Below are 72,089 nucleotides of genomic sequence, written 5' to 3' on the forward strand. Positions count from 1 at the left end.
CTCAGTGCTCCCTCAGTTGTCATTTTGTAACTCTACCTACCAAAATACCCAAAAATTATCTGAACATTTTTATATACCCTATATACAAGCCCTGAAGAACTCCCTCCCAATCATGTGTCCCCCATCAATAACACCCCACACCAGTGTTCCTCTCCTGCCATAGCTGAACCCCTCTGTGAGCTAAAACTTCTTAGAAAATAAAGCCTAATATATTGCCAAATTCAATTAGCAGGGAAATGAAATAAATGCCTTGTCAGTGGGCCTTGCTTTGGAATTTGTGTTCCTGGGTATGACGGAGTTGGACTCAGATGCGATCTTTCAACACATGCTTCTTCTGTCACTTTTACTGAACCTGTGGTTGGCGCTGTGGTTAGTGTATACTCAGGAGACTTGAATCTCTGGACTGGCCATGTGCCAGCTGGGCCTTGAGACACAGCAGAGTTGCAACAACTACTCTCCGGTTCATTGAACTTACCCAGGTCAGCTAACAGGGAGGTGAAGATGGTCAACCACTACATCGGGGTACTGAGAATGCCTACAACTGCAAGCAGGAGAATCATATCTATCAGTTATGTGGGATCTAAGCTCTCTCTCAATTTAGAGGTGGAGTGGACATCACCATCCCACGGTCCACAGGATGGAGGAATAAAATATGGATTAGAGTAGACTTACTGCATTCTACTATAGAACTATTGTCACTATTGTGACCCCAGAAATGGAAGAAATTATATCACTGATGTAGAGACAGTGGCCACCAGAGCTGACGAGGGCAGGGAGAGGGAAGAAGAGAGTGATGTGGGGGCATTTTCAGGACTTGGAGTTGTCCTAAATGATATTGCAGGGTCAGATGCTGGACATTATATATCCTGCCATAACCCACTGAATGGACTGGGGAAGAGTGTAAACTACCATGTAAACTATAATCCATGTAGCACAGCAGTGTTCCAAAATGTATTCACCAAATGCAATGAATGTGCCACAATGATTAAAGAGGTTGTTGATGTGGGAGGAGTGGGGGGTGGTACCTGTTAAACTTTTTAATGTAACAGTTTTTGTGATCTATGTATCTTCAATGAAAAAAAAGACAATAAAAAAATCAATGGAAAACTGCAACAATCCAATCTAAGCAGGAATACCAATGGCCCAGAACTTTAGGAATGAAGGTTTGAATCACCCCACAAGGCAAAGACCCTCAGCCAATTGAGGTGCTTGCTGAGGGTAAAGAGAAGATGGAATGGGTAGTGGAAGAAGGTAGTGATAACTATGCACTATGATCACATGACCAACTACAAAAATGAGGACTATGATGGTTATGAATATTTCTTCCTTGTGTTGTTATGAGTATGTTTGTATATGTACATAAAGAAAATATCTTTTTTTCCTTATCTTATCCCCTTATTCTGTCACATAAGTTGATTAGTTTCATGTCATAATTTTAAGTTACAGTATATCAAGTATGGAAGTGAATATCACCCAAGGACTTGTACCTGTTCTGCAGAGATTTATTGTGTCTGATTGTATACAGGATAGTTGAGTATTGTTAGGTAAAAAACCATGTCTCTTATTGTTTATATTTATAGATTAAGTATGGTTTGAAATGATGTATATGGCTGCCAAGTGACAAGAGGTAGGCTGTGATGTTTTGGTTCATGTGTCAACTTGGCCAGGTAATAGTGCCCAGTTGATTGGTCAAGCAAGCACTGGTCTAATTGTTACTGTGAAGCCACTTTGTGGACTTAAATCATTGAGTTGATTGCATCTACGACTGATTACATCTACAATCAACTGAAGAGACTGCCTTCAGCAGTGAGAGTCCTCTCATCCAATCAATTGAAGGCCTTAAAAAGAGAAGCAATGCTCTCAGCAGTCAGAAGAGAACATTTTTCTCTCTACTTCTACCAGGCAACTTTTCCTGGTAAACTCAAGGACCTTCATCAGAGTTCCTGGCTTGTAGGCTACCCTATGGAATTTGAACTTCTGCACCCTCACAGTCACATGAGACAATTTTATGAAATCTCATATGATTTTATAGATACCTACTATTGGTTGTTTCCCTAGATAGCCCTAACTAATAAGCAAAGATATTTATATTGTTATTTTATTTAACCAGTCCCCTAATGATAGATATTTGGGTTACAAACAATGCTGAAATAAATAACCTTTTACACATATCATTTCACACACATAAGTATATCCCAGAAGTAAAACTGCCTGGTCAAAAGTCTTAAGGATCTGTAATTATGGACAATACCTGGCAAAATGTTCTCTATATGAATTATACCAGTTTATCTAACCAGCAACATATGAGAATGTTCATTCCTTAAAGGATTACCAACTGTTATCAACCTTGGATTTCTGCCATCCTGAACTTTGAATTTGCATTTCCTTTTTTCTTAATTAGAGACGTGGGTTTACAAAAAAATCATGCATAAAATACAGGAATGGCATATACCACCCCACCACTACCACCACCTTGCATTGGTGTGGAATTTTTGTTACCATTGATGGTAGCACATTTTTATAACTGTGCTATTAAGTAAAGCCCATGGCTTAACTTAGGGTTCACTGTGTAGTATACTTGCATGGGTTTTTTCTTTAATTTTTATTTAGTTATAACATACATAATTTAACACTTCACCTTTTAATCATATTCAGATATATATTTCAGTACTGTTTTCTGCCTTCACAATGTTATACTAGCATCACCACCATCCATTGCCAAAACATTTCCATCTTTCCAAATAGTAACACTGTACATTTTCAGCCTTAACTTCCCATTCCCTATCCCTACCCCATCCTATGGAAACTTATGGTCTAGATTCCGACTCTATACGTTTGACTAATCTAATTGTTTCAGAAAGTGAGATCATACAATGTTTTTCCTTTTGTGACTGGGGTATTTCACTCAACATGATGTCCATGTTGCCGCCTGTGTTAGGTCTTCATTCCTTTTTACAGCAGTATATACAATCATATGTATATACCATATTATATTCATCTTTTCATTGGTTGTGATGGCCACGTGGGTTGCTTCCATCTTTTGTCAATTGTTAATAACACCACTATGAACATCACTGTTCAAATACTGTCTGAGTCCCCACTTTCAATTTTTGGGGGTATATACGTAGTAGTGAGATTGACAGGTCACATGGTAGTTCAATAGTTAGCTTTCTGAAAAACAGTCAAACTGTCTTCCATAGCAGGTTCACCAGTTTTTATTGCTGTCAGCAATGAATGACTGTTCCTAGTTCTCCAAATCCTCTCCAACACTTGATATATTGTTGTTGTTTTTAACAGCAGCCATTGCAGTGTGTGTGATATGGTATTTCATTGTGGTTTTGATGTGCATTTCCCTGATGACTAATGATGTTGAGCATCTTTTCATATGCTTTCTGGCCATTTGTAAATCTTTGGGGAGATGTCTGTTCAAATCTTTGGTCCATTTTAAAATTGGGTTCTTTGTCTTTTCATGGTTGAGATATATGATCTCTCTATATAACATGGAGAGCAAACCCTTACTATAGAAGTTCAAATATTTTCTCCCATTGTATAGGTTGTCTTTTTTGCTTTTATGATGCAGTCCTTTGAGGAGCAAAAGTTTTTAATTTTGATGAGGTCTCTTTTATCTTTTTTCTTTCATTGCTTGTGCTTTGAGTACTAGTCTAAGAAACTAGAACCAAACACTAGTTTCAAAAGAAGATTCCCTACATTTTCTTCTAGGAATTTTATGATTCTAGATTTTATATTTAGGTCTCTGATGAATTTTTGGGTAATGTTTTATAAGGTATGAGATAGGGGTCCTCTTTCTTTTGAATATGGATATCCAGTTCTCCCAGCACCATTTGTTGAATTGACTGTTCTGACCCAACTATGTGGATTTTAGAGCCTTGTCAAAAATCAGTTGACAGTAGATTTGAGGATCTATTTCTGAACTCTCAATTTGATTCCATTGGTCAATATATTATCTTTATGACAGTAACATGCTGTTTTGTTTTGCTTTTTACCACTGTAGCTAAATAATTTGTTTTAAAGTCAGGAAGTGAGAGTTCTTCAACATTGTTCTACTTTTTAAAGATATTTTTGGCTATTTGGGGCCCCTTACCCTCCAAATAAATTTGATAATTGGCTTTTCCATGTATGCAAAAAAGGCTGTTGGAATTTTTATTGGGATTGCATTGAATCTGTAAATCAAATTGAGTAGAATAGACTTCATAGCCATCTTTAGTTTTCGAATCCAGGACCATGAAGTGTTCTTCTACTTATTTAGGTTTCTTAGTTTTTTAGCAATGTTTTGCAGTTTTTTGAAAACAGGTCCTTTATACCCTTGGTTAAGTTTATTCCTAAATATTTGATGCTTTTAGTCAGTATTGTAAATTGAATTTTTTCTTAACTTCCTCCTCAGATAGCTCGTTAGTAGTGTATATTAATCTTGCATGCTGCTACAATGCTGAACTTGTTTATTAGCTGAAGTATCATTGTGGATTTTTTTTTTATTTTTAGAGATGTATTTCTCTCTTGAGTTTTCCAGAGTTTGCCTGACATATTTTGGTCCACCCAGGTTAGGTGCATAAATATTTATTATTGATATTTCTTCTTGGTGAACTTTCCTTTTATTAATATATGAAATAAGTGTTTGTTTCTTGAAACATTTTTTTTTTTGCATTTAAAAAATATTTTTTCTGATATTAGTGTAGCTACTTCAGCTCTTTTTTGGTTACTAATTAAGGAGAATATCTTCTTCAAATCTTTCAGTCAATTAGTGTCCTTGTATCTAAAGTGAGTCTCTTGTAGAGAGCATATAAATGGCACGTATTTTTTATTCTATCAGTCTATATCTTTTGAAAGGGAAGTTCAGTCTATTAACATTCAATATCACAATAAAGACAGTATTTACTTCATCCATTTTATTCTTTGACTTTCTGTTGTCATATCTTGCTAGTTTGTCTTTTAACCTTTAGTTCCCTGTACTAATAATCTTTATTTTAAACTCTTCTCCAAGGTGCTCTCTTCTGTTTTTTCTTCTCTTTCAGGCTGCAGCACTACCTTAAGTAAGTTCAGTCTCTTTGTGACAAACTGTCTCCACACACATATACCAGATAAAGAATTCTTGGCTGACAGGTGTTTTTTTTTTTTTCTTTAGATTCTTAAATATATACCACTGCCTTCCTGTCTCCATGGTTTCTGATGGGAAATTCACATTTAATCTTATCGAGCATCACTTGAATGTGATAACTTGCTTTTCTTGTCCTGATTTCAGAATTCTCTATCTCTAACCTGGGACATTCAGAACTATAGGTAACTTGGAGCAGTTCTATTCAGATTTATTATTTGCATAACCTTCTCTTTCTTGGATATTGATGTTTATGTCTTTCATAAGAGTCAGGAAATTTTTGGCCATTTTTTCCTCAAATATTCTTTCTGCCCCCTTTCTGTTCTCTTTTCCTTCAAGGACACCCATAATGTGTATGTTCATGTGCTTTGTGATATCATTTAATTCCTTGAAATCCCATTCAATTTTTTCCATTCTTTCCTGTCTGTTCTTCTGCCTTTTCAAGTGCAGATGCTGTCTTGTAATTCACTTATCCATTCCTGTACCCTTTCAAATCTGCTGTTATATACCTCTAATATAGTTTTTTTCTCATTTGTCTTTTTATTTTTTTAATAATAATAAATCTATGATACAATCATAAGTCTACTTTAGTCCATTGTTCATTTCTCAGTCTTATGGTTTGGGGATGGTGATGCCCATTCTGTTTCTGATAGAGGGGGTGGTTTAGAACCCATAGGGCAGATGGATGGAACTATCTTGCTTGCAGTTGCAGACACTCTGTTCCTTGGGATGGGTGTTGTCCATCGTCATCTCCTTTTAGTTGTCCTGGGTGAGTTCAATGAACTGGAGAGTAGGTTGCAACTCTGCTAAGATTTAGGGCTCAACTGGCACATGGACAGACCAAAGATTTAAGTCTCTGAGATATATATTTAACTAGTGCTAATTATGGGTTCAAATAAAAGGGCCAGAAGAGTCATGTGTAGGGAAACTATAAATGAGTCTAACTCTGTTACACTGGGGAGCATAAAATTCTGAAATAAGCCCCACTGACAGGGTGCTGAATTCTTTTAACTTGTCTGCCCTGCCTATAGGCAGGACATCTCTAGAGCCCCCAGGAGCCCTGCTATTTGAGGCACTTTTTATTGTGGAAATCAAAGAGATCCTGTTGAGACATGCATAATGTACTTTTAATCTCATCCATTGTGCCTCTCATTCCCATAAGATGTTACTTTTATTTGCAATATTTCAAACTATTCATGCTCACCCAGTATTTTTTTTAATATCCTTTATCTCTTTAGTCATATTTTCCTTCAACTCCTTGAATTGATTTAGGAGATCTGTATGAATATCATTGAATAGTTTTTAAATCCTGTCTCTTGTAGGGTTTTTAGTTTGTTTGTTTGGCTAGGACTTACCTTCCTGTTTCTTAGTATGGCTTGCAATTTTTTTGGCTGATGTCTACTCATCTGATTATGTTGGTGACTTTATGCTGATGGTCAATTCTCTCTCTTGCTTAGTGATTTTGTTTCATTGCTTGTCTTTGATTTTTGGTTCAACTTATTAAGAATCTTTAAAATTAATCTATTTAAGTTATCAAAATAAGACGAGGGAGTAGTAATGGGGTGCAGACCAGATCCAAGGGGTTCTGGGGACAGGGACAGAAAAAACTACCCAAAGCCTTTTTTCCCCTGGACTTTCCCAGTCTGCTGACAGATGGTGCACTTTGGGGACCCTTTCCATTGATGTCACTCTTTCAACTTCCGCTGGCTGGTATTTCTCAGCTGGTTAGAGCCACAGTTCAAAATGGGGCCCTGCTGTTTAAACTTGCTGAAGAGAAACCACACCAGCCCTCTATCCTTTCTCCCTCTTCCCAGGGAGGAGGACATCCATTCCCCTCTCAGTTGACAGCCATCAGCCACAGGTTTTAATGAGGCTGTTTGTTTATAGGATGGGGGAATGGGCACCATTCTCAGCCATGGGAGTAACACAGTTTTTGTTTCAGCCATTTTCTCTCTCTGACCCCACTCATTACATTCACTGATTTTCTTATGTTGCACTAACCCTATGCACCAGGGATAAATTCCACTTCATTATGGTGTAGAATTCCTTAAATATGCTGATGCATTTGGTCTGCTAGTATTTTGTTGAGAATTTTTGCATCTATATTCACAAGAGATATTGGTTTATAGTTTCTTTTCTTTGCTATCTTTATCCGGTTTTGGTATGAGGGTGATGTTGGCTTCATAGAAGATTTAGGGAGAGTTGCCTCCTCTTCAATATTTTTTTAAAAGTTTGAGCAGAATTGGAGTTAAATCGAACTGGAATATTTGGTAAAATCCCCCTGTGAAGTAATCTGACCCTGTGCTTTTCTTTGTCGGGAGGTTTTTTATTACTGTTTCAATCACTTTCCCAGTCATTGGATTGTTGAGATCTTCTGTTTCTTCTTGAGTCAATATAGGTAGTTTATGTGTTTCTAAGAAGTTGCCCATTTTATCACAGTTATCTAATTTACTGGTATAGAATTGTTCGTATTATCCACTTACAGTTCTTTTTATTTCAGCAGGAACCATTTCATTCCTGATTTTCGTTATTTGTCTTCTCTTTTTGTCAGTACAGTTAAAGGTGTATTGATTTTATTGAACTTTTCAAGGAACCAACTTTTCATTTTGTTGAATCTATCATGCTTTTGTTTCAAGATTTATTTATTCTCCTCTGGCCCTGCAGTTTTTGCTGTCTGTGTTGTCTTCTCTTCTCATTTTCTCTCCTCTAGAATTCACTGGGATTCAATGCTGGAAACCCCTGATGTGGAGAGAGGTTCCCTGTCAATTGCGCCACCTCATTCCTGGTTTCTGCTGTGCTTCACCGTGACTCTCCCGTCTCTCTTTTTTGATGCACCATCATCTTGCTGCATGACTCACCTGCATGTGCATTGGCTCACCATGTGGGCACTCATGCAGGCACTGGCTCATCACGTGGGCACTGGCTCACCATGTGGGCACTTGTGTTCAACATGCCAGCACTCACACAGGCAGTGGCTCACTGCACGGGCATGCTTTCTCTTCCTCTTTTTCACCAGGATGCCCCAGGGAGAGAACCTGGGTCCTCCCATATGGTAGGCAGAAGCTCTATCACTTGAGCCCATCCTCTTCCCTTGCTTTGTTTTCTATTTCATTTGTCTCTGCTCTAATATTTATTTCCTTCCATCTGATTACTTTGGCTTTAGTTTGTTCTATTTCTTCCAGTTTTGAGTTTAGGTATCTTATATGAAATCTTTCTTTTATAATGTAAGCATTTAGAGCTGTAATTTCCCCTTTCAGACCTGCCTTCACTGTGTCTATGACTTTTGCTATGTTGTATTTTCATTTTCCTCAAGGTATTTCATATTTTTGGTTCTCATTTTATCTTTAACCCATTGGTTGTTTAACAGCATGTTGTTTTATTTCCATGCATTTGTGAATTTTCCCTTTCTCCCTTTGATATTGATTTCTAGCTTTATTTCATTGTGGCTGGAGAATATACATTGTATGATTTCAATATTTTTGTATTTGAGACTTGTTTTTTGACCCATCATATGGTCTATCCTGGAGAATGATCCATGCACACTCAAGAAGAATGTGTATTCTGTTTCTATTGAGTTCTGTGTTCTAATTGGTTTGGCATATCATTCAAGTTCTGTACTTCCTGATCTTCAGACTAGATGTTTCATTATTTACTGTGCTGTGTTAAAGTCCCTTATTATTAATATAGAACCATCAATTTCTCCCTTCAAATCTGTATTTACTTCCAGTATTTGGGGGTTCTGCAGTTAGGTGCATAAATATAACTGACACATCTTCCTGTTGAACTTTCCCCTTTATCAGTATATAACAGCCATCTTTGTCTTTTTTAACTGTTTTTTTTTTAAGAGGTTTTATTTTATTTTTTTATTTATTTTTTATTCCTCTCCCCTCCTCCTACCCCCCCCCCCCCCAGTTGTCTGTTCTCTGTGTCCATTAGCTGCATGTTCTTCGTTGTCCGCTTCTGTTGTCAGTGGCACGGGAATCTGTATCTCTTTTTGTTGCGTCATCTTGTTGTGTCAGCTCTCTGTGTGTGTGGTGCCATTCCCAGGCAGGCTGCACTTTCTTTCACGCTGGTCGGCTCTCCTTACGGGGCGCACTCCTTGCGCATGAGGCTCCCCTACGCGGGGGACACCCCTGCGTGGCATTGTACTCCTTGTACGCATCAGCACTGCGCATGGGCCAGCTCCACATGGGTCAAGGAAGCCCGGGGTTTGAACCGCGTACCTCCCATGTGGTAGGTGGACGCCCTAACCACTGGGCCAAGTCCGCTTCCCTTTTTAACTGTTTTTGACCTTAAAGTCTATTTTACCTGATACTAGTATAGCCACCCCAGATCTCTTTTGGCTACTACTTGTATGGTATATATATATATATTTTCCATTTTTTCAGCCACAACCTACTTGTATGTTTCAATTTAAGGTGAATCTCTTGGAGACAACATGTAGTTGGGTCATGTTTTTTTATACATTCTGCCAATCTCTTTCTTTGGAGAGTTTAATGCATTTACATTTAAAGTCACTACTGAAAATATAGGATTTTTTATTCTGCCATTTAGCCTTTGTAAGTCTTATACTTTTATCCCTCCCTTCTGTTAAAGCCTACTTTTATATTAATTTCCCTTATTGTAAGATACTGAGTGCCTTCTTATTTCTACCTGGATATATTTTTAATCTATTTTCCTTGTGGTTACCATAAGGTTAAAATTTACTATCCTAAACATATAACAATATCTGGTTTGATACCAACATAACTTTAAAAGCATGCACATATACTTTTCCTACACTCATCTCCCCCCCCACCACCACCACCACATTTTTGTACTTGTTACCACTTGGATAACTCTGGACATTGTATGTCCACAAACCTAGATTTATCATTACACTTCTATGCATCTGCATATTAGCACCTGTAGGAAGTAAGAAGTGGAGCTACACACCACACAGTACAATACAATAATACTGGTATTTATAATTGCCTTAATGTTTACCTTCACCAAAGTCTTTATTTTTTTTTTTTTATACCGCTTTGAACCACTGTCTAGTGTCCTTTCCTTTCAGTCTGAATAACTTTTAAACATTGCTTGTAAGGCAGGTTTAGTGGCAATGAACTACCTCAGCTTCTGTTTATCTCAGAATGTCTTAATCTTTCCCTCATTTTTGAAAGTCATGCTGGATATAAAATTCTTGCTGGTAGTTGTTTTCCTTCAGCATTTTAAGTATTTCAACCCACTACCTTCCTGCCCCCATGGTTTCTGATGAGAAATTGGTACTTCATCTAATTGGACTCCCTTGTCTATAACACACTGCTTTTCTCTTGCAGCTTTCAGAACTCTCTTTGCTCTTTATATTTGATATGGTAATCAGTATATGACAACATGTATTTTTCTTCATATTTATCCCATACGGTGGTCTCTGAGCTTCTTGGATATACATTTTCAGTCTCTGAGCTTCTTGGATATGCATATTCACATCTTTTGCTAAGTTTGGGAAGTTCTCTGCTAACAGTTCTTTGAATATCCTTCTGCTCCTTTTCTTTGTTCTCCTTCTGGGACTCTCATATGCATATTTTTTGGTGTGCTTTATGGTGTCTTATAGCTGTCTTAGGTTATTTTTAATTTTTTCCCCCTGATCCTCAGACTGACTCATTGCAAGGGTCCTGTCTTCATGTTCACTGATTCTCTCTTCAGTCAGCTCCCATCTTGTCTTGAAGCCCTCTTGGGAAATTTTTGTTATTGTGGTCTTCATCTCCAGTAGTTGTTTGGTTCACTTTTAAAATTTCTCCTTACTTAGACTCTTATATTGTTCATTCATTGTTTTTCTTTATCTGTACTTTCCTTCATCTCCTCAAGAAGTTTTAAGATCATTTTCTTAAAGGTTTTGTTTGGAATGTTCACATTATTCTTTTTCATTGGTGTTTTCTGTATTTTTATCCTCTTCCTTTAGATGGATTATTATTTCCACTTTCTTTGTATTGTACTCTTTTACTGCACATTGAAGAGTTTGTTTTAAATTGCTAACCCTGTGTTTTACTTGCTGGGATGTCTGTTTCTTGGTTTTCTAACAGGCTTGTGACAAGACAGACATTTACTTGAGCTTCATCACTCTTATCCAGGTCTTTCCAAGGCAAATGCAATGTGCGGGGTTTTCTGTCTTTCTGAGCCTCTTTTTTGTCCTGGGATTTTCCTTGTTATTTTGCAGTTCCCCTATTTACAGGATTTTGGTTGTTCCCTTTTTGCCAGAGATAGATCTCCTTCTCTTAGGTATTTAAAGCTGGCAGGCCTTTTTCCCAGATTGTCAACCTCTACAGTTTATTACAGTTCTTTCATTGTCTCAGGCTGATTTTGCCTGGAGGGCACATTCTGGGAGGAGTGCCACCTCAGAGAGGGCTTCCCCAAGTCATTCTTTCCCAGCCAAAACAGGAGCAGGGACCCACCAAGGAGGCATAGATCAGGCCCAAAGTGCTCTGAGGAGGTGATTGGGAAGGGCACCAAAGCTTCTCAAATGGCTCCCAAAGCTGGGCTTTCCTGGCCTCCCCAGCAAATGCACCCCTTCAGCCAACTGTCCCCTGCAACCCTAAGGAAGTGCTGCATCTTTAAATCTCCACAGCCACTGTCCCTGTCCAGGGAAGGTTAAAACAATGGCTCCAGTCACCTTTGTCTGGGATGGGATTGGAAACAATAGCTGTCCTTAAAGCCAGGACCCAAGAATCCTAATTTGTTAACCAAAAGCCATTAACAGTGACCAGCTGAGCCTGTTCTTGGAAAAGAGGATTTTTATGTCCTTTTGTGTCACCAGTGAAGTAGGAAAGGCCTGGGCCCCAAGGCAATCTGCCATGAGTAGGAGATGGGCCCTGGTAGCCACCAGGTGAATAGGGCAATTTACAGTTTTTTACTGTATTTTATGAGCTTTTCCTCCTGCTCTCCTCTTGATGTGGGCTATGGGTGGAAGGCTCTTTGTCTCTTCAGAGATAACCTAAGCTGAAGGCTGTGGGTGTGGAACCGTAAGAGGCTGCAGTCCTGCCCTTAGGGACAATGACTACAGGCTCCAGTCCCAGGAAACAGTTTAACAATGCAAGAGCTATAAACTTTAAGTATTTAGGGGAAATGCAAAAAGTAAATATGCTAAAAGCTTATCTAGAATGTCTGGAGTCCTTGCTAAAAGCTTACCTAAGATGTGGAAGATAGATATGCTAATTGAAGCCTATTGAGAACTGAAACAAAGCAACCATTTGGCCTTTCCTCATGGTATAAAAGACATTTGAAAATCTTGTTCAGGGCTCGGGGATTCAAACAGAAAGCTCCCGAGTCCGGCGGGCCGTCAATAAACCATTTTTCCTTCTCAAAATCATTCTTGAGTCCTGGCCTCTCTATACTCAAATAATTGAACTTCTCTCAAATTCTACAACACTCTGGATGCTGCATAGTGTTTTTCTGGCCTCTGGAGTTTCAAAACAGTAGTTTTCAGATTGTTCCTGCCTGTTTAACAATTGTTTTGGTGGAAGGACTGGGTCTTGAAGCTCTGTTCTGCCATCTCCAGAAGCTTCCCCTAATTGCTTTTCTTTCATGGTGAGATACAATGTCTAATACACATTTATGGGACTTTAATGTACATCTTTTCCTGTGATATGCCTATTCATATATTTTATCCATTTTTTCTACTGAGCTTGCAGCTGATCTTGGGAAGAGACCAGAACAGCTGAGACTGATACAAAAGGTCTAGAAAGAAATGAGCCCTGTGCCAGGAGACAGAGGACTGGAAGCCTGGAGGGAAAGGAGAGATCAGTGGCTATACTGCTTCAACACATCACAATTGACTTTGGTGAGAAAGGAACCTTAAGTTAGGACTTTCCACCGCCTTGGGACTGTAAGCTTTTACCCCAAATAAATACCTTTATAAAGGCCAACTTCTCTGGTACTTCGCATCAGTACTCTTTGGAGAATACAGCTACCCAGATTTCCCAATACATTTATTGAAAGTTCTTTTCCTCATTAATGACACAATCTTTATCATATACTAAACTTCTATTTATTTTTGGTTTTATGCTGTCTTTTCTGTACTATTTGTTTCCACCCATCTTACAATGGCACTCTTGTGGATACCTTTATCACAGCATTTCACACTGTTCTATAATCATTTACTTGCCTACTCTTCTCTCTAGTCCATACGTTCTTTGTGGCAAGGAATGTAACTTTTTCAAGTTTCTATGTCCAGAACATAGCATAAGCCTGAGATTCATTACTGAATAACTAAATGCAGTCTCTACCCTCATGAAAGGTCAAGAACAGAAATGCAAACATCATTAGATTTCTTACCCACCTACATAGGATGAAATCTCTGAAACACTTCTCACAATATCTTCTCATTTTTTAAAAGTAAACTAGAGAAGAGGGATAAGCCTAATCAACCATCCTAATCTTTCAAGTGACAAGGGATTTTAGGCACGACAGACCATAAGAGGATGCAATCCATCTCAACCATGGTATCTTGCACAAAATTGCACACAGAATTTTAAACAGGACCAAAGTTAAGACAGTTTACCTATCGAGTGAGTTATATCATATGGTAAAACTTAAGAGCTTGTAATCAACACACCAAGAAAGTCCTCATTTGGAACAAAAGCTTTAAATAACCATGCCATAAGATTTAAAGCAGCAATAAATTATTAGCTATGTTCACATCAAGTGAAATTTTTGTGGTATGAACAAGATTAACTGCTCTTTCATATTTCATGGATCAATATAACATCACAGAAAGGAGCAGTATTTGAGATGAATGTACTTATTCTATTATTTCTGACTGAAGGGAGAGGGATGAAAAACTGACACAAGGAAATGAGTACTACACTCTTTGTATAATTATACCAAAACGATATCAACAACTATTTGAGGATCTTCAATTTGCCTGTTATTTTACCCTCAATACTATAAGGTATGCACAATTTTACAGACACGAAAAGTATGGCTTAGAGAAATTAAAAACTGTGTCCAAGTTCAAACTGCTATTACTTGACAAATCTAATACCAAAGCTTACACATTTCCCATGGCTGGTAGGCTCTCTCAATTGTTTGAGATACATCTGTCAAAGTGAAAAGCTATTTGGAAACTCATAATTTATGATGTGGGCCATTCCAAACATTTTTATCAAAACAAAATTAATGTGTGCTTTTCTTCTGGCCTGAAGTCTGAGTCAGCTCTGCATCCCAAGGGTTTTTACCACTGTAGCTGACAAAATAATGTTTGCTGAACTGATATGCACCTGTGAGTCATATACATGGAGGTTAAATAGCAAACTCAGGGAAACGGACTTTGGCCCAGTGGTTAGGGCATCCGTCTACCACATGGGAGGTCCGCGGTTCAAACCCCGGGCCTCCTTGACCCGAGTGCAGCTGGCCCATGTGCAGTGCTGATGCGCGCAAGGAGTGCCGTGCCACGCAAGGGTGTCCCCCGCGTGGGGGAGCCCCACACGCAAGGAGTGCGCCCCGTAAGGAGAGCCGCCCTGCGCGAAAGAAAGAGCAGCCTGCCGAGGAATGGCGCCGCCCACACTTTCTGTGCCACTGATGACAACAGCGGACAAAGAAACAAGATGCAGCAAAACGACACAGAAAACAGACAGCCAAGGGAGGGGAGGGGAATTAAATAAATAAATCTTTAAAAAATAAATAAATAAATAAATAAATAGCAAACTCTATGTAACTGACAGAGTTATATCAGGGGAAAAAGTAATGCTGGTCAAGTACAGTACCTCCGCTAATTTAAGTTAGAAATTCTAAAGCTGTAACATGAAAATTATTTTATGGTTATATGGAATCAACCTTTAGAAGATGAAAAAACTGGAAGTAACTTACTCTCCAAATAACTTCTGGAAACTTAAGTTCGTGGGAGAAAGATCTGCAACCATTTCAAATTTTATGTATGTAGATTTTACATTCCACACAAATGTACACTGAGTTTATCGTCTTTCATACCTAATGTCTGGTATCTGAGAGTAGAAAGATTTTTGTCTCTGATGTTATGTAAACCATGAATAGAAATTCAATATAAATGTATACACCACTGAACTTTTAATTGTCAAAATAAGTAGAAAGGGTAACTTCACTGTTTTCAACAAAATATATTGGTCCTTATAAAGGATTTTTCTTACTATATTTTGTTTCTGTCAACAATATCCTTTTTTTTGGTCCCACAGAGACACTGAACTTATGGCTACTATATATATAATAAAGAAATTGCTCTCAAGAAAAGATCAAAATGATTAAGTGTGAAAGCTAAAGTTTCTGTGTGTATTCTAATAAAAATAAAACAAATGCATATTAGAAGCATCACAAATTTAATGTTAAAGAATTTGAATCCAAGTACAAAAGTTAAACAACACATGATTTCAACATTAAAAAACCATAACACTTCTTACACAAACAACTACACAATGACTATCAAAAACGCATATGAAGCATTAATATAAAAACATTAAATAAATTAACAGCAAAATTACAATTTATTTTTGTAACTATTAACTAAAATATTTATAGTTATTTTTAAGGACCACAACAGTAGACAACTTTCTCTTTAGTACTGCACAAAATTTGCATCTTAATCTTTTTGGCTTCATCATTTCTTCTACATAATAGTCAGATGCTTCTGGATAAATAATTGTTCTAATCTCCAATACAGATAGTGATCCTTGGCAATCAAATTTAGTATAACCATTGTCTGTAGGTGTTTTTATATTCATGAAATTGTATTATGCAAAAAAAAAAAATTAACATAACCTGCTGGATTCTATTGCCCACTCAAGAATTAGAATTATTTAAAATCTGAAAGTTAAAAATAGTAGTTTGCTATACCTTTATCAAAAGAAACCACTGAATATCTTTAAACTTTGCATTTTCACAAGTTCTACAACTGTATGTCATTCCAAATTATGGCTGATGTTTACAATGTTAAAATAAAAATATATATTTATCTTTTTAAAACCAAATGTGCAAACCCGATTTCAAAATGAAACAATATTTTAATTTTCATGTTTTACAAATACATTTTTGTATTAATGTTTACAGTATTTTCTTCAGAAGAATGAGGCCTGATTGGAGATATAAAGTCGCTGTCCAACATGGCTGCCATTAGCAAGTGATATTGTTGGTGACAAGGGATAGCTTGGATAAGAATAAGGCCTTGAAGTATAAGGAAGCACGCTGGGAGTCCCAGAAGAGAGGGTAGCACTAACAGGGGAAAGACTATTTATTGAGCTGCGACGGAAATTGTAGTCTGTAAATAAATACATGAACAATTATGCTGCACATCTTTTTGGATACAAATTTAATTCAAAGAGAAAAAGTATTAAAACTATAATCACATTTTAACATAATGGTCTAACATTCAAAATCCTGATGATACTATATTGTTGGTAAAGATTGTTTCAACTGTCACTACACTGCAAATCCTGATAGTTTCATCAGTCAATATTACGTATCCTTCATTGACACAATGCTTCAAAGATCTTACAGGAATGCATTCTTGCATATCTATTGTTTCATGTCTCTCTTTTTTGGATCAGAAAAAGAGAATCTTTGATTTATCATACTGCTCAATGGAGCTTCTTTTAAATTTGGTTCTGAAGTTAAGGGGTATACTAAGAAGAAAAGATAAAAAAACCAGCCAATTCATATTTGTTTCTTTTTATGAAACTGCATTAGGCAGCAACCAGTAGAAACACTCACCCCTGGACTGTAGAAACATTTGGTGTAAAATAACTGTCCAATATTTCATTATTTAAATACTACTATAAACGTTTATGAACTCAATATACCAATTTAACATTAGAGTCCTATTGGTACCATGAAACAGTAAAATGAATCATTTTTATAAACTCTGAGAAACCATTATCAACTTATAGTATAGAAAAATATCCAAAAATTAAACCAAATTATTAAAAATACAATATTTGAAATATTACTGTTCCACAATAAACATTCATCTTATGCAACAATAATTTCCTGCTTCATTAATTGTAATATATTTGTATGTGTATATCAAAGACCAAATTTGTAAATCCTGTACTTTCCAAAAACTCAACTATGTTCTTTAGTGTAAAATAAGCCAAAGGTGTGAAAATGGCTATAAAATAGTTATTTATGAAAGTTATGATGTTATCTAAGAAATGAAAGAAAAGGAATTAGGTCAATGCACAGGTAAAGTTTGTCTTCTATAGCTTTTTTTTTTTTTTTTGTATGATAAATGAGGTCTGAAATACAGGAGCACTAACTTAAAGTTGTCATGGGACTTAATGTTTAGCCAACAGGAATGAGATCAACTGCAGGAGAATAAGCTCAAGCAACACCAGAAAGGACCTAGTTAAGAAAAAAATAAAAATCAGTTAAATATAGGTTAAATTTACAGCATTGTAAAACTCTAATTTGAATGATTTTATAACCTTTTGATTTTTATGAATGGTACCATAAAGATCAATAAAAGCAGTATGTACCAGGAAGTCATAAATACATGTAAAGCATCCAGTTCAAAATATATTCAGTATTTTGAAATAGAATGAGGATATACTTTTAGTCCATTGCTTTACAAAAAGCCAAAGTAGGATGACTCCAGGTGTTATCACAGAACTTTTTTTTCCTTCTCTTAAAGGATCCACTTTGCCTGAAAAATTACAATATTGAATATGAATAGAAACATTGTTCCTATAGTATTCCCAAATAATTGCTAAAATAAAGTTCTGATTCTCTCTCCTTGAAGATTATTACACACAGTCAATTCTCTGTTAGCCATGTATCTAACATAAACCAAGCTTTCTCAAATTTTAACAAAGTGTCTTTCATTAGTACACGATTTAGAATAACAGACGTTTAAATAGTTACACTTCTGCAGCTAGGGAAATGTGAAGTAGTTTTCAAAGAGAAATCAGTTTTGCTCTGGGTTTATATCTATTCAAGAGCTAAAATGAAGACTATTCATGAAATGTGAATAAAGGACATAACTTCAGGGGAAGATTTCACAAAGAAGCTAGCCCATACAACTGGCATACTGACATAGTACTTAGGTCTGAAAATATGCATTTCTCATAGTTCCCTAATGTAAAAATTCAATTAAAAATTACACTAAACAACTGTTGTATTCCTATTTTGAAGGAGGCTAAAGTAAAACACAACATGAAAAATTGACTCTTAATGACTTTATCAATTCAGGATAAACTAAGAGAGAAAAAACTTTCCCCCAAATATTACAAAGATTGGGAAACAAAAGCTTTAGATGTCTATAAGACTTCGTAAGCATTTAAAAATAAATTATTAGAATTTATGAATCTAAATATAGTCAGAAAAACATCGGGCAGATCAGAAAATACAATATATATCAAATTTAAGGTAATCAATGAAATGTAAACTAAAAATTCTTTAGTAGGATAAAACTAAAACTAGAATCATGTTTTTCTTAAATCCAAAATATAATTTACAAATCATTGAAAATAAAAAATCTGAAAGACTCTTTGATTTTTAGGAAATAATAAGTAAATGTGTTAAAACTAGTATATACTTACTTGCCCACCCCTGGTTTTTCTTCCTATTCAACTTTTAGCTCTTCGATTCTACTTTTTTTGACTCAGACTGAGATACTACTCCCTTTCCCCCTTTATAATGGAATGATATAGAGCCAATTTAGAATTTAAATTTTACACTAATTATTATTCAATTGCTTAACACTTTCAAAATTGATATATAATTTACATTATATAAATACATACGTCCCATGTGTTCATGTCAGTGAGTTTTGTTAATTGTATATAAATTCATGTAGCCCAAAATAAGATATAAAATGAATTCATCAATCCAGAAGTTCTCTTGTACCCCCCTTTCCAGGAAATAAACCTTTTCATTAGAGGCAACCATTTTCTGATTTCTATTCCCATAGATAAGTTTTGCCTGTTCTTAGATTTCATATGATCATGTATTATTCTAACTTATTTTGCTACATGTAATTTCTAAGATTCATTTGTGTTGTGTGCATCAATAGTTTGCTCCTTTTAATTGCTAAGTAGTATTCCATCATACGAATATACCACAATTTTTTTATCCACTCACCTTGTGGATGGGTACATGGATGATTTCTAAGTTGTGACTGCTATGAACATTCTTGTACAAGTCTTTTATGGACATATCTTTTCATTTCTTTTGAATAAATACCTCCAAGTGGAACTGCTAGGTCACAAAGTAGACAGATGCTGCCCAACATTTCTCCAGTGTGACTATTTATACTAATATTAGTAACGTATGAGCGCTCCAGTTGTTCCACATCTTCAACATTTAGTCTTGCTAAGTCTTTTTAGTATTAGCCACTCCAGTAAGTGTGAAATGGTATCTCATTGTTTTAATCTTATTTTCCTGTTAACTAAAGATATATGTCCCATTTGTATATCTTTATTTGTAAAGTACTTGTTCAAGCCTTTTGCTCATTTTAATTTACTTGTGATTTTATTGCTAATAAATCTTTACAGCAATCAAATTTTAGCAATAATCAAATTTTCTAAATCACATGATTTTCAAAATCATAAACCAGGAATAGGTTGAGACCTTAGAAGTTTCTAATTCAAACTAACTGCTTCAGTGATGAATGGCAGAGACAAAGGGTGGTTGTTAAATGATTAATGCATACTCCCACAGCTGAATGGAAAAAGAATTAGTTAAAAATTAGGCCTCCTGATTCTAAAAAAAATATTATTTCCATTTCACTATGCTGATTCACTCTGGCATGTTCTTATCAAACTGATCCAAGAGAAAGTATCTTGAGAAGTTGCTGTGGGGCAGGGTAATAGAAGTAAAACAGATGGTGCTCTAAGCTACCTACCTAGCTTCTGCTTGCTCCCACCCACCATTTCAACCCACGCAGCTATGCATTCCTTGGTTTTATATGCTAAACTTTTTTGTAAAAATTTCATTTGAAGAGAAGTTTCTTTTGAACTACAAATGAAAGAGTTTGAGAACCACTGTTCTAATATAAATGATTATTAAATTTAGTATTTTGATCAAGTCTTCTACAACTTCACATATGTATCATGAAAGATTACAAATATTTTCATGGAAAAAATTTCATCTACATCAAAAACAGCAAAGAGGCTGAAACTTTAGTGCTAATCCTAATCAAATAGTAACAGCTAAAAGGAACTCTGGATTTAGAAAGATTTTGAGATTATTATCTGCAATGAACGGGAAAGCAAGTAAAGACAGTTGTGCCACATTTGACACAGGACCAAGTGTCCTGCCTGTGTCATTTTTGCTGGAATGTGTCCTGCCTATCAGTCTTGCTAGAATACTTAATATAAATTTAGTCTAGTAGGTTTCTCTGTCCAACACAAGAAACAATCTGATTTCTTAGTGAAAATGTAAGCAGCTGGATATACTGATTTATTCTATGTTTCTCATTTTCTTTTGTTTCTAAATCTATCTTACACACTTTGAACCAAACAACACAGCTTACAGCTTTAAATACAGTTCAGTTAAAGTGTCTTCTAATTCCTATTTTCCTAGTAATTGTTTTTTTCCTCTTCTTTGTAGCTATGTGGATCCTACCTCCACATTCACCCTTTTTTTGAGGCACCTTTTTTTAAGTGTACAATTCAGTGTTTTTTTAGTATATTCAAAGTGTACACCAACACCCCCTAACTAATACCAAAACATTTTTATCACCCATTAGGTGTCATTCTCCATTTCCCCTCATTCCAGCCTCAGCAAACACTAATCTTTCGGTCTCTACAAATTTGACTATTTTGGGTAATTTACATCAGTTGAATCACGCAGTCTGTGATCATTTGTAACTGGCTTCTTCATTTAGCATAATGTTGCCAAGGTTCATCCATGTTGTAACACGTATCAGAACTTCACTCCTTTTTGGTTAAATACTATTCCATTGTATGGATATACCGTGTTCTGTTTATCTTTTCATCAGGTGACAGACATTTGGGCTGTTTCTACTTTTGGCTCTTACAAACAATACTCTTATAAACGTGTGTTTAAGGTTTTGTGTGGAAATATGTTCTCATTTCTCTTGAGTAAATACTTAGGAGTGGAATTGCTGGGTCATACAGTAACTCTGTATTTAACTTTTTGAAGAAATGCCAAACTGTTTTCCAAATCAGGCACATTGCTTTTCTATCCTATTAGCAATGTATTAGAGTGAAGTACTGGTCTTTTATTATAGGAAACACATATTCATAACCTTTAATACATACTTTAAGCATTTCTTTAGATTTCTTGGAATCTACACTGAAATTTTTTTTTAAAATTTCCTCATTTCATCACTCTATTACTTCAATATCTAACATTCAATAACCATAATAAAAAGATAAATTTTACTGAATTTCATATGCAAAATAACTTTTACTAAACTGTACGTCTGCAGTTCAAACACAACATAAAACACTAACTAAATCTGACTATAAATGACAGTTATTTATTATTTTGTACTCTAATACTGGCACAGAAAATCAAGAGCCAACACTGTAAAGCAGAAGAAAGTATTTTCAGAATTGCTATTATAAAGAGTTATAAAGCAACTTATAATCTAGGACATATTTTTTAAATATTAACTAGAAAATTTTAAAGGATAACTTTTGGCTAGAACGTATTAGTATTATCAGATTTATTATCATTTTTACTTGATTTAACTTTCCCTATTACCATCTAATTTAAAAAAGAAGGCATTTTTTCCTCTACTTAATTTTCCTCTACTAAGTAGGCTACTGATGCAACGAAGAGAAAGACGTATACTTGAGGTAACCATGTTTTTCCTAATTTAAAATGACTGTTTAAGAGGTGCTGTTTCTGTTAATCTTAGTAATGTGATGGTCGGATAATAAGGAAAGATATTGCCTGTAACTGCTTCCTTATAAATTTCTGGTTGGTTGATTCCATATTAATTTATTTTCACTAGAATAATATAAAACCTTTTTCAATTCAGTTTCTGGGAAAAATCATCTGTTTTAGAATTTAATCTCATATTTTTCAACTTCAATAGATTTCCTCAAATAATTTCAAAGGAATGATTTGGATTTTAAATTCCTAGTGTGAAACTTCAATTCAAAAACCATTCAATTAAATTAAATAATTCAATTATGAATATCATAAACACACAAATGTTTCAGATTGTGTCTTTACTTTTGAAAGAGTACAGCTGCTTCATTCTAAATCATCTCAGTATTACAATTTAAACCTTCAAAAAAAAGGATTTCAAATTCTAGAAAATGCAAGCTAATCTATAATAACAGAAAGCAGATCAGTGTATGTCTGGGACCATGGGTGGAAGGAGGAATGGATTACAAATGGGACATGGAGCAACTTTTGGGGGTGATGGAAATGTGTTTTTGATTGTGGCATCATTTCACAGTTGTATACATGTATCAAAATAGATCAAACTGTACACTTTAATGTGCCTATTATTGTGCTTCCATTATACACTTAATAAAATCATAAAACATATAAACAAACAAAATCCAAGTGTTTCTTTGGATTAGTTTTAGCATTTTCCAAACTATAACCTATACAATTCATGTGTGTATAAAGAAGAATTCCTTAGATAAATAATCTTGGGAAAAGCTTAGGAAAAAATGATTTAAAAATTTAAATAGCATTTATATGCATAATATGCACTATGATATTCCAAGGGAATACAAAGTACACAGTTTTTCCCAAATTTGTTTAATTTATCAACAGTTATTTCATTGAATATCTCTGAAAATCAGTTTGGGGAAAACTCTTAATTAAAAATTCTTCAGATATTTCATACACAGCAATTGCAAACCCAAATGCCTGCAGAGGCCAAGATACGATAACTAAACAAAAAAGAATTCCAAGAGAATCAAATGTGAAACAACAGGCACCTAGTTATTTGTATTGAAATCAAGCCTAGTTGCTTTCCTATCAAAAAAAGTGAGTAGGCTAAACAAATATATTTAGAACTTCCAGTTTGCTGTCTTTAAATTAAGAGTTTACTAATGTGAAATTTCTTTTAGTGCTAGCTTCTAAACAATTCTGAAAGAGTAATAAAGCAATAGCCTATGAAAAGGGAAATTATGATCTGAGCTGTGGTAATCTATGCTTTGGCATAACTAGAATATTGTAGCTCATTAGATAAACTATCTGACAAAAGTGAGGAAGAAGATCCAAGCCCTAGAAAAGATGAAGATTCTTTTCAAGTTTCATTTCCATCAGTAAAATCAGTTCTAGTAATTCAAAATTTTTGAACTATAAGAAGTTATAGAGAAGGTGATTCTGAGACACATGACATATTTGAATTTTTATGCTAAGAGCTATAAAATTTAAACTATAATTTTTGACCACAAAAAAGTTAATTTTGCTTTATATGTAAAGTATGAGTTATAGAAATAATAGTAATAGCTAATATTTACTGAGCACTTAATAAAGACTATTCTAAAGTGCCAAAGACAATCATACAATGTCAGTACTATTTATTCCACACAATAGCCTTATAAAATAAGTATTATTATTAAATCTTCTTTGACAGAGGGAATTGAGGGAAGAAAGATGAAGTAAACTACTCAATAACAAAGAACTACTAAAGTGGAGTACTACCCAGTGAAGCACTGCATTTTTTTCCCTCTACATGTGAAAGGGTGTTCAGGAAAGTAATAGTCTTTACTTGAACTATAAACTCTTTCTAGCATCCTACTAAAGCTTAAGTTACTCAGTACCATGGTGAAAAAATAAACAGTGAGTGCTAGTAAATAAAACTTTGGTTCTAAGTCAAATCAGTAATAATATTAGTTTAATTAATAAGGTATAAAAAATTAGAGTCCCATTTTCAGATAAGTGTCACAAGTGCTGAATAATCAATATATAACATACTCCAATTATATCTACTTTATAATACTACCTATTTATCATCTTGTACAATGTACATTAACATGTTCAAAGTTTTGATTAGCCCTGAAATTTATGAACCAGTTTAAATTTTTAAAAACTTTCCTTATGGGATCTATAACTAACAAAGATTATAATCAAAATGCTTCAGAGTTTCACAGAAAATGGTTCATAATTTCTTCTCATAATATGAGAATAACTGGCTTTCTGAAAACTAAATATATAACTTAATATTCTAAGAGACTTTTTCTTACCTGTTTATTTTCTCCAAATTCTTCTACACAGGTCCAGGTTGAAGAGATTGTGTTCCCTGTCTGTAAGCAGTGAAGACAGAAAAGAATTGAGTCTTTAGAATGATGTTATCCCTATCTTGGAAGTGCATGGAATCCTTGATAACTTTAGTTAAAAATACTTTTGACTGGTAAACAGGAAAATATATTTAAAGAAAAAGAAGCAAGTGACCAATAGTTATCATTTCTGAGGTTCCACAAAGATGAACAGAGAACAGTATTTTTACATTTGAATGAAAGTTATGAGTACATCATCAGAAAAAAACATTTATCTTTCTATATAAATTAAGTCCTAATTAGCTGGTCTTTCCAAGAGGTACTACCTTAATAATAAGAAAAAGATAGGTTTATAAAAATAATTGGGGTTGCAAAATTTCTGATAAGTAGAGAGCCAAAGAATCTAAGCAAACTTAAAAAATACAAATGCTGCTTTGCTTAGATTCTTTTAAGAATCTTTTAAGAATTTTTTAAGTTTGCTTAGATTCTTTGGCTCTCTACTTATCAGAAATTTTGCAGCCCCAATTATTTTTATAACCCTATCTTTTTCTTATTATTAAGGTAGTACCTCTTGGATATCGGTTCCTTCGAGGGCTAAAGAGACCCATGGGAGTTATGGTCATGGCCGATGGGGTTAACTACCAGGTCAGATGGCCCCTCTTTGGAACTGGTGTTTATGTGTGACGAATCTGGACTCAGATGGGATCTCTCTTCATAAGACTTTCATGCTAATGTGCTGGAGGTGCAGTTAGTGTCGGGGTTTAAGATATATTTAGGGGATTTGAATCTCTGGACTGACAATGTGATAGCCAGGTCCTGAGCCTCAACAGACTCCAGCACCTACAATCTGACTTATTGGGCTCACCACACTCAGCTAAGATGGAGTTGAAGAAGGACAACCACCACACCATGGAGCCTAGAGTGATTACAACTGAAAGTGGGAGGATTGTATCCAGCATCCAGGTGGAATCTGAGCCTCCTCTTGACATAGAGGTGCAATGGACACAACCTATCCAATGTCCACATAGAAAAGGTGGCATTGGATTGAGAAAAGTGGACATGATGGCTGATGGGTATGGGGAAAGGCAGGAAGAGATGAGAGGTGGAGGCGTCTTTGGGACAGGGAGCTGCCCTGGATGGTGCTTCAGGGGCAATCACCGGACATTGTAAATCCTCACAGGGCCCACTGGATGGAATGGGGGAGAGTGTGGGCCATGGTGTGAACCGTTGACCATGGGGTGCGGGGGTGCCCAGAGATATACTTGCCAAATGCAATGGCTGTGTCATGATGATGGGAGGGAGTGTTGCTGAGGGGGGGGAGAGGTGGGGTGGGGGAGGTAGGGTTCAATGGGACCTCATATATATATATTTTTAATGTAATATTATTATAAAGTAAATAAAATAAAATAAAAATACAAATGCTGTATAAGATACTTTAATACACATGAAGTATTTCCCTACTGCCTTAAGAAGAAACAGGTGGCCAAAACAATACTAAGAAACACACAAAAACAAATAAAAACATTTTGCCTATTAACAGCTAAGCTTTATCTATTTAAAGCCAAATTTAACTGTAGTACATAATAACATTGACCATCCATCCATTTTACTGGTTCTCTCATCACATGACTTAAAACTTTCTGCTACGGATGCATATCCAACTGTCTATTCTAAGAAACTAATCATAAATGTATGTACAAATAAAAAATGTTTGATGATCCACATAAAACTGGGGATTTTTAAACAACCATCTTAAAGATTACAACTCAGTTACAATCACATTATCTTCTGATTTTTACATGGTGAATTAGATAATTCTGATCAGCCCTTCCAGGGAGAACTAGAAAAGGTAGACAATTATTAAAAAAGAAACAAAGAAAATCACCTGCTTGAAAGCAGTGACTACTACTAAGATAGTTGTCCAAGGTATAGGACAAAAAGGAAACCAAAAAGTATGCACAGTTTTGTGTTGTATATTTCCTCTAGAAGGGCTGGTCAATTCCCAAAAGGGAACTGAGTGGCAAGGAATATGGCAAGAGACAAAACAAATTTCTGAATCTAAAGCAAAATACTAGAGCTGAGGAACTAATGATGAGACATTCCTGGAACCCAAAAGGGCAACTCATATTTTACTAAGAATGAACCAGAAGTAGACCAACTATTATAACAGAGACTAAATTCAACTTCAAATCTTCTCAATCCCAATCTGAGTAAAGGTAACCTGGGATTTATCGGTACCCTTGGCCACCTTTCTGAAGCAAACATCAATCCTCTGAGCAATGATTACTTCATGCTAGTCCTCAAATCTCTACAATTATTCATATACAATATCTGACATTGAATAAAAAATAACCAAGCACACAAGGAGGTAAGACAATGTCACCTAAAGAGCAACAGAAACAAGAGGCAATAATGACATATATAGGGAATTAAGATAAACTTTTTCAGAATTAGATATTAAAATATGCCTAATATATTCAAGAAAATGAAAGACTAGTAATTCTGTGAAAAAAATGCAAACCATGCATAAGAGGTAGATGAAAGTTTAAAACTGAAAACTACATTCAAGTGAAAGATTTTATCAGAGTATTAAGAGTCTTCATGAATTCATGAAGCAAAAGATAGGTCAAAAGAAATTGTACAGTCTGAACACATAAGAGGATGAGAAATACAGAAGGAATACAACAGATAAATGGGACACAATAAATAGTTCCAAAGAGGAAACAGAAAATGGGGCAAAAGCAGAATTTGAAAACACAATGACACAGAAATTTCTAAAATGAATGAAAGGCATAGACTCAGATTTTAGAAGTGGTAAAAGTACCGAACAAGACTGAGGGAAGCAGATTTGGCTCAACTGACAGAGCGTCTGCCTACCACACCCAGGGCCTCCTGACCCGTGTGGTGAGCTGGCCCACAAGCAGTGCTGATGTGCACAAGGAATGCCATGCCACGCAGGGGTGTCCCCCACGTAGGGGAGCCCCACGCGTAAGGAGTACGCCCCATAAGGAGAGCCACCCCACATGAAAAAGTGCAGCTCACCCAGGAGTGGTACCGCACACACAGGGATCTGATGCAGCAAGATGATGCAACAAAAAAAGAGACAAAATTTCCCAGTGCTGCTGACAAAAATACAAGTGGACATAGAAGAACACACAGCAAATGAACAAAGAGAGCAGACAAGTTGGGGGGGGGGGGGAGAATATTAAAAAAAAAAAAAAGATGAAGACCACATGTAAAACTTCTGAAAAATCACAGTTAAAGAGAAAATATTAAAAGAAGCAGGGGTTGGAAGGGGGTGGAACACACACACAAACACAAAAACACAGAGTTTATGTTTAAAAGAGTAGTAAGTACACTGACAGCAGACTTCGCAATAGAAACAAAAGAGTCAAGAAGACAGTGAAAATGTAACTTCAGAGACGAAAAGAAAATAACTGCTGACCTAGTTAAAATACTCTTTCAAAAGGCATGTCATCTAAAAACACAGACAAACAAAAAGGGATAATTTGTCACAAGTAAATACACACCAAAGGAAACAGTTATGAGCATTCTTTAGGCCAAGGGTTCTTAACCAGGGGTCCACAAACCCCCAACAGGTCCATGGAAAGATTTCAGGGGATCTGTGAGCTTGAAATGAAAATTCAAAAAAACATTATTCCTGTGGGATGGGTTGGTGCAGGTATATCATAAACTATCTGCCACCATATTGTGAGAAGGGAGTCCATGGTTTTTACCTGACTGGCAAAAGGGTCTTTGGAACAAAAAAGGTTAAGAACCCCTACTTTAGGCAGGAAAAAATGACAAATCCTAGTGGAAGGTTGGGGATGTAGGAGGAAACAAAGAGCAAAGGAAATTATAAATATGCAAATAGAAAATGGTAAATATAATGACAACTAGAAAAACTATCATAATTCAGTATTGTGGGGGTTAAAATATATAGGTCTTAAAAAAATAAAAAGCAAAAAAGAGAAAAAATATATAGGTTTAAAATATATAAAAACACCAGTAATATAAAAACCAGAAGAGATAAAGAGGCTAAAGTTTACAGAGGTCCTTGCATTGTCTAGGAAGTAATGAAAGTAATAAATAACAATAGACTTTGATAAGTTAAGAATGCATATTGAAGTCTGTAGGGTAATCATTTAAAGAATTGTAAAGACAGTATAACTTACATAGCTAAGAGAAGAAGTGGTAAAAAATAGTCTATTAAAAACAAGGCAAGAAATGAGACAAGGGACACGGTGGAAAAAATATATATAATAGAAGAGACTGAATCCCAAGTATTATCAGTACATACATTCAATGCAAACCGATCAAACATTCCAAAGACAAATTTCAAATAAAAACAATAAGCAATAAAAATCTATATATTGCATAAAGGGGCTCATTTTCAGTCTAAGATATAAGAAAATGGAAGTAAAAAGATGGAAAAACATAACATGCAAACTCCAATCCAAAGAAAGCTTACAGGTTTATGTTAATTTCAGAGAAGAAAGACTTTAAGTCAGGAATGCATCACAAAAAATAGAATGACACAATACAATGATATAAGGTTTACTTCACAAGAAACATATAACAATTTTAAATTTTTATGCCTCTAATACATACCCTCAAAATATATAAAGCAAAAATCTGACATACTAAAAGGAGAAAAAGATAAATCTACAATCATAATACGTGATTTTCATAACTTCTCTCAGTAAAAGACTGCTCTCAGATAGAATAAGTAGACTAATACCTACAAAAGATATACAAATTTGAATATTAACAAACTTGACCTAAAAGATATATTTATATATATAAAGTACAATGCAATTAACAACTGCAAACACATTTTTTAAGCACACATGGAGAATGTACTTTAATTGGACTCTTAAGAAAACCTAAAGGACTGAAAAAATACAAAGGATACTTTCTGATTATAGTAAAAAAAATCACAAAAATATAACAGCAAATACATAACTACAATAATCTCCATATGTTTAGAAATTAAGGAATACCCTTGGGTTAAAAAGAGATCACATCAGAATATAAAAAATACCTTGAAATAAATAATTAAACAAATACATCAAAATGTGTTAGATGCAACTATAATCATAGAGGAAAATGAAAGGCTGAATTCACTAAACGCAGATACTTTTTAATTGATATCCCATATATTCAAAAAGGAAACATCAATCTTACACAAACTCTCCCAGACAACAGTAAAAAAATTAAAACCTTCCAATTGCTGTTATAAAGAAAAGTATGGGCCAATATTACTAATAAAACATAGATGTAAAAAATCCTAAACAAAATATAAAACCAAATTAAACAAAAATTTTAAAGGATAATGCACCATAACCAAATTGGGTTTATTTCAGAAATACAAGGGCTGATGTAACACTCAAACATCAATCAATCAATGCAATTCACCAGATTAAAAGAGTAACAGACAAAACAATAAAATCATCTAAATAGATGCAAAGATACATTTGATAAAATTTATTGTCCTTTCATGACAAAAACCCTTAGCAAACTAGGAACAAAAGGAAATATCCTTAATGTGATAAAGGGCTTCTATAATAAATGCTACAGCAAACATCATACCTTAATGGAGAAATACTGAAATTTTACAAGGATGCCTTCTATCATTTGTATTCAAAGTTGGACAAGCGGTTCTAGCCGGTGCAACAAGGCAAGGAAAAGAAAAGTATAAGGATGGAAAGGAAGAAAAAAGCTCATTATTTGCAGTTCACATGATAGTGTATGTAGAAATTAAAAATAATCTAGAGTCAAACCATTAGACTCAATAAGTAGTTTTATCCAATATGTAAAAACAATTTCATTTATATCTAACAGGAACAATTAGGAAACAAAAATAAAAGATGACCCCTTTTACAATAGCATTGAAAAACATTAAACAGCTAATGAAAGATGCAGGATATATTTACACAGTAGGCTAAAGAATGTTTGAAAGAAATTAAAGAAAACCTAAATAATTGGACAAATATATCATTTTGTGATCATGGATTAAAAGGTCAGATGCTGTTAAATTTCAATTCTTTACAAACTGAGGTACAGATTCAATTCAGTATTTATCAAAGTCCCAATAGGATTTTCTTGGTAGAAATATACTGATTCTAATATTCATACGGAAATGCAAGGACCCAAAAAATCAAGATAATCATGAAGAAGGAATAAAAAGTTGGAAGATATACTCTATCAAATATCAAGACTTTTTATAAAGCCATGTAACTAAGACAATGTGGAAGTGGTGCGAGGACAGACAGATTAATGGAATAGAATAGAGAATCCAGAATAAGGTACACATGCATGTATGAGTGTACAGGAGCATGTGTGTGTATACACACATACATGCTCTACACACACACACAGAACCATGGACAAAGGACAGTCTTTTCAATAAATATTGCTAGATAAATGAATATCCATATTGTGGGGAAGAAAAGAACTTTGACATATACTTCACACTTTCACTATAGGTAAAAGAGGTTTCTAGAAGATATTATAAGATATATATATATATATATTCATGGTCTCAAGGTAAGCAAAGATTTCTTAAACAGGATATAAATTGCAGCACTAACTTTAATAGAAAAGATTGATAAAATGAGCCATATTAAAATTAAGAACTTCTGTTCTTTTCAATGTATACAATTAAGAGAGAAGAAAAGCAGACACAAATTGGAAGAAGGTCTTTGTAACATACAAGGCCAACAAAGGGCTTGTATCTTAAGTAGTAAAGGGGAAAATAGACAATCCAATAAAATAAAAGGACGAGAGACTTAAACAAGATAGACCCATCATCAAATGACATCCCAAGGGCTTATAATCCTATTAAAAGATGAGCAACATCATTAGTAATCAGTGATACAAAAATTATAATCTCAATGACATTATCAATGAAATACCAATATATACTAACTAGAATGTCCAAAATTAAAAAGAATGATCATACTCAATTGTTGGTAGCAATGTGGGTCAACTGGAACTCCCATATACTACTAATGCATAACTTTAGAATACCGTTGACATTATTAACTAAACTTTTGACAACATGACCCTCTCACTCCTATGTTCTCCATAGAAATGCATGCAAATAAGCATGATAAAATGTACAAGAACTTCCATAGAACCATTATTCAAATAGTCCCAAATATCGCTCAACAATAGAAAAAGCAAATTAATTTTTTCATTTCAATGGAATACTTCTATCAGTGAGAGCTAATTAACGACTTCTATATGCAACAACATGGATCATCTCACAAACAATGTTTATTGAAAGAGGCCAGACAAAAGCAGATAAAATGTTGTATAAACTTCGAAAACATTTAGAATTAATAAGTCAGAAGACTCGCTTTCTTTCTAAAGAGGGAAGGTATGACTGGGAGGGGTCATAGGAGAGCCTTCTGGGGTGCTGATGATAGTTTATGTCTGGACCTACGTAGCTGTAATCCAGATGTGGTCCCTTTGTGATATCACTGAGTTTATACTTACGTTTGTGGACTTCTCCATTTGTATGTGATTTTACAATTTAAGTAAAAAAAAAAAAAAGGGAATACAACAGCTGTCATTGTGACATACATAAAGGAGAAAGTGGTAATTTATAATGACAAAAATAATAAAATCAATGATTATAATAAAATTGCTATGAAAAATAACATAAAAGAAAAATGAGATTTTCAAAACTCTAATAGTGATTTCATTAGAGATGTTAAATGGAATTATTATTAAATATGAAACAAGTCTTCTTTCCATAATGCCTTCACTATCTACAACCTTTAATTTTAGAAGTACTTCTAAATTTTAATGAAGTCAAGGAGCGTAACAGGAAAAAAGCAGCAATTTTAATTATCTATAACAATTAAACTTTTGCTAGTATATAGAAGAGATAGTGATAATCAGAGCAAAATCAAAAGATATCAGCAGAATCTCAATTTACTGTCAAACACAGCTAAAACTGGTGCTTTAGCCCAATTTAGTTTGCCATTTTATTGGCATCTTCCTGAGAGAAGCACCAATTGTTAATAAACATTCTGAGAAATCACTTCGAAAAGGATTGTTCAGTGATTAAGACACAAGGAAAAGACTAGAGGAAAGAAATGTAGGAAAGTTGAGAATAAGAACAGTAAACTTCAAAGATCAGGGAGAGGATTTTTATCTGCTTTCCATGAAATTGGAATCCTTAGATGTGTGATTTTTAGTCTTCTGTTATTACTCTTGGAATAAGAGTCAAAAGGAAGCTATATTATGTAAAAATTCCACTGCTAAGATTCTAATTTTCATTAATTTAAGATATTATGATTCTAGATGTTAGACTTATTCTATAAAGGTGAGAGGAAAAGTTTTCAAAGTCACTTAAACTCACTCTACAAGCATACACTATCTTTGAAAAGGATTTAAATGGTCTTCAGTTTGAGGAAGAATTTCCATATAAATTTACAAGTAAGTCATATGAAAGATGAAAAATTTCTTCAGACTCGCAAATAGATGCTATTCCTTCTTTAGAAGACAAAAAAAAAAAAATTATGTACAAGATTCCAGTGTATTCCAAACAAATGTACAGGATTCCAGTGAATTCCAAATAAGCGCGCTGCTATATTAGCATCCTGAATTTTCACATTTTTTTCCTGCTTCTAGGAAACTAAACTGAAAGGAAGAACACCATCTTTTCAGTCTAAACCTGTGTAGAAGAATGAAGAAATGCAATGCTAATATAAATCAACTTTAGAAATAACATATGAGGTATTGCCAATTATTTCCTATTTGTGAAACCTTATTCAAATGTTACAAATTATAGTAAATATAACTGGATTATGCAATGAATTTTTATAAAAGATCATAATGGCCAATAAATTTATAAATTGAAAAAACATGATCAATTATATTCCATATCATATTTTGCTGATACAAATAAAAACAAAGGTTATATCAAATAATTTTTAAAAGGTACTACACAACCTTAACATTTTATTCTACCATGATCCAAATTAAATTACATAATAATAATCCATATGCCTCAGTCTGTACTTCAAGGATTTCCACTATTTGAAACACCAATTTCATTAGCATTTTCAAAACTATATACAGATAATTTCTACTTCAGTGAAATATATATACTATATCATTTACTGCCATTCATAATTTAATTGCCCCTGTGTCTATACCTGCTAACTCCAAATCTCAGTTACTTCTTTTCCATTTATTTCCTCTTTAGATCCTTTCTCTTTCTGCTCAAAGCACAGCCAAAATATATCTGTCCTAGAATCTATTTTTTTAACTCACAACATATAGGACACTTGCAATTATTTGAAAATTACTACTCACTGGGTGCTAAAGAAGGACACAGTACTGACCCATAGAACACACTACATTACAACAACAAAAACAGACATGTGCAAAGTCCCGTGGCTTTATAACCTTGATGGATCAAAAATGTGTAACAGTAAATAAAGAGTAATATGAAAAGTACTAAACTGTAGAGTAATACAGAAAAAGTCATTTTAAGTTACAGTGCCCATTAAGAAAACTTCAATGCAAGAGATAAGTAGATAAGAATGAATACAAAGTAAGTGGAACATTTATTCCCATCAAAGTGAAGCATAGGAGCATGGCAAGTTCAGATGATTCAAGCAAGAGGTATCTGTCCATGGTGGGGTAAGGCAGGGCCAAACAGAGTAAGAGAATGCATTTAGGGGAAATTATAAGAGCAAGCCCTTGTACGTTCCTGAGCAAGGAAATGACAGTGAAAAAACATAGACATATTGGGAATGATAAATTATAACGTTGAACTATGTACTGAGATATTTTGTGCATCAGAGAACAAAATGAAAGTACCAAGTAATTGGAGGCCAAGAAATAGATATAAACCACCTTTGCCTGTCTGAAAGTCTGTTGAGCAACTGGACGGTGGAAAAAAAATTTTAATTGGCCACCTTGACACGTATGCTATTGGCTGACAATGCTTATACTAGAGTAAACTTAAAAATTCCAAAGCTACCTTATAAACAAGATATGTTCACAAAATCTTTCTAACTTAGAATGTCTCATTTAGGATTCAGCCAGGTGTCTCAGGTGCACAATACATTGAAGGGGTCTGATGGATGGCTTGTAGGAGTAGTAAAGCCAAAACTATCTCTGAAAAGGAAGTAAAGCACTCCTAGAAATAAACTTCATTTCACTATATATTAATTTTTAGAATAATTTGCCAATAGTATTTCACAAGTCCACAGTCTGTTATCAAATGTTTAACATTAGAGATGGGCCGATTTTTCATTGAAATCATGAGAAGTTACTAGGATTAGAAGTTAAAAGCACAGGATTTCACCTCTTAGATTACTATGGGGTCGTGGGCAAATTACATAACCTACTGAAGTCTCAGTTTCTTCACTGGTAAATAAAATTTTTAAAAGGAGAAACTAAAATAATACCTACCCAGAAGAATTATGAGGATAATGTATTATGTAAAGGAATTTAGCACAATACCCTAACATATAATAAGTGCTGAAAGAATCTTTATTACTACTAATAATATTTTATTATTATATGATTGGAAACTGGCATCTGGAGTTTTTCTGAGTAAATAGTATTCTATAACCCTTAAATGGCACTTTACAGCATAAAGGTACAATTCTGGGCCTATTACATTTTAATTCATTTAACACACATAATTACCCTATGAGATAAATCTGTTATCATCTCCATCTTACAGATAAAGTAATGAAAGTATAGATTAATATCTTTCCCAAAGTCAGATATCTAGAAAGTAATGAAGCTGAAATATGAATCCAGGAAATTCAGCTTGAAGTGCCATGCTCTTTTATTTCACACTGCCAAAATGCAGTACAGAATGTCCTTTGTTGCAATTCTTTCTAAAATGCTGTATTTCATTTCCTGACCCTCTCATCCCAAAGTAGGTCAGGACACACAAATACATATTTTCATAAAACCTTGTACTTCTTCAGAGCATTTATCAGAACTGTAACTAAAGAACTGTATCTCCCTCAATAGAATGTAAGCTCTATGAAGGAGCAACTGTTTCTGATTGACTACAGGCATCTTCAGGATTTAATATACAGACTCAGTGCTCAATTTTCAATAAGTATTTGTTGAATGAACAACATATTATTAATAAGGACTGACTGACAGCCAGCTACCAGTTAATAAAGTCTGAAGGTGAATAACAGTAAACAAAGAGGAAGAATGTCAAAGAAAAACTTCCATAAATCACAGTTCACAAAGGGCACTTTTTTAGAGAGCTTCAACATGGTAAGGCTATTCTTCTACAAGGGATGTTAGGGAAGATAATTTTGCATTACAATAGTCTAAAGAATACTTCTTTCTGCCATATAACTATTTAGCAAATAATTATTTATTTAAAATTATTTTATTTGAATTAAGTGTTAAAATAATAAGGTTTCTGTTTTTTGTTTTCAACTGAGGGCAACAGCTTTTAGTAGTCTTTTAAAGGCTTAAGTCATAATCTACCCTCTATGAAACTTTCTTCTATTAGACTTAGATTCTAATGCCAAGAGCTCCACAAATACGTAATTGAAGTCTTTCACTGATGTGTCAACTCTTAAAATATTTGATAACAGCAATCATATTCCCCCTAAAATACTCTCATTTATAGACTAAATAGTTTTCAAAACTTCAATTGTTGCACATCCTACTACATACAATAGTTTTCAGGTATTCCTAGTTGTCAAGGTTCCATTAAATTATGGGGCTCAAAATTTGAACAAAACACTCCAGATAAAGTCTAAGCAAAGTAAAATTATTTGATCTAGATATTATCTAACCTTTCTGTTTTGCCTAGAATTATATTAATTTGGGAATCTCTAGAGTAAAATGACTCTTAAAATATGGATGTACAGTGTACATAATAAAAAAAAAACATACTCACCACCTAGGTTTAGAAACAGAAAATTATCAATACCTTAGAAATCGTTTTAGTATCCTATCTAATTTGTTTCTCTAACCACAATCCTAATTCTGAGAGTTAATCACTCCCTTGCTTTTCTTTTATGATTTTGCCACACATACACACATACTGAAACAATATATTGTTTGGTTTAAGTTGGCTTTATTTTCCTACTCATAATCTCCCTTGCTTCAATTCTATTTAAAATTTGCATTCTTTCCATTTTACATCTCTAATCTTTGGTGGAATGAGGCATGGATGAATGTGAATAACCCATCCATTACCAGTAAAAAGAACAGAGAAAAGACGGAATGAAGATTAATATCTACTTAGGTCAGTGCACTGCATCAAACGGAGACAATGCCAATGCTGCCCAATTAAGTAACTGGACTGAGGGGAAACTGAACGTCTTTCCATCTTTTCCTACACTGGGTTTGATAATAGGGCTTAAGAATTTGTGTAAACTCCCTGAATTGATGTACCATGTATTTAAATAGTGGCACAAGTTAAACAGATACAATTAAACAAATGATATTTAAATTATTGTGTTTCAATTTATTTATATTTATATTATATATATAAATATAATATTTATATAATATTTGGGAGTTGACTATAGACATTTTTATTGTCATAGGAAAACAGTACTGTATATTAGATTGAAAGAATTTAAATAAAAGTCTTCATTATTCCCTGAAAATTCAGATAAAATATCAAGACTATAATGCCCCAAATTAGAAATTCAAAGAGTGCTTGACATTACCAAGCTACTTTCCAATGCCCTAGAGAATTGATAAAAAGCCTGTTGATGCTCCTCCCCAAGTTATATTAGCTAATGGATCAGCCCTTGTTTATAGCCTAAACCACAAACAGTAAAAGAAAAAAAAAATTAAAGATTCTTAAAATCCAGAGAAATTAGATTTTTAAAAAATATGCTAGTATATAAATTAGAGATGACAACAAAATGAATAAATAAACCACGGGCATAATGAATGTATTTCAATGAGAGAACTTAAAATCTAAGTCTACCAATTTCATAGGGAAAAATTTAAGGAATAAAGAAATGGGCAAAAACAATCATGACTATCTCATCAAATCTGTACTCTTCCTCAGAATCTAGAAGAATGTCTGCATAGAATTGTATAGGTTAAGCAATCATATTTTTGCTTAGCATTTCTTCTTTCCTTCTAATTCTCAAGAGAAAATATTCCAATTATCTGGTATCATACTATTTCTATACTTGGGATCCCTAAAGATCTGTCATATAGATGTAAATAATATTCACAAGTGAGTCTCATTTCAATTAATAACCAGCTCCCTGTTTGAATATAATTTATTTATTTATTGTGCTTGGCAAAAAATTATAACCTTATAGCACAGAACACAATTGTAAACTTGTTTTCCAAAGAGTCATAGTGCCTTACTTGGAACCTTATAAATTCTGTGCCCAAAGAATCCAATACTTTCATAATTCCCTAACTACAGTTTTGGTCACACTTGGATCAAAAGTTAAAAGAGCAGCAGCAGCAGCAAAAGAAAAAGAAAAAAAAAAGCAAAGCCATCCACATATACAGCACATGTGCTGCAAATTTCATGGACATTTGTATACCCCTTAATGGTGCCAGTAAGCAAGCAAACTGGAACATGGATAGCTAAAACAATTTAAGAAAATAAAAGTCAAAGTAAAGGGCTTGCAGTTTTATAACAATCCACAGACGAAAGAGGATTAAAGGGGGAAAAAAGGCAGAAAGAAAAAAAGGATTTCTATTAATAACATCCTTAGAAAACAATGAAAGAAAATCAGAATGTGCAAAAGAAAAAGTGAAACAAAGGCCAACATTATTTATTCCATAAAAGCTAGATTTTTCTCATAGTTTACATTTTTTATTTATTCAAGGTTATTTATGTTTCAAAGCCTTGAATTAATTTGTATATAAAAATCGTTATACTAAACACATAACAAAAAAGAGCAGATTTAGAATACACTCACCTAATTATCAGGCAATACATTCCTCTACATATTTTACATTTTTTAACCTAAAGTTATAGACATGATTGTAGTAGAAGTCAATGATTATATTACCGATATAAATATATTTAATGACTCAAGACAATGCAAGAAGGTATACAATTAGTCAAATAAATCACTTTCTTAAAATATGAAATTAAAATATGAATTGTATATATAAAAATTCATATACAGACTGTATTTATAGAGCAAATGTAACATACTCTGAGGCAATTAATCGCGCACATATAATTAAGATATCCCAATTACTATCAGTTTAAAGGGCAAGAAAATCAATCTAGTTATTAATATTCTGGTGATTTAAAGTTTCTAATTAGTTTGGGGGAATAAGAGTTTTTCGTTTTGTATTCATTTGTTTTGACTCCCCAGAAGGAAGCATAACATTCTTGGATAGACGATGTACTGCTCTCTGATAGAGAACCAACTGCTCTAGAAAAATAACCAGTAAGAGTAGATTCTATCTCTGATCTCAACCAAAAGGCCTGGAAGAAATTGAGAGAGTAATTTTGAAGTGGTTAAAAACACAGATGGGGGAAACGGACTTGGCCCTGTGGTTAGGGCGTCCGTCTACCATATGGGAGGTCCGTGGTTCAAACCCCGGGCCTCCTTGACCCGTGTGGAGCTGGCCCATGCGCAGCGCTGATGTGCGCAAGGAGTGCCGTGCCACGCAAGGGTGTCCCCCGCGTGGGGGAGCCCCACGCGCAAGGAGTGCGCCCGTGAGGAAAGCCGCCCAGCGTGAAAAGAAAGAGCAGCCTGCCCAGGAATGGCGCCGCCCACACTTCCCGTGCCGCTGATGACAACAGAAGCGGACAAAGAAACAAAAGCAGCCAAAAAACAAGACGCAGCAAATAGACACCAAGAACAGGCAACCAGGGGAGGGGGGGAGATTAAATAAATAAATAAAATCTTTAAAAAAAAAAAAAAAAAAAAAAACACAGATGGTCTCTTCAACTCTTCAATAAATTCTTCATGATGAAATGACATTCCAAAATATCTTCTGTCTCCATTCACTAGTGCATTAACTAACATGTAATTAAAGCTTAACCAATTATTGTCAACTTAATATAAAATGGGAAGCTAAAATCAAACAAGATGTGCTGAAGATGAAGTATAGCATCTCGCACAGATTTTTCTGATTCTAAAACAAAAAAAAGGTAAGCCATCAGGAGAGAAAAATCAATATAACCCAAAATTGCTCTTTTAAAGCCATATTAAAAATATATTTAGGTGACACCATGTTGCAAAATTATGAATTGATGCTGGCATCTGATACAAGAGGAGAAATTTTTAAACTATCTTTTAATATGAATTAAATGTAAAATTAGACATTAAATTTATAAAATAAAGTAGTAGCCACTGTTGAAGCTACTGTATTAGAACAGTATTTTAGAAGTCCATTAACCAAAGACTCTAAGAAATTATAGAATAAAAGATCGAGCATAATTGAATATATTTATAAAGTACATGAAATCACAATGCTCCTAATATTAGCTAGTAAATAAATGTAAATATGGAACAAACACTGGGCACATATGTTTCTAATACACATTATTATTTTCCTAGATTGTTATAAAACAAAAACTACTTTCCAAACTTTTAAATAATTAACTTGTTTTACAAAACCTTCCTTTGACTATGATTAATAGGCAAATGCAGGGAAGAAAATAACAAAAAGCAATTTTTTTCACTATGCAAACCCAACAGGTGAGTGAATCTTTCCTTTTTCTATTCAGTTTCTGCTGTGAGGACAGACACAAGTTTTAAATTTTATAAAGGAAAGGATTAATCTGATTATTTTTACAAATAATAGCTTGATTTTAAGCTATTCGAACTGAAATATGTAGTTTCACAGACAAATTAAAAATATAAAGTATTATTTTTGATCCTTCATAACATTTTTGACCAAATTTTAAACCGAACCATAATTACTTCTAGACAAATGGGTCCTTATATCAAACCAAGTAAAACCCTGGTATTTTTGAAGTTTGCAGAGATTAAATGATTCATTTGCCATTCCAAGGTCACAGAGTTTGTTGGTGGCTAATTCTTGTATTTTTACTTTAGTACATTTTACTCTATAAAGCTGCTTCCTTCACACGACTAACCCAATAATAATTAAGGTTTGTTAATATAGATGTTAGTAAGATCAGAATTATACACAATACCATATGATGGTTCAAAGGACTTTTCAGAAAAAAATTAGTAAGTTTCAAGAGAAACAGAACTTATTTTCATAAGCACTGGGCCCTCTCAGAGGGTCAAAGACACATAGTTGAGTTAATGGAATTTTCATCTTACCACTTGGTTATATGAAAACAAATAAATGTGTAAAATGTTGATGCTGATGCCTATTTTTTTAACAGTGAACAGTAAAACAACCTCAGCAAATTATTTTTGTTCTTTAAAACATCAGTTTGAAATAGTATCATCAAAGATCTGTACTTAAAACTGGCAAGGAAAGAATAAGTTACTAAAAGTATTATTTTTCTTCTGATTATTTATAATGAAATTTCTATTAAAATATAACAATTATGTTTAGCTTAAATGTCCCTTAAAATAATTTTTTTTAAAAAACTGAAATTTTAATTTTTTTAATTTTTGCATTTCTGCCCATCAATCTGGAAATAATGATGTCTCGTGAGAGACAGAAAAAAGCACCAATTATTTTTCAGATTTAAACATCTCACAATAGGATACCTTCTTCTGAAGTTATAAGTGAAAACAGAAATCAAAACCTAATTTTAATAATGTTAAGGTGATAGCAAACATAATACCTTTTCAGATTAGAATATATATAAAACATTTACAACTTTACCAGAAAAAATTAAAGATTGTAATGATGACATTACAAAGCCAAACATGAGAAATAATATACAAGTCAGCTGAAAAATGAATACTGAAAAAGAAAAGTACACATAATATTAAGATATAAAGATGATGAATATTCATATATAATCTGGTCCACACAAATCAGGATAGATTCATCTAGAAAAAATTACTTGCTCAAAGGAAAAGCAAGCACAGCTGTCACAGATGTGCAAAAAAAAAGTTGCAAAGTCTTAAAAAGGAGGATCAATGATTTTTCAATTAACTACTGTATACATTTTCAATTTCTCTTTTTCCTGACAACTGGCTGAGGTCACCACAGCAAACACTACAGAGAACTGTTAGCTGTTAGCCCACCACCATCCTATTTTTTTCTACATATATTTGCTCATGTTGAATACTCTGCTCACAAACTCCTCCCCAAGGTTTACAACTCAGATAAGGGGGATTTTGATTTTTCTCTTACTCCCAAAATAACCTATGTATAGAGTTGGCATATCTGCTTTCTTCACTAGACTGCATTCCTCAATAGCAAAGACAAAGTTTATTTATCTTTAGGTCTCAACTGTTTTGGAAAGGACACTTAAATAATAGGCATTCAAAAAGATTTGTTTTTAATTAAATTTTATCAATCATGATTAGAACAACAGTATAAATTCAGATGAAATTGAATCAAGAGCACAGTCTAGGTTGTGACCCAGAGGCTCTTCATCCTTGCTTTAAAACTTTAAGTGGTCATATAGTTAAGGAAAAACTCCCACTTGTATCAGTGACTATTACACAAATACAGAAAAAAGAAATGTCTTGCCTACAATTATTTGTTAATATGTTATTTAACAAGGTAAACTATCAACACATACCAAGGCTATCTCCCTCTTTCCAGTAAGTATTCTCCAGGAATTTCTTCTTCAAAAATACAACTCTCCAGGACTTTCCTTTATCTCCCTAATTTTGCCTCTTCTACTCCAAGACAGCAAAGAAACCTCCAGGGATTCTTGGCAATGTTGGAAGACCCAGATTCAAAACAGAGGCAAAGTTTTAGGAAAAACAGGATTACTCACACTGATTGCTCTGCTATTAAACAGATAAAAAATTATAAAATGCAAAAAATGTATTTAAAAAGATATGATACTAAAAACCAAAGGTATCTCCATACATCCAAATTTAGTATGGAAACTACCCTACTCCCAAGTCTGTCATGAAAGCCACTGAGTATCCTACTTATTGTAAGTCATTACATAATCAGATTAATATCTAATTTCTTTATCCTGGTGGTCAGTTTCCAGTGAGGTAAGAAATGTTTTATTCTGACATTAAGGAGAAGGCAATAATATCTAATTTTCAAGTAAAAATAAATAAATAAAATAAATGAAGAGGGTGTAGTTTAGGCACTGACCCCAGCTTTCAGATTTCCTTCCATTAAGGGTATTTTGCTTAAAATACAGTTAACTTTAAATGAGATAATGAAACACTGTATTTTAAAAATTGATTTTAAAGTAAATATAAGCCCAAAAACTTCTGGGATTCTGGTTAAGAGCATTAAGTGTTCACTGAAAAGTAAACTCTAGGTTTCTAATACTCCATTTAAGGTGCCTTTATTTAAAAAACAACAATTTTCTTCATAACACCAATAATGGTCATTTAACTAAATAAAGCCTAAAATTTTTATGTTTTATTTTTCAAACTAGAAAATTAGAGATGATAATACTGTAGTAATGTGGACACTAAAATTATATTTTTAAAGAGCTCTGAACTGCAAAGTGCATGTTTGTATCATATATGACAAAGATTAAGTTAAGATTATATAATAATACCCAAAACAGCATCAAATTTCAAGGATTAAAATAAAAACCTTACTACACCCAAAGAAAACATCTGAAATATGTAGTTAAATATACTATCTAGAAAATTAGATTCAAGTTCTTTAAGTAAACAGAGCCAAGAAATAGTTAATACTAATGAACTCCATTCGAGGGGCTAAAAATACCTTTAACAACTTCTCAAGGTCTGAGAAACATGCCAATCCTTAAAACATAGAAACGTTTAGCAGAATATCAATAACACATGACCTCTGCCCCCTAAGAACACACCTATTACCAACTGATCTCAACTCTGAACCTTACAAAGAAATCCTGTAACTTTTACCTGAAAGAAGCTGCATCTGAAAAGCCATTAATCCTTTAAATACCAAAAGGCTCCAATATATTTAATTAGCAGAAGGCAAAAACAAGTCAGAACATTGCTACAATATTCAATTTATTCTTTACTTTCCATGTGGGAACAGGTAAACCTCCTGATTGCCTATACAGTTCCTGCCCCTACTTTAACAACCTCTAGAGGCCTGACCTTTGTTTTCTGATCAGTTTCTTAGACCCCTGATCTCTAGTTCTTCTACTCCCTGAATTCCATCTCTCCTCCTCAGGTTGCCTAAATGTATTTTTTGCCTTTAACTCAACAACTTTCACTCATATTTCTAGGTAATCAAAATAACAATTTTTTGTGTTACTGTCTGGAAACAAGGCCTCTGGTCTTGGGTACTACACCCAAACATCCTAGGTATTTAATCTAAAACTCTGACTTAATTTTTTATTTTGCTTATATCTTATTAGCTTGTCTCTCTGACTGTCAAAAGAGACTAAGATAGAAAAGACTCCTTTTTTTTTTATTTTAAGAAGTTTTGATATAAGGTTGATAAAATCTGAATTGAAAGGTGCCTAAAGCAAGCTGTCTCAGCCCTCTAAGGATTTCATTTATTGACACCAACTTTATCCCTCAATAACATAATCCAATCAGGGATACTGTATCTGATCCCGGGTTTTCTTAGGGAACTAAACGTCAGTACTAGTTAACTGTGACCCTAGAACTCCTGCCAAAATACCTTAATAAATGGGTTAAAAGCTGATGAAATACCTAAATTTATGGAAATTTAGGTTCCATAAAGCATCTGATCTTCTTTATGGAATATCCATATAGGCAAACCACATCCAAAAAGAAAACATATCATAAAATATCTGAGAAGACTATATTATAAGAATCTTCTAAGTTTATAAATTTTTAAGGGAAGTGAGTGGGGATAAAAATAAAAATGTTTAGCATTACCATGTTAGAAAGCACACAAGTACCTTGGGAAAATCTTGCTCAGTAACTACTTACCTACCTCCCACCCTCCAAAAGAATAATTTCATCTATTTTTCCCTAAGAACCCTACATTGAATTATTTGCTATCCACCTAATTTATCTTTAAACTTATGTAGTCTTTAAAAATAAAAATGAAGACTTCTATTTTTATAACAACAGAAGTCACACCTAAGAAATTATTAATTTATATGACTGTTAAATTCCAAATATACCCAAACTAAAAACTGAGGACACTACTGGAAGTTTCTTTGAAGGGAACCCTATCATCAGCCCTAAAATTCTGATCAGCTCTCCAAATAAGAATCTCCTAAAAATATGAAAAATAGCATGGGAGTGGCTATGAATGGATAAGCAGTTCTACAAATGTCTGAAATTCCCTCTATCTTCTGGAAAAAAATTCTCTGACTACCTTCTCTTAAAAAATATGATATATAAGCTTCAGTAATGTGGTTCTGCAACCATATAACAAATCAATTTTAAGCTAAATGTTGGCAATTATAATCAAGAAACAATTACAATCCTCATTAAGAGACCTTTCATTTTCAATGCTGACTCTCAAGAAACCATTACTTTACTAAAAAATATGATTTAAGGCACAAAATAATCATAGATGAAATCTATGGCTACATTTTAAAAAGAACCAAACTGGTAGAGGACAAAAAAAGGGTAATATAAGAGGAAAAAAGTCAGGAAGCAGAAAAAACACAAGTGATATTACATCTTTTCCTTCACAATGCCAAATAGTTATTTAGCATATTTTATACGGTACAAGGCCTTTCTTAATTATGCTTTAAATGTTTCAGTGAAAACTCCTTTTTGTAAAGCATGAAATTAAAGATGAGAATGGTCATAAATCACTTTTAATGATGCTTTTTGTCTCTCATGAGTAATAATGACTAATTTCCAGATTGGTGAGCCTAGGGCAGTGTCTACCTGACCCATTTGAAATGCCTCTGATTTACCCACTCTCCACCCCTGTGGTACTGTCACTTTACCATGATGCAGGTCACGCTTATGAACTGGCTTAAAAGACAAATCCTGTAGCTTATCTGTAACTTTATTTCAAATGAAGACTAGTCACTTAAACAACAAATTAATTAAACAGAGTCATGAACTCTAAATCAAATCAAAACCAAATTTTTTTGTTTTAAAAAGCCAAATGTAGGAAATGTTTTAAAAAGCCAAATGTAGGAAAATTACAAGGGAAGCAGACTTCAACAAAATTTATCATGAATTCATTAAAGTTGAGGTATATCTTATGGTAAATACTGCTAATGTTAAGAGTTTAAAACAAATGAATTATAATCTATATTTCCTGATTTCATAGTTTATGATGCTATTTAAAATATTTTTAAACTTACCCAAATGTAGCAATGTAAACTGGGCTGCCAGTTCCTTTGCATCTTCTAATGTAGTACAGAGTTTGTCTGGCATGAAGTAACTCTGGGATCCATTTGCAATAGCAGGAATAACTATTTTATATACCAAAAGTACTTTCCCATCTTGACTTGTTGTTGAATACAAGTAATATTCAGGTGGTGCCCAATTATTTTTGTTGCAGTAATAATCCAAATGCATTACTGCAGAATTGAAATGGTTGGATTTTAAGGAATACATGCTAATTGGAGTAAGCTTTGTTCCAGGGAAAAATGGGTAAGTACATCTTTCGATTTCAGGGGGACTTGGGCTGTGCTGACCATTGATACGAGCTGGAAGAGTTGGTGGCTTGCCTAGAGTTTTGGGGTGGTTCTCTTCTTTGTTAGCAAACACAATCAGGTTTTCCGAATTGGGACTAATCTGACCATTAAGATGCTGTCTCCAAGTGTTTTCTTTATTTACTGGTTTTGCCAGTGTTACCTCAATACTTGCTCCATCAATGCATTTTCCATTCATAACAGACATAGCAGTGACAGCATCTTCTCGGTTGAAAAAGTGAACAAAAGCATAATCTCTAAGTTTCTTTACTCGTTCAACTGCACCAGGCTTGAATTTATTGAATTCTGCTTTAATTGTTTCCTCTGTAGTTGAGATCATTAAATTTCTCACATACAGAACTTTAACTCTCTGCATGGTTTCCTCATCAACCTCTTTCTCTGGGTCAGCCCAATCTACCTGAATGGTGTGGCCCCATAGTTGGAATGTCCCTGTAAAGGAAAAATAAACTGATTTCAAGATTATTAAAAAAGAGGTTAACAATTGTTGATATAAAAGTGTTTTCCAAAGAACCAGAAACTCAAATACAGATCAACAGATCTGCTTAAGCATTAGGTTCTCACTCACAAAAAAAGTTTTTACTAAAGCAAACCTAACCAGGACATAAAAAGTGGAATTAATTTTAAGAAACATTACAAAAATCATTCCAAGACAGATCTTTATTAGAAGAATTAGATATTGCCATTTGGATTTTTATAAAATAATTAACAGCTCATTAAAAATACATAAACTCAGTAAATCTATAAATGATTATAATGACTCATTTTATAGGAACTTATTATCTTTTATAATTTTTAAATTTGTTTTACTTTATTTAAACATTTATTTCTATTTAAGTGGCATTATATATTTTGATAATATTGATCTATGAGGTACAGTCAGCTTTCATATTTATAATAAAGTAAATATGGGAAAATAACATTTAAAAGGATCAGTGTACCTGGAATAAGTTTTCTTCTAGCCATCGCAGCAGCTCTGTGAGATTCATATTCAACAAATGCAAAACCACGATTTTTGGTCTTATCAGTTGCACTAGGATAAACAATGACATCTACAACTCCTTCTGTAACTTTCTTCATTTCATCCAAAATTTCTTCTTTCTTCTTTTCCTTAGGAATAGCTCCAATAAATAATCTACAATTATCCAAACTTACACACACACCAATAAACTTTCCTGGTCGAATCTCATAATTATTAAGAATTCTTATGGCTAACTGGGCTTCTTCTTTGGTGGTGTACATCACAAAAGCATAACCTCGATTTTCACCACTAAATTCCATCATAAGTCGAAATTCATATATCTTCCCAGCTCTTTCAAATACAGGAACTAACTCATCTTCATACATATCACGAGGTATTTTTCCTACAAAAACTTCACAACCTCTAGGTGGAGGTGGACCTTCCCAACCTGGAAGACAACATAAATAAATTCTAATTAATACATTTATCATCATTATTCATTCATTACACACATGTGCTGTGAACCTCTATGTTCCATGCACTAATCAAGAGGTTGTTGATACAACAATGAAAAAAATAAAACTTCTTCCCCTCATAAAGCTTATATTCAAAAGAGAAGGGAGACAATGAACAAATAAGTTAGAGATAGGTGTTATGAAGAAAAGTAAAGCTGCATAAGGGTGGTATTTTCAGCAAGATGGTAAAGCTTCTATGAGCACATGAGGTTTAAGCTGAAACCTGAGTGAAATCAAGAATGAACCCTGAGGATATCTGGGAGAAGAGCATATAAGAAGAAAGAACAAGTATTTTACATGTTAGAGCATAGAGACTTGTAAGGTTAAAAAGTGCAGTTGAGGGAAGAGAAAATTGGTAGGGATGAGGCCACAACATAGTCAGAGGCAAAGATTTTTTTGAAATGTGACAGAAAGTTAATTGGAAAGTTTTAAGCAAAAGAAATGTATTGGTTATTGGTACAAAAGGTAAAACATGTTTTCTTTTTACCTGTCTGCTAGCATAAATACCACTAATCTACCCACTGCTCTTTTATATTTCTTCCCAAATGACCTTTCCTTCCTTTATGTTCAGAGTTCAGGTGCTCTTGTTCCTATTGCCGCAATCCTGATATAATGACTCACAAACCAAATTTCTCTCTCAACTACTTCTTAAACCAAGAGCTCAAAAAACTTAAAGTTTAGACATGAATAACATAATCTATGTCTTTTCCCTCACAACAATAAATATTGCTGCTGAGTTTTTATAGCAGTTAAAAGGAAGAGCTATTGTTTGGGATGCCCAATAAAGATATACATCTAATCTACATGACTACATTAAAGATAAATGAATCCACACCTGGGGGAGGACCACCAAATTTCCTTTGGCCATTTTCTTGAACCATGTTGTAACCAGTCTTTTCCATCAAAGCGAGTAATGCTGCTTCATTCTGAGTACCAGTTCGAACTTTACTGCATCCATTTGTTCCATCTATATTTTCTTCATTCATGGCTGTAGTTCCTAAAACAAAGTGAAAAACAAAACAATATTTAAGCCTATGGCATAGAGCACCTGTATTCTATGAACATATCTTTGAGTTGCAAGAAACCAGGACATTTAGGGATACCAAGTTTGGTGACTATCCTTCACAGTCCCTTTCAGTTCTATACCCAATGTTCCTCTCTATATGAAAACTAGAACCTTCTTGTAACAACACAGATTGATTAAGCAGTATAGTTAGAATGCCTAAGCTATAACAGAGAGGCAAAAATGGAAAAGTAAAAGGAACAACAAAGACAAGAGTGGGAAAACAGAGGTCAAGGGGATATAAAGAAGAAAAAAGAAAAAGAAAACAAGTATATTATTCTTAATGAATATATAATCATCATCAATCTATATGCAAGGTTTAAATTACTTTATTATATACGCCAACTGGATTTTTCTGACTTATTCTTGTCAGACAAATGTAGACTAATGCTAATATTGCTTCCTGTCAGCAATCTTCAAGAACTCTACCAGTTATCAGAAATTGAACAGATGCCTGAAAAAAGCAAACAGTTTGAATCAGCCCAGGTCATATCTACTAGAAGTTACAAGAGAGCAGTGATTACAGCCACTTGTCATACAGGAAGAAACAGAAGCTACTGTGAAAGTTGAGAAACTTTCATCAATAGGTGGGTCAGAGCTAGGTTATAGGAGCTGTGATCTTCACTAACCACTGTATATAAATATGTATTTAATTTTTAAAAGTGGACTTAATTACCATATCTTTTAGGTAGGTATTCCTAAAAGACCAGAGCTGCAATTTATTCTATTTCTTAGTTAATTTTATATCTTTCTCATTTGGTATTACTTTGAACAAATAACAAATATTAAAATCCACTTTTGGGTTATAGGAAATGTACTAGGAAAGCTATTTTAGTTTTCAATAGAACTTTGCTAATAATAAATGGAAACCAAGTCACTGTAGTGCAGCATTTCAAAAAGTATTGAATTTTTGGTGGTGGACTTGGCCCAGTGGTTAGGTTGTCCATCTACCACATGGGAGGTCCAGGGTTCAAACCCCGGGCCTCCTTGACCCGTGTGGAGCTGGCCCATGCGCAGTGCTGATGCACGCAAGGAGTGCCCTGCCATGCAGGGGTGTCCCCCATGTAGGGGAGCTCCACGCACAAGGAGTGCGCCCCATAAGGAGAACCGCCCAGCACGAAAGAAAGTACAGTCTGCCCAGGAATGGTGCTGCACACACGGAGAGCTGACACAAGATGACGCAACAAAAAGAGACACAGATTCCCGTGCTGCTGACAACAACAGAAGCAAAGACCCAGCAAATGGACACAGAGAACAGACAACAGGGGTGGGGGGGGCGGAAGGAGGGGAGAGAAATAAATAAATAAATAAATCTTTAAAAAAAAAAAAAGTATTGAATTTTTGAGCCACAGCACCTCAATTTCAGACTTGGCTCTGCTACTTCCTAGCTATTGAACCTTGGACAATTTACCAATTTCTTTGTATCTTAGTTTCTTTATGTGTAAAATGGGAGGAACAATACAAACTATCACAGGGTTGGTATTAGGATTAAATGAGACAATGCATATAAAAAAAGCCTGTTGAAATAGCCTAAGGCCCTAATAAATGTTGATTTTTATAAATACTAGAGCCCTGGGTGTCTTCATTTTTTTGTGCAGCCACACTGTTGACATAGGCAGCAGACTTTTTTTTTCCAGAAATATACATTTTCTCAAATGTGGAGGGGTAGATATGTGGCAGTAGATATATACCTAGGGAAGAGTATCAACATTTCTACAGTGAATTCTGTAGTGAGGATAGGGGTGGAAAGGACATCACCAAAGGATTATTACTCTGGAGTTACTGAAATTGTCACTGCAGTTAGGCTCAGTAATATTTAGTATAGCATAGTGGTTCAGGAGACAGACTGCCTATATCAAATCCTTTCTTTTCATTTACTAACTGTATACTTTTGAGAAAATAACTTAGTCCCTCTGACTTCAATTTCCTAACCTGTAAAATGCAGGTGACAACACTGCCTTTCAGAATTTTCATGATTATTAAATTAATTGATTGGTGTTTTTAAAATCCAGGACCCTTTCTGCCCTCGAATAACTAAAAATAAATATTTACAAATATCAGTTTTTGAGCATACACTGGAATCTTTCAAATTGCTAAATATCTATAAATAACTATTGCTTAGAATCCAGTTATTCAATTTATATTTACAGTGATTGGTTTCCGAGGACAACTGTGATACCAGATAGAAGCAGACTTAGAATAATAATTATAGTAATTATAATTTATTTAGTAGGTCTAAATTTCTACACAGCCAGGCAATTTCTATACAGTATCTCTAATCTCTACAACCACAAGAAGAGAGTCTCTCACACTGGTTACAAGATTATTATTCTCACTTAACAGATGAAGAAACTGAGGCTTACAGTAGTAGAAAACTACTACTAAAATTTTCATGATTATTAAATTAATTGATTGGTGTTTTCAAAATCCAGGACCCTTTCTGCCCTCGAATAACTAACAAAATCCACGTGGAAGTTGATGATGGCTGGGACCACAGAGGTTGAGTGGAGGTAATAAGTAGTCATCTAATTTGAGGCATATTTTAAAGGAATAGCCAAAAGAATGTCCTAACAGACTGGATGGACTGTGAGACAAACAGAAAAGTCAAAATGACAGCAAAGTTTGTGTCCTGAGCAATGAGAAGAGAGTGACAAAATAAGGTGAGGAAGACAGAGGTAGAACAGATTTTAGAAAGTAAGATTAGAATTCAGTTTTGGACATGTTAAGTTTGAATAAGTACTAGACAATCAACTCAAAACCCTGCAAGGCCACGGCAAGAAATGTTAAATAAGTGAAAAGGCCAAGTAAAGGCTATATGTAGTAGTATGGACTGTACGTAACTAGAGGGCACATGCACCATGTAAAAGGGATTAACAGCTTCACAATTCCAGCACACTGATACCATGAGGAAATCCAGGTTGCCCACTTATTCCAAATTTTCCAATTTTACAAGAGAAGCCATAAATCTAGAGATTTTTATGTGAAATCTCTCCATTCTTAAAAGCTGTAATTAATTCAAATGTAAAAACAGTAACAAAAAACTGTACAGACCAAACAAAAGAACTGGAGACTTTCTATGGTTCAAACTTGGAGCTGCCTGAGAACAGCAATCCATCTGTCTTGAACACTTTTCCTAGTACCCACTATGATGCTTGGCACAAAGTAGGTATTCAATAAGTATTTGTAGGATGAAGAGCCAAAAAAGAAAGTCAGAAAAATATTTAACAGAACATTATATATTGTTGGCATGTACAATTAAATTGACTATCTTTTTAGAGGGAAATTTGGCAATATTTATCAAAATCTAAAATGCACATACACATATTCATTTACTAAGAATTTACCTACAGACAAAATTCCACCAAAATACAAAGATTTATGCATAAGCATATTCACTGAAACATTGTATTTAAAAGCAAAAATCTAGAAAATATCTAATCAAAAGGAGACTGACTTGAAAAATTATGGTACAAATAGAATGTTGTGAAGTTGTTAAAAACAACAAAGACTTCCTTCTGTAATATCAAAAAATATTCTAGATATATCATGTGAGAAAAAGCATGTTGGAAAACAGTACATTTTCTATGATACTGTCTTTTTAAAAATATACTTTCACATAAAAATTTAAAATTGCTTGTTTGAGCATACAAAAGTTTTGGAAGAATTTATGAGAATCTTTAATAGAAGTTATCATTGTTGAAGAGGAATAAGCAGTCAATGAACCCTGCTCACTTTTCTGGTCTGTTTATTATCAGGAGCATATGCTACTTGTATTAAAAACAAAAAGCCTTTTCAGATGTTCCTCATTGTTCCTTCTATATAAAAATCCAAACTCTAAAAAGTCATAAAGGCCCTATCATAATCTGGCCCAGCCTATCCCACCAACTTCATTTTTTATTATATGCTAGCAACAATACTTACTGATTTGCAATTTCTCAAATGTGCCATATTCTCATGTACCAGCCTTTACAGAAACTGTTTTCACAGTCCTTCCCTACTTCCTTTGCCTGTCCACATACTAATATTCTCCAGGAAAACCTTCTGTGATTCTCCCTCTCAAAGCACAATATATACCCAATATAATGATAAGTACTTTATATACATCATTTTATTTAGTCCTTATAATAACCCAATACAAAACAGGTAACTATTATTCTTTTCCATTTTACAACTAAACTGAAAAAGAGAAAGCCGTAGTGCTAGTAAGCTGGTAAACAGATATTCAAATCCAAAATGTGTCTGCATTAATATTGTGCTCTTAACCCCTATTTTATATTACTCTAATTATTTATATTTGAAATTTATCTGATTTTCTTGAAGACAACTTAGAAATAACACGACCAGTAACTAAACCTAGATTCTTTTACTACAATAGTATTTTACAAGATTATTAAGTGACTGCCTAGCCAATTACTCACTTCTACTTTGAAAAATAACAGGCATGATTTAAAAAAATAATAAACTATTAGAGGAAAAAAATCCATTCTTAGAAAAATTTAGAGAAAACTTTTTGAAAAACCCCTAATAAAATAATTTCAGACTAGAGACCTTAAAAATCATCTAATTTAACCATGCATCTAATGTTTACATCCTCTTTATAATATTACTGCAAAGTAATTATCTATTTTATGCTTGAGTTCTTACAAGGAACTCATCTCTAAAGCAGTTTAATGTTGGATAACTCTTAGAAAATTCTTCCTTATAGTACAGCAAACTCTCTTTCCTTGTAACTTTCAAATAATGATCCTGATTTTATCCTGGCCAAACTGAACATTAACTTTTTCCTATAACAGCATTAGCAAAATGATTATCCTCTTCTCTAGTCTAAACATTACCAGATCCTTTAACTCAACATTTTCTTAACTGGTGTCCATTAGACAATTGTTCCAGGAGCTATTTTATAGCTAGGTTTCAAAAAATGTGCTCCATGGCTAGAAACATCTGAGAACCACTATACTACACTCTTAAGATTATGACGGTGAATATAAGCATGTTTATGGCCACACATAAATACAAACTTATTTCAGCATGATATCCTAATTTTCCTTGGCACATCTATTAACTTTCTATAAAACCAGTTTGGAAAATGCTACAACTGTTTTTTATATGATGTAGTTTCAAGTTTCCTCACTATTCTGTCTCTTTTCCTTTAAAACTGGAGTGGTCAAAATTTACAAGTCCACCAGTACAGAAAAAGATCACATTAGTGTTCTATACAGTTGTATGACACTGCTGGTTCAACTTAAGCATAACTGTCACCTAAATTCCAAATGTGCCCTAGCCTATATCAAGTAAACAGGTTTTAGAAGCATACTGAATTTCATCTTATTAAATTCAACTCAACAGTTCTTCCTAACTTCCTTCTGATCTTTTATGTACTTGTGTCCCATCCACGAAATAGGCTAATTTACCCCCTTTCCCAAGAAATAATTTTCATCTTTCCAAACTTGAGATTAACAGCTCTTTTCAAATATAATCGGGAAATATCTAAAAACTGTCCTAATCTGATTGGTGAGTAGTATCTTCAACTAGGACTCTGCATTATCTCAAATAGTCAAAATCTGGTCATCCTTATAATGGCACAGACTATCCACTATCAATATTATCTGGACCCTGAAAATTCATTTTAAAAAAATATTTTCATTTGAAGAGCACGTATGTATTTTATTATGAAGAAACTCATTTTTAAAATAGCAAAGCTACAAAGAAAGGCCATCTCCAGAAAAGGTAAAAAGCTATTCAGATTTACTTCCATTCTTCCTTCCATACTCATTTCACCATGGTAGATACTACCTCATTTCTCTTTCTCTCTCTCAGATTCTTCTAATTTACTCACCTCACATTTATTAAATGGCAGAATTATAAAGTAGGAAAGAAGTATTACCAAGGGGCAAATCTTAAGTCTGTTTTATCAGGTAACCATGTACCTTCCACTAAACCTGAGGGACACATTTGCATGACATAGAATCCAATTTAAAAAGTAATATATTATTAATAGATCCTGATATGAGGTTTGTTACACATTGATAATCAGAACAATTACTGACAAACAAATCAACTTATAACCTTCTGCCTTTTTTAAAAAATGCAATATATTTTTAATATCATTCCACTCTGAGTGATAAAATTACTATTCCACTTCAGATTACTTTTCCATAGGTTTTGCCATTATACCATCACTGAAGATTCTGTAGTAAGAAAATATTAGAACTGCAAGTGGACCTTAGACCATATCCATTTTTATATATAAGAATACAAAGAGCAAATAAGGTAAGAAGCTTCCTCAATGTCACAAAGCAAGTAACTGAAAGACCTGAGTCTTGTACATTAGAGTCTCATGGCCTCTGAGATCCCTAAACTTTGACTCTTCCGTAATTTTGACTGGTGGGACCTGGATGACCTCAACATCCCACAAGACATCATCACACTGGCCCATTATACTGAATGAACATGATGGTGACACAATGTGGAGAACAGTAAATCATGTGAAATTAATATCTGTTAAACATATTGTAGGAGGGAAAAAAACAAGACTCCAATGTAATATGCTAACTTATGCATGCTACTCACTGCTTGAAAAGCAACAGAAAAATATGATTTGTTCCCACTTTATCCAAAATGTAAAATTTAATTGAATAAAAAGGATTTTTTACTATAATTCATAGCTAGCTCTAAATGGTTTTCTACAACCCACCCCACTCCTGAGATTACCATGCAGACAAATACTCTATGGTTGTTATTTTTTTATAGTCTGTTTAATGTTTTATGTTAAAATAATAGGCCAGTTACTACATTAAAGACGTCTTCTGCTAGAGAATGACTAGAAATACTCAATAGACATTACATAAAGAAATCTCAATCAAAGCACTATAAAAACTATAGATGTATAAGACACACTGGGGAGTCATGAACCCAGTCCTCTCTTTAGAAAAAAAAAGTTTTTAAAGCCTCCAAAACAACAGTAATATATGCAACATGTCTCATTCGCAATTAGGAAAGCTTTAAAAATATCTAACTTTAACACTGTATAACTTTATGCAAATACATTTCTAAAAGAGCCAGAATTTGAGAATCTTAGCCAGGAAACTATAATCAAATCTAGATACAGATATACAGTATCTTTAGATTCATTCTAAAATATTCCACAGTCAATCTTACAGTATCTTTAGATTCATTCCAAAATATTCCATAGTCAATCTTACCTAAATGTCCAAGGATTAATGAGGCCTGGAAGCCTACCACTTCAGCTGTGGATTCACATTCCAAAATGTTCTACTTTTTTTTCCCCCTTATCCTGTTGACCCAAAGGAATTGAAAAAAGGAATGGAGCAAAACAGCAAAATAATGACATAAATGGCTTATGCAAAAAAAAAGTGGGCAAAATAGGTTAAAAGTTGATGTATCATATCTAAACTTTAGCTTTCAAAGATAAGTATCTTTTCCTAACTTCAGACTTTCAAAGATTCCTCTCCAGCTCAGTTTCAAAAGCAGGAAAAAAAATCACTAAGCTATGAAGTAGAAGAGGGAGATAAACATAGCCAATCACAGGACAGCAATTTGAACGAAGCCTTTCATTTTAAGGGCTAACTATATCTTCTTTAATTTTAAGCATCTTATTGCTTAACAGAAACATAAATTTACAAATTTGTACAGCCTTTCAAAAATAGCAGAGAATAATGAAAAATATAATAAGTATTATTTTAGCAAAATACAACCAAAAATTATTTATCTAAAGGAATATGTTAAACTGAAAACTCTCCTGTTCTGAATTACTCTAAGAATGTATAAAGTTGTAAAAACTGAACATTACATAAGTTTTATTATAGTTTTTAAAAACTGAATGTGATAATGAAAAAAACATTAATTTTTAAGACATCAAAATACTTATAGACAAGACAATTTAGATCTTTATGGCATTCCTCACATGTCAGTGTATTGATTTCTGACTTGTTAGTTCAGTTATTATTGAGTATGATACACCCAGGCCATGGTTCCCAGATCAATAGAAGCCTTTTAGTGACTACTCATTTTAATAACAGACTGCACTGTAGCAAAAGAAATTTGAAAACAAGGAAAATTAATCAAAAGTACATGAATATCAAAGTCTGAAATTATTTCACAGTAAAAGTGTATAAATGGATCAGTTCAGATCCATTTCTAATTATTTTTGCTAAAATAATGAGAGCACATTTTTATTTCTAGAAGTAAAATATATAATGTATGAAAACTTTCAGGATATGGTATTTTGCAACCTCCAGTAAAAATGCATAGGGCTAGCTTAAATTTAAAATGAAAGGTGGAACTACTAAAAATAATTTTTAACTTATTGCTTTGCATACAAAATGATGCTCTTTGAACTTAGAATACATCTATATAGAACAAAAATTATTGTACAAACTAAGTACACAACTTACTTTTCCTTACATAAGATCACCTATAATCTTTCTAAAATATTATCAATTCGGACATATAGATTACATTTTCTTTTCCCATTCGCTTGCCTCACCAACCATCATGTAGTAATATAAAACGGGAAACATCACCCATCATTAATGTGAAAATATGAACAATTTTTACAGCAATTACTTGACTTCTAGGCACAAACTCTCCTTAAACTAACATAACTAAGTTTCCTAATACCACAAATGATATCTTGAAACATAACAAGGCTTACTTCCACTGCATAAATTGGGTATATTCTTGTTACTAAATATTCTACCAGTTAAGATATTCAATAATTACATGCTTATACATTTTATAACCTTTGACAATAATATGCAAATCCAATGTTCCACTCTAAAGTGAAAATTAGCATTTAAAGCAGTGCCATAAGCAGAAAACATTCAGCAACTGCAGCACTAACCATCTTTACATCTATAGTGGCACATATTTGCAAATAAATTAATTTTTAAAAAGAATGGTTTAACTGTGTATACTAGATATGAGTTTATTATAACTCATAAGGAGCTTTAATTCTGAAAGGGAACGGAAGATTGTTAAATTCCACAACTGTAAACTGTGGTGATTTTTAAAACGAAAATATCTTCAGATTTGTAAATTAAGCATAATTCTACTGATAAGTGAATACATTTGTTAGTCTACCTATACACACAACATATCCTGAGTGTCCTGGATATTCTGCCATCCTTAACCACAAAGTGGGACAGATTTTTAAGAGAAGCCAAAATAAGGAGCTGCTGATATTCCCGCTTTAATTTTCTCATATATATAGGCCTACATTCGAATCATATAACAAAGGCTAAAGACCATTTATCTAGAATATAAAGAGAAGTTAGAGCTAAACGACACTTCAACAATAAACTAATTCACAATGGTGCCCAAATAAATCAAGGGGCTTCACCAGGATCGCAAAGTTAATATTGCCAGGATTAAATCCCAGGTTCCAGGGCCATTCAAGTATCCCGAAGACAAAAAAACTTTAAAATTAGTAATTGAAACTATCTGATATTAGGAAACAAGGATGGTACTATCTGTATGCATTACCATCCATGGCTGCCTACCGCCTTGTAGCAGATGAGTCAGGTACCTTTCCCGTCCACTAGTAGCCTTCCACCGTTCAAAGCCAAACCACAAGAGAGGCGTAAGGAAGAAAACAGGAGGACAGTCAGACGGAGGAAAGTTCGAGGGTCATCCCCAGTTAGACCTCAATGAAAATGACTCCGTGACGGCTATATCTCACCCAGCAGTCAGGACCCCCCGGGCGTCGTCCCAAAGCGTCTAGAGGGGACGCGCAGGCGCAACAACCGCCGGCTGGCCGGCCTAGAGGGAAGGTAAACTGCCTGACCCGTGACGGTCGAAGCAGTGTTAGGAAAAGAACATGGAGGCAGCAAGTGGGAAGCAGCCGGAAGGCGGCGGGGCGAACGGAAATAAAGCGGAGGGAGGGCAGGGCACTACGATGCGGAAGACGTCGGCCACCAAGGCGGCGAGCAGGACGCTGGATGGTCAAGACCACGCGGAGGCGAGGCGTCAGGGCAAAGGAGCTGTCTGGTCAAAAACGGGCCGCTGAGGGCGGGAAGATGCATTTGGGACACTTGCCCTCCCGCCCCTCAACGGGCTTTGAGAAGGAGGAGGGGTGAACCCTGCGAACACCGCCTCCAGAGGAGTGTGAGTCCCCACTGCGTATCCAATAGGGAAGCAGGGTCTCCAGCCGTTACCATCTTTTTGGCTGTGACCCCAATGGCCCCATCCTCTCCTCACCCCTTCGGATCTTCAGATGTTGGTCATAAACCCCTGGGACCGACCAACGACCATAAACCGCCTCCACCGTTTCGGGGACCAGTCGGTAGGAGCGGGTGCGGGGTGACGGGGGGGCACCCTGTGGGGGAGGGGAGCCCAACACAGGGAGCTCGAGGTGTCCTCGCGCTTTGGCCTCGGCTCCCAGTGGGCATTGCGCCGGTGCCCTAGGCAGTCCCACGTGGAGTGTGTCTGGACCAATCAGTGACCAGCGAGGAAAAAGGGGCAGTGGGCGGGACCAAGGTTTAAATCATCAGGAGCTATTGAGGGGGCGGGGGGAGTGCAAAAGTTCCTGGATTGGTGGCCATTTTAGCCAATAGGGATGAGAAGGGCGAGTTGAGAAATGAGTGGGTGGGTAGGGAGTAATGTTGAATGTGGGTCCTGGTTGGAAATTACATTATTTGGTTAAGGCATTTAAAATCGAAGGTTATGACTTGAACTTCTGAACTTCTCTTCCAGAAAAATATAGGTCCTTAAACCCTTTTTTTGGCATCTGCAATGATTCCTGTTTTTGTTTAAAGGAATTTTCAAGTCAAACTGCTAATTGGATTCCACAAAATCATATATCCAAAATTCAGCCTTCTTTTAAAATTAGCACTCGGGGACTGTAAGGCTAAAGGGCAAATAGTGGAAGTAGAAAGGTTAAAATGCTTTAAATACCTAGGAATATGGCCCGAAGTAGGAGACCTGATAATAGGCTTGACTCTACCACTAATCAGCTTGGGGAAAGATTTTGCTGTGACGGAGCTGCTGAACCAGGTTCTTTGCGTATGCGAAACCAATTTTCACGAATAAGACTACTTGACATTCTGAAAACATACCCTGAATTGTACTTCCTTTAACGGTAGAACTTGGGATTGAGGGGCGGACAAAGAAACAAACAATTACTTTAGGAAACAACTGTGCTTTCTGGATATGATCTGTGGTCATTTTCTATGGATAACATTCATAGACTCATAGACATTATAATTAGAAAAGCCTTACAACATGTAGCTTCTTTAACAAATGAGGACCCTGACACCCAGAATAATCAACTGAGCTGTACATAGGGCCCCCTATTCCCAGTCTCAAGGTATTTTCTTCCAGCTTCTCCCGATTTCAGTTTGTTGTCTCCATATGTTCAAATTAAATTAAATTATCTTTGTTAATGAATGAAAGAATTGCATTTTAATTTTTTTACATCTGCATTTGGCACTATTCCAGCAGTGAGGAATGGTGGAATTAGGTAAGGCTTTGGAGCCAGGCACACCTGGGTTCAAATCCCTATTTTTTATCATTTGATGATTGTGACATCTTGGGCAAAAAAGATTGTGAACCCCAGTTTAAAATGGGGATTAAATTATATATAATATTAACAGCTATTGAACACTTAATACATGCCAGCCACACTTCTAAGAAATTTTCATATATTAGTTACTTAATTCTCACAGAAACTTTGACAAAGGTACTAGTCCCATTTTAAGTAGTTGCTTCAAGTTGTAAATCTTGTAAGTGATGGAGCCAGGATTCAAACCCAGTTTGTCTTCCGAACCTGCAGGCATAACCACTATGCAATACTATTTCAAAATGCGTCCAGAAACAAGTAGAACACTTGTATAGTGGAAGCTGAACAAATAATTCCTTTCTAAATGCTCTACCCAATCTCATCTTGTATAGGCTGAAATGCATTCAGAATAAAGCAACTAAAAAATCTAAACTGATAGGCAATACCTACCTGGCTTAAAAAAAAAAAAAAAACAAATGAAACCATGGCATCAATTCTCTATCCCAAGAACTACAAAAGGATGATAATTATGCCATGTTAATTGAGATAGTTCTTTTATTTATCCAGAAAAAGATTTTCCACATTATTCATTTGGTCCTGTGTCAAGGCCCAGTACTTAATTATAAATACAAGTGTATTTCCTTTTTAAGGTTAACTTAGCTGAAATTGTTAGATGTACAAATTGTTAAACTTAGCTGAAATTGTTAGATGTACAAATTGTTATTAGCATAGGTGAGATGTTATCTTGTGGGATGCAAAAGACAGTTCTTAGAAGTAGCCTGAAGGTTTGTTTTACATTTCTGGATTTTTTTTTTTTTTTCTTTTTTCAAATGTAAAGACACCAACTAAACAAGGGCTTCACAGTAGACGTTAGAGTCAGGCCATAGGACTTGGTTTTAGATGAGAAAGTATTATTTAAAGACCCTTCACATACTTTGATTGTATGTCCTTTTGGTCAGATTCCTTCTAAACTTTTATTATCCAAAGTTCATTAATGGATGTGTTTTTCTGAAAATGATATGAAAACTATGTTCTCTGTATATAGAATTAAATTAACTTTATTTTTCCAGGTTGCCAGAAAAGAGTATAACATTATTATCAACCAGAATTCTTTTTTCAGGAACAGATCCTGAATTAGGGTTTGTTATAAAGTTTATTTACAAATTTATAAGAAATGAGGTGATCCAAATGAATAGGAAGAGATCAGATACAAGATATAATTATTTTTACTGAAAAAGAAGTCAGGAGTTGGAAGATGCCTCCTGGTAAGAGGAAATAGAAAGGGGGCTCTGAAAACATCTGAAAGAAAAATAACACTGACTGACTGTGGAATATGGGGAGAAAAAGTTACCAATAAAAAATTGGAATGGATATACAAAATGTATTTGGCAAAAACAGTATGGGTACCACGTAAATGTATTTTCTCCCATACAAAATGCAAGCTTTTTGAATTATTTAGAAGTATTTTCACAAACCTTATATAAAATATAACCCCTGCCCCACAAAGGGAAGAACAGCAGTGGAAACTCATTATAATTGTTTAAAATCCAACTTAGTCCTAATAAAAGGTGAATGGTTTCATTCAAAAGAACAGAATTCGGTGACCTGGTTTGTTTTCCGTCTGTTAGAGCTTCCTCTAACAATACTTGGCAACAATGGCACAGATCGACCAAAAACATGGCGACTACTTACATGTTATAGAATTGATGATCTATAGGTTACAGCTGAGGAGGAGAGGACATTCATTTAATATGGTTCACTCAAATTTCAATGTTATCAAGACCCTTTCAGAAATGTTTTTTTAAAGAATATTTATAATATGTTTATTCCAATTCTCTGTCCCTGATTTTCTCACCCTAGTTTGATGCTTTCTGCCTGATGCATAACTTTAATTTGAATTTTTCATTATTTTGGAATGTGTCAGCACTAAGATGACTACAAGGTAGGATAGGTGCTTAGCACTTCTTTTTCCAGCTGTGAGCCATCCTTTCCGTGTGCCTCCTATGATGAATAACCACTCCTTTCCAGGTGGCAAATCAGAAATAGAGATTTTCTTTGTACACTGCCTATGAACGGGACAAACCCATGGCCAGTGCCTCAAATAGCATAGGTGCTAATGAATGAACATAGTAAGAAAGCGAACCTTTGCTGATTGGCATTAGTTGTTCACATCAGAATCCAGTCATCCAATTTTTTGTGAAATCATCCAATTATTTGTATTATAAAAAATGTTAGGTGATACCAGAAAAAAAAAATTGTTTCCCCCCCTTCTCAGAGATTTAGACTTAATCTACAACATGAGAAAATGCTAACATATGTCAATGACTTTCTGATAGTGAAGACTGATTCAAAATTGTAAATGCTTTGTTTGGGAAGAGAGTGTGATGAAACCTTCCAGTCTTTATTATAATTTTAGAAATTTAAAAATAGACCTTTATTAAAAAATAAAGTACAGCGTACTTTCTCACAACCCAGAACTGACTCATGTTAACATCTGATCATATTTGTCTCAATGCTTCTTTGTAATAAAAAAAAAAAATGCACATACATGCAATAAAGTTAGAGATCCTTTGTCACCAGCCCCAATCCCATTTAACCCCCTTTACCCACTGATTGGTTAATTTATTCAATATACATTTACTGAGGGCCCGCTAGATGCCACGCACTATGTCAGTTCTTAAGGTGGGGTTTCATAATGAACAAGAAAGACAAAACTCCTTATCTTCACTTAACTCAGGTACTCTATTTCCTGGCTATTCTTGACCAAATCAGGCAAAATTCTACCTCAGGGCCATTACTCTTGCCACTCCATGATCCTTGGAATGTGCTTCCTCCACATAAACAGGTGGCTGGCTATTTCACCTTCTTTAGGGCTTTATTCAAATTTTATTTTCTCAGTAAAGTCTCCTTTGGCTGTCTCATGTAAAGTTATACAGTTCACACAGCAGGCACAGACTATCCATCTCTGTTATATTTTACTCCACAGTGCTTCTCACCATCTAACTCTCTATTTCTTTGTCTTATTATCTGTCTCACCTACTATGATATAAGATCCAGGAAGGCAGAGATTTTTGTTTTATTCATTACTCTATCACCAGTGCCTTGCACAATGGACTCAATTTTCCCTTGTCAAATAAATAAGAGGTGAAAAATAAGAGCAATTTATTTTCCCAACTCTCAAATTTTAATGCTTGGTTACTGGGTCACGGTGGCAGTGCTGTGGTCAGCGTGTGCGATTGTGGCGCCCAGCACAGAGCCACCGCGAGAGGGACGGTGGCCTCCGCGGCAATGTGCAGACTCCTGCTACTGCTGCTGCCCGAACTGACGGAGCCCTACGTGTCACTGGCCGGCTACGTTGAGGCATTTGCAACCATTTCCGGACCAAGATTTGCTGTCCCTGAACCTCAGATTGCAATGTTTTGTAGGAAGTTAGATAAGCATGTTCAGACTGGGAAACACGAGCCAAACCCCCAAGAGCCGCTTCAGGACAAAGGAAGAAGTTCTTTAGTACTGCCAGATGTATCCAGAGCTATAGATCACAGATGTGGTGGAAGCCAACCAGCCCGTCAGTATTGACAATAAATATGCACATAAAACAGTGCAAGAGGCACAATCTTATATCTTTCAGGTGTCTTGTGGGCAAATTTGTAAATGATGATCTGTTGGATCCAGAAAAGTGCCAATTTTTCCACAAAGAGCAGATGGAGGTGTGCGAGAATCACCAGCACTGGCACACCGTGGTCAGAGGGGCATGTCTAACTCGGGAAATAGCCCTGTATACGTTAGGGCATGCTCCTCCCCTGCAGAGCGGACCAGTCCCGCAGCAAGGAGTATGCATGACAAAGGTCGATTCCGCCGTGTCTAAGGAAGAGGAAGAGGAGGACTATGACGTTTATAAAAGTGAATTTCTGGCTGAAGCAGATTTGGAAGACTTCACTGAAGCAGCTATGAATGAGGATGAAGAAGAGGAAGTGGTGGAAGACCATGATTATCACTATGACACTTTTGAAGGGGATGACTACACCAAAGAGAACCCAGCTGAATCCAGCAATGACTGGACCATGTCCAAAAGGATCACCCAAGACCTTAAAGTTCTCTGCTCCCAGGAGGCAGTGACAGCGCCCTGCCAGTCCGTGATGCCGGTGTGGTACTTCGACCTCTCCAAGAAAAAGTGCATGCGCTTTATACACGGCAGCTGCGGAGGCAACAGGAACAATTTTGAGTCTGCGGACTGTGTGGCTGTATGTAAAACTCATCTGCCAACCAATTATGTTAATGTATATTTCAAGACTTCTGCAGATAATGAGCTCACTCGCTTCCAGAAGGCGAAGGAGCAGCCGGAGATTTGGCACCACAACCAAATGTACAGAGTAAAGAAGGAATGGGAAGAGGCAGAGCTTCAAGCCAAGAACCACCCAAAGCAGAGACAGACTCTTATTCAGCACTTCAAGCTACGGTGAAGGCTCTGGAGAAGGAAGAAGGGGGCGAGAAGCAGCAGCTGGTGGAGACCCACCTGGCCCATGTAGAAGCATGCTGAACAAGGGTGGGCGCTTGGCCCTAGAGAATTACCTGGAGGCTTTGCAGTCTCACCCACATCGGCCCCATTGCATCCTGTGGAAAACAAAAACTGCCTTCACACCCTTCCAGCGCTGTTGACCCTGAAAAGGGGGCCAAGATGAAGTCCCAGGAGCTGACACATTTCCATGTGATTGAAGAAAGGAACCATAAACTCTCTGCTCTACAAAGTACCGTATGTAGCCCAGGAAATTAAAGAGGAAATCGACAAGTGGGCAGACATGGCCTGATTCACTGCCTCCCATCTGGGAGACGCCCAAGGACTTCCTGGTGAGCTCTGAACAGAGTGACAAGTTCCTGCCGCCATTGCACACCCTCCACCCCTTCCTGTCCCTGCCTGAGACTGAAGGGTCGGGCGTGGGAAAGCAGGACTGAGGACTGATAGGGGTGGAGGAGAAAGTGGTGAACAGTAAGAATAAAGTGGATGAAAACATGGTATCCAACGAAATTGGGTGTTAAGGAAATGATTTTCAATGCTGCAAGAAAGAAGCTTGAGGAATAGCTGGAATCTGTGGGCAGCTGCGGGAGGACTTCAGTCTGAGCAGCGCCCATCGGCTTGCTGGTTGTCGCAGTGGTCATTGCCATGGTCATAGTCTTCAGCCTGGTGATGCTGAGGAAGAGGCAGTACAGCACCATCAGCTGAAACATCGTGGAGATTGACCCAATGCTCACCCCAGAAGAGCATCACCTGAACAAGACACGGAGCCATGGTTAAGAAAACTCCACCTACAAATAACCTGGAGCAGATGCAGATCTAAGTGGTGGTGAGCCTGCCCTGTAGGCTGGAAGCCGGGTGATGCAGTCTGGCCAGAAGAGGCTCCACTTTTGGAATCAACTACTGAACCAACAGTTGCTTCTGGAAGATTTCATCTAACATTCAGAACTCCTAGATCACTAAGACTATAAAGTACTACTGTAGAATTGCAATGTCCATTCTTTCAAATGGGTGAAAAAAATGTTAATCTAGTATATGAAACCTTGAAAGAACTGAGAAAATGATCTATTGCATTTACTTGACTAATGTAGTTTTCTTTTTTAAGTTAATCAGAAAGCCCAGTTTTCTTGTATTCTCACATGCTCCATACTTCTACATAAATAGAAAAAGGTTGATTTTCAATGATAGACTGTATGCGGGTGGTTTGTTCCCATTGCAATGTATAAATAACTCTTTAAGGCTTATACACTTCCCTAGTTTTTAATGGGGAAAATAAAAGGCAGCATTCCCTTTCTAAAGGAGTTTCAGAAACTAAATGAGAGATGGAACTGGAATTGAACTTGAAGCACATCATGTCACCCTCTCAAAATTTTTCGAAGGACCCGCTGCTTGGCAGTCTGGTGCTTCCACTGCTGGGTGACTTGGTGTTTCTGTACTAGCTCTGTTACCAAGGCGTTCAAAGGCATTTTATTCCAATATCTTTAAGTGAGCCTAGTGTATACAGGTTAGGCCATCCTCGACTGCTTCCCTTTCAAATACAGTTCTTTCACTGAGATCCTCTTGTAGTTTGTATATAATATTCTTCTGCTCTCTATCATTTACTCTTTAGCTTTTTACTATTCACTTCTCCCAACAAGTTATGTCCAAACATGTTGTCTTCTCCCCGTTTGGACATATCCCTTGAAAGTCACTGACTCCTCAGTCCTCACCTTTGCATTTTAGCTTCTCTGCCCTCCCTTTCCTGACCAGCAGCCCCTTTGGTGCACATTCAGAGAAGACTGTGATGAGTAGTGAGTAGGCTGCTAGTGGCCCTTGCTAAAACATGAGGTTTGTTTTTATTTAAAAAGAGGATATTCCAGGTTGTATATGAAACTGGATCTGTTGACACTGTGGAAAGCATCGAAGTTTTTTTGTTTCTTTCACACAAGTCTTTGTAATACTTACAGTGTTGATGCACTTGGCTTTTTTTTTTTTTTAATCTAAAGTTTCTGGTAACCTATAGTGTATTCTTTTCCTACTTTGCTGTGACTTCTTATTTTCTTTTCCTCCTTTTTGGCTCTGTCTATGTCTCTTAAATGTCACCAAAAAACTATATAATATGATCCGTGGAGAATGTATGGCATTTAAACACATCAATAAATAATTTAACTTCCACACAAAAAAATTTTAATACTCGAAGTGAAGTGGCTTAATGATAGGAACATTTAATTACAACTTTTTTCCTCATATTATTAATACATAGAAAAATATACCTATCTCCTTGCTTTTATAGCTGAATTTGAATACTTTCAAAATATGTGTGGAATGATTTGTTATGTCCAGGGAGTAGAAAAATTGTGGTTAGTTTTTGAAACTGATGGAATACAACCCCAAACTTAACTTTTGAACAATTTATGTTGTACTTTCTATTTACCCCTTGATGTGAATTATGGTGGAGCTTAAATTCCTGCAGACCCCAAACCAAATTTTATCATTAGGATCTTCTTTTGCCTTTTAAAAGTATACTTAGTAGGCCTAGTGGAAGACTGTATCCTTTCACTAACCCAGGCATCACTGGAAGAGTGGTTCATTATTCAGCAAATATTTGTCTAGCATCTACTGATTTCTAAGCACTCTAATGAGCATAATGAGTTGTACATTACAGTCCTTTAATTGAGGCAGAGTAGAAGTGGAAATACAGTGGATTTTGGAATGAGTTCAAATGCTGGCAGTGTAACTTTAGACTCAAATTATTTCACTTCCTAAAGTCTCTGTTCTCATATCTTTTACATTTATAACAATATTGCCTAACTTTTATGTTTGTTTTTAGGATTAAGTAAAATACCTCAGCCAGGATAAACTAGGTTATTCTACAGCAATTAAAATCCAACAAATCTCAGTAGCTTCAAATCACAAAGGCTTATTTCTCTCTTGAGGTATATCAGCTGTGGCTCTGCCCCCATGGAGTCATTCCTGCACTCTTTACTCAGGGTCCCAGACAGAGAGGGCACTTGTGACATTACAGGTTGCCACGGCAGAAGGAAAAGAGAGTTTTGGAGGATCTCACGTTGGCAATCACAGTCTAGGTTCTAAACTGACATATGTCCTTTAAAATCACATTTCATTGTCTGGGACTCGTCACACAATCCCACCAACCAAGGGTTCTAGGAAGTACAAGTACTCAGAATATGGACAGCTGGTGGTGGGGTGAGCAGTATTGATGGTTTCTGTAGATACTCAATGCAAAGTGTCTAGTCTTGCAACTACTTCATATTTATCCCCTTCTTCTCTCCAGGCCACTTCCTTGTATGCCTTCCTATTTATAAAATGGAGATGTCTGTATTTCAAAACATTATCTTTGAATTCCCAAACTGTGTCCTATACAATACCTGAACCAGAAAATGCCGCATGATAAAATACTTGTGTGATCAAATTAATTTGAGAAACACCACACACTATATCTCCCTCATAAAAATTCTTAGTGCATAGTAGCTTGTCACAAGTTTAGAGATGTCCTGTGGTAAAGATTACTATTTAATTCTATTTCATCCAAAGCTTAATAAACTTTCTTGATCACACAATCCTCTGTTCATGTAATACCTATTAATAATCCAAGAAACACCCATTGAGCACTTAGAAAATGCTACTCTAATGAAAATAAAGCTAGCTCCTTTTAATTTCCAGCTGAAGTTAAAAAAGAGCATAGCATTTGAAAAGCATTTTACTCTGAAATTTATTGCAATTTCCTAGTATATTTACTTATTTCAAAATAGTTATCTATTAATATATATGTATAAGGATGTTAATTGCTTTACTCAACAAGTATCTATTATTCTACCACCAAGACTACTAATACTAATTCCACTCAGCATTAATTGAACACTTCCTATGCGCCTGATTGCTGTTGAACCTTAGAGATACAATATTGAGCAGGACAAACAAGATCCTGGCCTTCGTGGTATTCCCATACTACAATGAGAATAGTGACCAGATTTTGCATGTGTTAACTCATTTCTAACCTCTCTTTTAATGATATCGAAAAGAGGTGGCACAACTAGTAAAATTTCCAAAACTGAAGGATATATAAATTGTAAAACATCCATGGCATAATTCATAGCCATTTAAAATGATGTTATAGAAGAATATTCATGCTATGGAAAACACTCCCTACTCTGATTTTGGCGGCAAAAGGAGAGGCCCACTTTATTAAAAGTAAAATATTATTATATAATATTAACAAATGTATCTCAGATGAGAGTTTTGCTACAGTGAGCATGTAATATAATTTTTATGAAAAAAGGTATGTAATTTTAAGAGAAAAATTTAGAAAGCAGTAATAAGTCAAAGAAATATGTAAAAGTTGTTTTTGTTTTTGTTTTTAAAGATTTATTTATTTATTTCTCTCCCCTTCCCCCCCTCCACCCTGGTTGTCTGTTCTCTGTGTCTATTTGCTGAGTCTTCTTTGTCAGCTTCTGTTGTTGTCAGCAGCACAGGAATCTGTGTCTCTTTTTGTTGCGTCATCTTGTTGTGTCAGCTCTCCGTGTGTGCGGCACCATTCCTGGGCAGGCTGCACTTTCTTTCACGCTGGGCGGCTCTTCTTATATGGCGCACTCCTTGCACATGGGGCTCCTCTAAGCGGGGGACACCCCTTCGTGGCAGGGCACTCCTTGCGCGCATCAGCACTGCACGTGAGCCAGCTCCGTATGGGTCAAGGAGGCCCGGGGTTTGAACCATGGACCTCCCATGTGGTAGATGGACGCCCTAACCACTGGGCCAAGTCCGCTGCCATGTTTGGTTTTAATAGTATAAGGACTGCATTATTAGGTTATTCACCCAAAAACCAGTTATCTGAATGCACCCTTCTGGTATATGTAGCTCTAAGGTAAAAAACAACAACAACAACTAGATACTGCCCATTCTGCAAACTAGAATCACCAACAGTGGGTCAGCTTATTACCTATGAGCTGTAAACTGCAAAGCATATGGTTAACAAGAGGTCAGCTAGGATGTTGTGTTGACTTAGTAAGGATTTGAAGCTAAATTCCTCCTTGTGATAGAAACTTACCTCACTAATTCAAACCAAAAAAGGACAAGGAGCTTTTATCTTAAAAAAAAATTCAAATGTTCTGTATTTCCAGACTAACAATTAACATGTTATTTTTAACAGGAATTTGGTGAATAAAATACTAACCAAAATTGTTGTATCGACCCTGCTATTTGTCTTTCCTTTTAAGTTTTTTACTTTAATTATTTTACTTTTCATACCCAGCTCTTTCTGCCTGATTTTTCTTAATAACTACTAGTTCTTGCTTCATGCTACCATTGGCCTTCCTTATTTCTTAGGGAATGTGTATTATGCTTATTTTACCCCTAATCCATTGATTTACCTTCATCGGCTATAGCTTGTTTACTTCTTTTATAGCTGTTGCGTTCCTCAGTTGTCTAATTTTTCCAATGAGCACACAGTCACATCCGCAGTCTTCACTAATAATGTGAACTGGGGACAGGGAGCAATGCCCAGTCCTTCCATTTTACCTCCTGTGAGTTTAAGGAGCTGGTAACTTGCCATAGGACAGAGAGTCTTCTCTTTTGGTTATACAATGCCAGTACTCACAGAACAAAGGGGAAGAAGGAAAAGGGATGACTCCAGGTTTTGTCTCTGTCACTGTCTATTCTTGACCTCAGTCAGCACCACCCTGATGGAACCCTCATACTGTGTACCCTAGCTTGTGCTCCATTTTTCTGCCTTGGGAGGTACTCTTCCACCCAGTAGAATGAGGGGGAATAAAATGATATCACAGTAACTCTTCCCCAAACTTTTCCCATTATGATGATGGCCACCATGCTATATCTGGTCTGCTGTTTTGTTCCCCAGACTGATTCTGTCTTCTCAGAGTTTCTCATGTTTTTCATGATAGTTTTTTAGATCCTTATATATCTCTCCTGCTACAATGACATTTTCAGGAGGTTCTGGGATAGCACCTGCAGTCAGTGGAAGTTTACCATCTTATGAGGAATCAGAAGCCCTAAAGTCAGCCTTTAAACAAGTACAGAAAGGGGGAAATAAGTTTTCTTACTATAACAGGAATACCCTGATTCCATAATGTGAATTTATCAACTTGAATAAGTTTATTTTGTCATTTACTGTTAATGGTACATGCCATCGTACAAGGAGACCTCAAGGTTTCCCTTCCATTGCTCCCTTCCATTGGAGGAAGATATAATGACCCACTGGAAATTTTAGTGGAAGAAGAAAATGGATTACAAATGGAACTTGACTCTCTCATTCTTTCTTTGATTTCTCTTTTCTCTGCTATGTAACTGGGCTGGCCTGGAAGACAGAGCAGTAGGCTTGTGTGGGGTCCATGTGATGAAAAGCATGGGGCTTCCAGGGTTGGCCTGGCACTTACCTAGAATGGTAAAAGGAGTGCTAAGATTTATGTGCCCAACTAGTTCACATACCAGACGAGATTGCGCTAAAGCAGCTTATAATAAAGAGCATGCAATTGTCTGTGGTGCCCTCATTGTTGGAGAAGTCTATAGAACTACACTGTCATTGTGATGGCTGGTTATGGATTTAAGCTTGCTACTCTGGCCCCCACTGACATAACAGATACAGAGTTTATTAGCTTGCCATTTTGTTATTAATTTTGGAGCTATCAGAAGAAAGAACTGGGAACTGGCTAAATTTGAGGAAAAGTAATTCTATTTTTCCCCTCATTAAAGTCCTAAAAACATCCAACATAAGCATATATTTAAGAGAATGTGTTGCATGAAGTTTCACGGATGTTTTGTCAGATAGATTAACATGCAAGAAGGCTCAATATTTAATAGACAAATTAAAAATCATAGCCAATATGTATTGAGCACTTTGTTTAGGCACTGTGCTCAAAATTTTAAATGCCTTATCTCATCTTTCTTCCTTACATTATGATAGAAAAGTGCTATTATTATTTCTGTTGTGCAGAGGAGGAATTTAAAGCTTAGAGAATTTAGGTGGCTATTTTTGTTTCGTTTTGTTTTGTTTCAGAATTCCTGATAATTAGAGACAGGAATTTGGCAATCATTTTGTCTTCAAGTATCATCTTATAATACTAATGAAAGAATCTCTAGGATTAGTTCTCAATAGCACATGCCAATACAAATAGAGAAAAATGAAAAGACAATAATTTGGGTAAGCTGAAACACTCAATGTTTTAAGGACTCTGGAAATATAGGAAAATATGAAGATTCTGACACAATCTAGAAATGTTGGATAATCCATGTCATGAAGCATGCAAGTAGATTATTTCCAAAATTCTCAGTAAGAATCCCCTCTGTTATCAACATGCATTGTCCTTGACTTCTGAATACCACAGTTCTGAATGAAAAAGCATACTTTTTCATTCAAGTAACTTGTATTTTCATTAGCCTAATTACCACAATTATTAATTGCCATAATGCTAGAGGATACATAATCCTGTTAAACTTGGAAGTTTACTTTCTCTATAAAGTGATATTATGTGTATGTCCATATTTGCACACACATGCACATAAACATACACACATACACAGAAATGTTCTTGGTGAGAATTTAATTGCTTTGTGTTTAGGTGTGTAGATTTGGATCTTACATATGTGAGAGGTAGGTAATGTCCATTTC

General features: G+C 35.0%; 1 protein-coding gene and 1 pseudogene across 5 annotated transcripts; one reads left to right on the forward strand and one right to left on the reverse strand.

Annotated features, from left to right (window-relative positions):
* Nucleotides 1-15,418: 15,418 nt before the first annotated feature.
* Nucleotides 15,419-58,783, reverse strand: RBM46 (RNA binding motif protein 46). Of its 5 annotated transcripts, XR_009181457.2 has the most exons (7): nt 58,659-58,783; nt 48,213-48,374; nt 46,843-47,310; nt 45,551-46,333; nt 24,235-24,294; nt 17,368-17,452; nt 16,298-16,370 (listed from the first exon to the last, which is right to left on the reverse strand). XR_009181457.2 is itself a non-coding variant. In XM_058279535.2 (6 exons), the coding sequence occupies exons 2-5, from the start codon at nt 48,361-48,363 to the stop codon at nt 24,239-24,241; spliced, it is 1,458 nt and encodes a 485-aa protein (XP_058135518.1). In that variant the 5' UTR covers nt 48,364-48,374; nt 55,643-55,923; the 3' UTR covers nt 15,419-17,452; nt 24,235-24,238. The 5 variants fall into 5 exon arrangements, 4 of the variants coding, with proteins under 4 accessions (XP_058135518.1, XP_058135366.1, XP_004446524.1 ...); XM_058279535.2 differs by lacking the exon at nt 58,659-58,783 and adding an exon at nt 55,643-55,923 and having other exon boundaries at nt 15,419-17,452; XM_058279500.2 differs by lacking the exon at nt 17,368-17,452 and having other exon boundaries at nt 16,269-16,370.
* A 4,448-nt stretch (nt 58,784-63,231) lies between these two features.
* Nucleotides 63,232-65,291, forward strand: LOC101439738 (amyloid beta precursor like protein 2 pseudogene; annotated as a pseudogene).
* Nucleotides 65,292-72,089: the final 6,798 nt, after the last annotated feature.

Source organism: Dasypus novemcinctus, chromosome 1 (genome assembly GCF_030445035.2).
Source record: "Dasypus novemcinctus isolate mDasNov1 chromosome 1, mDasNov1.1.hap2, whole genome shotgun sequence".
Lineage (NCBI taxonomy): Eukaryota > Metazoa > Chordata > Mammalia > Cingulata > Dasypodidae > Dasypus > Dasypus novemcinctus.

Excerpts from the sequence above, each read along its gene's own strand:
- RBM46 (XM_058279383.2), bottom strand. The coding sequence starts at position 48,363 with ATGAATGAAGAAAATATAGATGGAACAAATGGATGCAGTAAAGTTCGA. Across the intron at positions 47,311-48,212 it reads ATTTGGTGGTCCTCCCCCAG|GTTGGGAAGGTCCACCTCCA; the intron begins GTGTGGATTCAT and ends GTTGTCTTCCAG. Across the intron at positions 46,334-46,842 it reads TAGAAGAAAACTTATTCCAG|GGACATTCCAACTATGGGGC; the intron begins GTACACTGATCC and ends TTTCCTTTACAG.